Source organism: Alligator mississippiensis, chromosome 4, assembly GCF_030867095.1.
Source record: "Alligator mississippiensis isolate rAllMis1 chromosome 4, rAllMis1, whole genome shotgun sequence".
In the NCBI taxonomy this organism is placed as follows: Eukaryota; Metazoa; Chordata; order Crocodylia; family Alligatoridae; genus Alligator; species Alligator mississippiensis.
In genome coordinates this window covers 126,933,625-127,005,713 of record NC_081827.1, presented here as the reverse complement: position 1 = coordinate 127,005,713, position 72,089 = coordinate 126,933,625, and the positions used below count along the sequence as shown (strand labels likewise).

General features: G+C 46.6%; 1 long non-coding RNA gene across 1 annotated transcript; it reads left to right on the top strand.

Annotated features, from left to right (window-relative positions):
* The first annotated feature begins 39,326 nt into the window (after positions 1-39,326).
* Positions 39,327-52,987, top strand: LOC132249858 (uncharacterized). Its single transcript, XR_009461346.1, has 3 exons — positions 39,327-39,412; positions 52,616-52,700; positions 52,830-52,987. It is a non-coding gene; the product is annotated as an uncharacterized LOC132249858 (long non-coding RNA).
* Positions 52,988-72,089: the final 19,102 nt, after the last annotated feature.

Below are 72,089 nucleotides of genomic sequence, written 5' to 3'. Positions count from 1 at the left end.
GATGTCAGTTAATGGGACAGCTAGGGGAAAAAGTTACAAAACAAGAATAATAATGAGAAAAGCAGCATGCAACACCCAAAAAGCCAAATAAGAGTAAGCACACAAAGAAATGGAGCACAGTCATTTGTAGGCAGAGATGTAAAAACAAATAACAACAGTCAAAATAGTTAAATAACAAAGCAATACAAAGCAGGCCTCAGTAGGGGAAGAGACAGAAGAACTAGAAAATCAGAATAAAGAATACAGATAAAAAATGCCACCCAAAGAAAAACAAAGCTTGTGAGATATTCACATAAAGAAGCATGTTACAGTAGATTACTTCACATTATGTACAGTAATTAATTCCCCAAATGAAAAGATGAGGCCTACACATTACACATAAAAGAGGAATTCAGTAAATAATACTTGACAAAGAAGTGATTAGAAAACAAATGAAAGGTGTTTTATTAATAAATTGTACAGGCAGGTTCAGAAAATAGAGCAACTGGAAATATTAAAAAAATAGTACTTATCAGCCATGTCTACCCAAGATGCTGACTGAGCAGTAGCTCCTTACTACCATGCAGTAGCTCATTACTACTGCACAGTAGCATCACAGCGTACAAACCATGATGCAACTCTACTGTAGTAGTAGTGAGCTACTGCGCAATAATGCCAGTTACTGAGTGACTGCACAGTAACAACTGCGCAGTCAGCATCTCATGTAGATGTGGCAACTGTGATGGGTATTGTTTGTAGAGTCTATTCCCAGTTCCAGAAGAGACGTGTTTTACAAATGGAATAGGCCTAGGAGAATAGATACAGATGAACATCAAGAATTTTTAGCCAAGTGGTTATATTATTATTAATATCATAACAGGAAAAGTGGGATAACTTGTTGTGGCAGCAGGGTACAAGGGGAAGTCCAGCAATGCTCATCTCTATCACTTGTTTTCACTTTTTGTTGTTCAAATCTCAAGCATCATAGTCCTATGGCTAAGAAGCTGCTTAAAACCATGGTCCTATCCTAGATAGTATTACCCCAAAGCCTCTTCTGATCTATAAACAGAATAGCCTTTTGCCTTATTATACCTTACTCCCATACTTTCATGAAATAAAATAACTTTAACACAAATTGGACCTCCCAGGCTATTTACTGTGGGCCCTATTATAATGAAATCTTAGGACCTGGGCTCAGTAATGTTTAGCATTGTGCAACTGGCAAGGTCTAAATGCACAAGAAAGCTAATGAAAGCTACCAAATCTTACCAAAATGAGATCAGAGTACAGGCAAAAGCCCCTTCCTTGAAATGATCTATGAACAGACCTCTTTACTTGCGGAGAGTGATGCTGATTTCCTAGGGCTCTGTGCAGTCTCACAGGTTCATTCATTGTGGTATCGTGGCCCCTGTAAGGACAGTTATCCAACAATGACTTAATAGAGGTCCTCCAGAGTAAAGTGGTTTATTTACTATTACTAAAACAGGACAATACATATCATGGGGAGGCCAACAAATGTCTCATATAGTTAAATGAAGTACCAACGATAGACAGCAAAAGGTACATGTTGACAAATATTTGGCATAATCAATAAGGCTTTGCTTTTGCTCTACAAATACAAAAGTTACTGTGAAGACAGCATCACCACACTACCCTCACTTCACCAACACAAGATGCAATAGTCCCTTAGACAATATAATAATTCAAAACATTAATTTGTCACATTGAGCAAATGTTCAATCACTTTAACAAGCAACATCCCAACAGTAAAATCACAAAGGTCAGAAGGCATTTACACTAAATAAAAATAACTGATTACCCACTTGAAGTTACCTAGAAAAATACCATTTTTGAGACTTCTTTCCATAGACAGTTGATGACAAAAAGATGAGATATTTCTAATTCCTCATAACCAACATCTGTGCAATCATCCATACATGTTTGATTCAGAGGATGTTTGCACTTAGTCTGGGTAAATGACAGAAATGGAAATGTTAATTGCAAATGTAAAAGGTTAGGTGTCAAACCTTGTGCTTGCATTCATATACTTTCAGCTGCAAACATCAATGTGTTATTCAGCTATGGACAAATTCTCCTGCTTGGCAGCATACTGCAGTTATCCTTTGGGAATGCAAAATCAATATTTAAATATCTTACATTTGAAGATGTAACAACAATCTATTATCAGTATTAGAAATGTTGACCACTGGTAACACTTCACATACAATGCATACACCTAAAATATTTGTCAATTCAAGTGAACCAGCTATGTCAATGTATTAAATGAAAATTGGAATCTTTGCTGAAAGGGATGTTCTGGGTGATTGTTAATATACTGTTATTAGTATCATAAAAACCACAGGAGGCAAATTTATGATATTTTCACCTCTTAGTAATAAGGATGAGTTTCCTCTTTGTCTGAATCCCATGCTAATATCATATGATCAGTCTGGACTTCAGGAAAGCAGACTTCTACTCACTCAGGGAACTCATGGATGGGATCCCCTGGGAAGCCAGACTGAGGGAAAGAGGAATCCAGGAGACCTGACTGTACTTTAAAGAAGCCTTACTGAGTGCAGGAACAACCCATCCCAATGCGCAGGAAGACTAGCAAGTATGGCAAAAGACCAGCTTGGCTTAGCAGGAAACTCTTCAGTAAACTAAGTCACAAAAAGGAAGCTTATAAGTGGAAACTTGGATTAATAACTAGGGAAGAATATAACAGCATTGCTTGGGCATGCAGGGATGAAGTCAGGAAGGCCAAAGCACAATTGGAGTTGCAGCTAGCAAGGGATGTGAAGAGAAACAAGAAGGGTTTCTACAAGTATTGTTGGGAGCAAGAGAATCAAGGAAAGTGTGGGTCCTTACTGAATGGGGGAGGCAACCTTGTGACAGAGGATGCAGATAAGGCTGAAGTGCTCAATGCCTTTTTTGTCTCAGTGTTCACAGGCAAGTTCAGCTCCCAGACAACTACACCAGGTAGCACAGTTTGGGGAGGAGGTGAGCAGCCCTTAGTGGTGAAAGAACAGGTTAGGGCCTAATTAGAAAAGTTGGATGTGTAGAAGTCTGAAAGGCTGGATGGGATGCACCTGAGGGTGCTGAGGAAGTTGGCTGATGTGATTGCAGAGCCATTGGTCATCATCTTTGAAAACTTATGGCAATCAGAAGAGGTTCCCAAGAATTGGAAAAGGGCAAACATAGTGCCCATATTTAAGAAAGGGAAGGATCCAGGGAACTAAGACCAGTCAGCCTTACCTCAGTGCCTGGAAAAATCATGGAGCAGGTCTTCAAGGAATCCATTTCTAAGCACTTGGAGGAGAAAAAAAGTGATTAGGAACAGTCTGCATGAATTTACCAACGGCAAGTCATGCCTGACCAACCTGATTGCCTTCTATCACAAGATGACTGGCTCTGTGGATGCAGGGAGACCGGTGGTTGTGGTGTACCTTGATTTTCATACAGTCTCCCACAGTCTCCCTATAGGCTTTTCATACAGTCTCCCACAGCATTCTTGCAGGCAAGCTAAGGAAGGACTGGATGAATGGACTGTAAGGTGGATAGAAAACTGACTGGAACATCAGGCTCAGAGAGTAGCAATCAATGGCCAATGTCTAGTTGGCAGCCAGTAACAAGTGGAGTGCCCCAGGGGTCCATCCTGGGGCCAGTTTTGTTCCATGTCTTCATCAATGACCTGGAAGAAGGCATAGAGTGCACCCTCAGCAAGTTTGCAGATGACATGAAGCTGTGGGGAGTAGTAGATATTCTGGACGGTAGGGCTATGATTCAGAGTGACTTAGACAAACTGGAGGATTGGGCCAAAAGAAATCTCATGAGGTTCAACAAGGACAAGTGCAAATTCCTGCATTTAGGACTAAACAATCCCATGCACCAGTGCAGGCTGGGGGCTGACTGAGTGGTCAGCAACTCTGCAGAAAAGGACCTGGGGGTTACAGTGGACAATAAGCTGAATATGAGCCAGCAGTGTGCCCTTGTTGCCAAGAAGGCTAATGTTATACTGGGCTGCATTGATAGGAGTACTGCCAGCAGATCAAGGGAAGTGATTATTCCCCTCTATTCAGCACTGGTGAGGCCACATCTGGAGTACTGTGTTCAGTTTTGGTCCCCCCCACTACAAAAAGGATGTGGACAAATTGGAGAGAGTCCAGTGGAAGGCAACAAAAATGGTGAGGGGGTTGGGAGACATGACTTAAGAGAAAAGACTGAGGGAACTGGGCTTATTTAGTCTAGAGAAGAGTGAGAGGGGATGTAATAGCAGCCTTCAAGTACCTGAAGGGGGGTTACAAGGAGGATGGAGCTAGACTGTTCTTAGTGTTGGCAGATGACAGAACAAGGAGCAATGGTCTAAAGTTGCAGCAAGGGAAGTTTAGGTTAGATATTAGCAAGATTTTTCTTACTAGGAGGGTAGTAAAACACTGGAACAGGTTACCCAGAGATGTGGTGGAAGCTCCACCCTTGGAGGTTTTCAAAACCCAGCTAGGCAAAGCTTTGGCTGGAATGATCTAGTTGGAGATGGTCCTGCTTTGAGCAAGGGGCTGGACTAGATGACCTCCTGAGGTCCTTTCCAACCCTACATTTCTATGATTTTATGATTTCAAGGTTACCTTGTTAAAAGAAGATGAATGCAGAAAGAGTTTGCAAGTGAGGTACTATTTCATAATATATATTATTGCACTTACAAATCTTGCACAGAACATCTGGAAACAGTATTTAAGCTCACCAAAAGCTATTGTGTGTTGCTGAAAGACAGGTGTTCTATAGGGATTAATCAGTGGCACAACTGCAACCATTTAAAATTTCAAAAATTAATCTAGAAAGACTAAAAAGGTTAGAAAATATAGCAGCTCATTCACCATTATTGCACTTCTTCAAGAAATCGCAGGGATGGAGATAAAGTTTCAAATGTTATGTGTCCTCTTTGTGATTAGACAACTGTTCTTTTTAAAATACCCCTTTCTGGATCTATACTGCAGTGAACTTCTGCCTGGAGAAAAAAAACCTGACAAGATACTAATATGTGGAGAATTAGAAGAATTATTTCGTAAACTTTGCCTGAAAGAATACTTCCACAACCATAACATTGCCACCTCGAACAACTCTCCTGGCCACAACTGAGAAAACAAACAATAATAAAACATCAGATTGGACACCACCCAGTGAACGTAACCACTGGGACTACTACATTGGACTACTGCAGTGACTTTTTCAGGAGGAAATTCAACAGAGAAATTCTCAACAAAAGCCAGGACCACAACAATCTCTCTCCATCAGAGGGAAAAGCTATACAGTCCCTAAAATCCAACAATGACATAATAATCAAACCAGAGGTGGAACTACAGTCATCCTCAACCATCAAGTTGACATCAATGAAGCTGACAGACAATTTTGACACAAAATACTATAAAGAACTTGGGGAGGACCCCACACAAGAATTTTGCTCTGGAACTGGAAAATATCATCAAATCCTTCCCACAGACTCAGTAAAAACTACTTCTACTCATCCCCAAATCTCCCACCCCAGGAAATTTCTATATGCTTCCAAAGATCCACAAACAAGACCCCCCATAGACCCATCATATCCAACTGTGGTGCCCTCACTGAAGAACTATCAAGATTCATAGAAAATATTCTGAAACCACTTGTCACTCAAAGAGCAAGTTTCCTAAAAGACACCAAAGTCTTCATCAACGGAATCTAGAACATCAGCCACATTCCTGAGACGGCCATACTTATAACCATGGCTGTCAAAAGCCTGTACGCTAACATCCCAGCCACCTACCTGAAATACCTTCAAGAATAGACTCATATTTCCAACATATTGCACAGATCATTCATTTCATCCTCACCCACAACTTTACCTTCAACAATTGTCACTTCCTCCAATCCATGGGCACAGCTATGGGAACTAAGATGGCCCTCAATATGCCAACCTCTTCCTGAGCCACCTGGAGGAAAAATTTCTAGAAAACTGCATGATCAAACCTGCACTATATCTGTGTTATATACATGATATTTTCATTATCTGGATTAAACATCTGGACTCACTTATCAACTTCCACCACAGATTTAACGGCTATCAATCCCTCAATTAAAATTTCTCTAGAATACTCCTACACAAACATCAACTTTCCAGACACTGTGGTTCACATCCACAATCTGCCATGGTCCAGATCCTGGATGACACCCTACAAACCCCTATATACAGCAAAAACAGAGTGGTGCAGCAAAGCATGGTACAGCAAGGGCAGGAGCAGCTTCCAGTGGTCAGTTCCCAGTGTGGCTGCAGCCAGCCAGATGCTGCTCTGCACTTCCTCCCTCCAGAATCAGCTCCTCCTCTCACTCTTGCTGCACTGCACCATGCCACTTCCGGCAAGCACGTGGGGGCCCAGCTCCAGATCCTGGAACTGGAGGTAGGGGGATGCAGAGCAGCTCCCAGCTGCAACTACACCAGGAACAACCCCAGAAGAAGCTGTGTGCTGACCAGGGACTGGGCCAGCAGGTACAGGTGGGAGCGCAGGGCAGGCTGCTCCAGTGCAAGTGGGCAGGGCATGGTCCCATTTAGAGTGCCACAGGGATAGCCACAGGCTGGATCTAGCTTGCAGGCCGTATTTTTCCCACCCCTGAACTAGGGCTTTCGATTAATGCCTAGGAGGGGTGGGACTTGTGGTGCCCCTCAACTAGAGGTGTTGGGGGACCCACTTTGCTCTGCCTTCAAATGGCAGCCCCAGTTGTGATACAGCCATGAAAACAGGGCCCCCAGCTGTCTTACAGTTATGTAATCAGGCATCGGGGCCCATGAATTTGGTAGGTCCCTGTAGATATGTATTAGAACAATGGTCTAAGGCAATGGCAAGGGCCAATTGATTTCTAAAAGTCTGTTTGTGACAGTTTTCTTCCTCAAAGCCCACTGTGTCTAGAACCAGCAGACACTGTGTCTGAGGCCAACAGACAAGCAAGCATACACAGGTGGAGAAATTGAAGACATGTACCACACTATTCCATAATGAGATAAGGTGACATTAGGTCACAGTGCCCAACTGCAGAGCCCTTCGGATTTCCAGTTTTGGTGGATGGACCAAATGAGGAGGTCAGTAAATGACCAAATTAAGATGTGTGCATGTGATGGGTTTGTTGAAACAAAGGAGTATGCTGACAGACAGAACATAGACAGTATAACAATGATGCCCGGAGATGAAGAGTCATCTGAGGAGGAAGAAGAATACAAAAGGAGGGATTTCAGAGCAGCAAAGGGTCCCTGATGGGGGGAACCCAAGGACGCCATGAGCAGAAGGCACTCCACCAGCCCATCTCATCCATCCCACTGGTGAGGTGGGCCTCAGCCTTTGACCTCCAGGTAGCTAACACATGACATTAAAGAAAGAACCACAAGATGAAGCTTGCATGATGACCAGATGTACCTTTTATCTGTGACAGCCTTACGACTGGTAAATGTATAATTGCAGGGATTCTTTTGTTTGTCTTGCCTGCATTCATTCTTATCTGCTATTACTATGTATCAACAACATTTTCTGTTATCAAATGGAGAAGTCATGGCCAATCAGAGGGTCTGGGTCCACCTGAAACAAGGTATCTTGGTCATAAATCCAGTGCCAACATATACAACAAGGACACTTCAGTAGAGAAATAAACCATGCATTTGAAAGAACTATCCAAATATCCCACAGTAACTGCTACTGTGGAATCAGAAAAAATATATGCCTTAAACTTTGATTATTTTAGTTATAAGATGACATAACCGCTTTGTGTAGAATTGCTGGCTCAGTACAGTAGAACAGATAAGGGCAAGTGTTTGTTCTTTGTAACTCTTCTGCAACTGCTTCGCTCACTGCGGCCTTGAAGGTAGAAAAAAAAGTATGTACAAAGTAGATTTCCAGGTGCAAGAAGGAGGTTTGTGAATTAACCCCACCTCCCCCATAATTCCTATCCTGATTACAGCAAAGAAATAATGAAGTAATATTATAGCCGCTTTTCATGCTAATTTCACTATATGATCACGTGAGTTGTAAGCGACTGTTAAAAAGTATATAAGCCTCCTGATTTTGCTCTTGGGGGGGGGACCCCTTCCAAGTGCTTGGGAAATCCATGTCACTTTGGAACTCCCCCTACAGCTGTAGTTTCTTTTGAATAAAAGCTTCTGCTGACCTGACCCAAAAGTACTCTGTGTGTGTTTCCATGACAATTCCTGGTGCCGTGACTCGGATCCAGAACACAGGCTGAGGAAGGAGGACCGCAGGCTACCCCCCCCCCCCGAACCCTGAGGCGCTAAACTTGAGGGGTAAGAGACCTAATTCAAAATCTCTATTGGGGTTTTGGAGGAGGACTGCCTGTAGGCTCCCAACTTGGCCGTGGTAACTGGATCTGAACCTTGTTAAAACAGGTCAGTCTGAACCTTACTGCCGGCTAAACTTTTCTGTCTGGTAAAGGATCCCATTTTGTGTCTGGTAACGTACGTTTTAGGGAGAAACTGTATGAGGCACCTTCATCCAACAGCACATCAGGCTTGTAGTTAATTAACTAAGGCGGTGTGGGGTAGGAGGTCTGGCTGACTGAATAAATGTGCATGTGTGTGTGTATTTAGAAATATGAGCCACTGACCAGAACTGAGACTACGGTTGGGCTCAGCCGCCCCAATTCTGCCTGACAGGGCAGTTTTGAAAGCAAGGGGGCCCAACTGGAACCTCGTGACCCAGTGGACAGGGCTTATTGAATGAATGTGTGTGTGTATTTAGAAATATGAGCCACTGACCAGGACTGAGACTATGGTTGGGTTCAGCCGCCCCAATTCTGCCTGACAGGGCAGTTTTGAAAGCAAGGGGACCCAACTGGAACCTCGTGACCCAGTGGACAGGGCGTCTGAGTGATTTTGTCTTTTCCAAACCCCTTGTCCCAGTAGCTTCTGCCGAAAGCAGGAGTGAAAGGATCCCTCTAGTGTTTCCCTCCCCATTTCCATTTTATGAGCCGGTGTCGGGTCAGAAGCCTTTTGTCTGGGCAGTGAAAAACTGCGGGGCAAGGCACTGAGCGGCCCGGACATCCTAAATAAGCCTCTCCTACGTCTCCCTGTGTGACTGAAAATGGGAACAAGTCAGTCTAAACACGTTCCTGTCCCCCCTAAGGGGACTCCGGCGTACTTTATGTACACACACTATTCTCCCGAGACTTGCAAGTACCTGGATAAGTGGAACTGGTATACTAGGGATGATCCTGTGAAACATTTTCCACAGGAAGGAACATTTGATCAGGATAAAATAGTGCACTTGAGAGGGGCGTTAGAGTCCCGTGGATCCAAAACACCACAAAACCAGTGGGACGCGTTCTTTTATTGGTATGATGAAATGTCCAAAAGGCGGACAGAATCTCAAACTAGGAGCCTAAAAGACTCTCAAGAAAAATTAAAACAGCAGTTAAAAGCTGTTCGGGAGAAATTGGCTGCTCCCCCAAATTACACGCTGGCCACCGCTCCGATGTATCCAGCATTGCCCGGGGCGCCCCCACCACCAGAGCCAGCAGAGGATATCCTTGACCTTTGTTCGAACCCTGCTCTCCTGGGACTCCCACATCAGCAACAACCGGTTCAACATCAGGCTGCAGCCCAGGCTAGTGACCCATTAGCTGAAGCTCCTTCAGTAAATCCATCCACGGAGCTTAATAGTCCGGACTCATCCACCATATCTGCCACTCAATCATCACCAGTGTGGCAATTTACTCCTGGGTCACAACCCGCCACAGGTGTATTTAGAAGAATGGGAATAGGCATGGAAAGATCTCCCAACAATCTGAGATCCCGAACTGCACAAGTTTACCCCCTAAGACAAATGCCAGGCATTGGCACCGATGGACAAAATATAGTAACTGTGCATGCACCCTGGACTCCAGGTGATCTCTACAATTTAACTCAAAAGTTCCCAAAAATCAGGGAAGACCCAGAAAAATTTCAGGAAGAATTGCAGACTGTTATAAATTGTTATAATCCAACATGGGCTGACATTAATCAGCTCATGCGATCCATTTTGCCCAAGGAGACTATGCTACGTCTGTACGCTGCCTGTACTTGGCCAGATCAAAACCCAGGGATTGGCCAAGACTTTATTGACAAGAGAAATGCTTTGGTTCAGGCAGTTCTCACAATTTGCCCAAAAAAGGCAGACTGGACCAAAATAAATACCTGTAAACAAAACAAAAATGAACACCCCAGTGACTATTTAGAACGCCTCAAACAGGCATTTGAACGATACTCAGGAATGGATAACCCAGTCGGAAATGCTAAACAAGCAATAGTGGCAGCATTCGTCCAGGGACTTAACCCTAAAATTGCTGAGAAAATTCAAACAGTAATTATTGGCTGGGAAACTAAAGATTTGACCGAAGTCCTTGCTGCGGCTAACCATTTTCATAACAAATTGGAACGGTCTAAAGACAGTGCCGAGTTTAAGTTAATGGCCTTACAGATTTCTCAGTTGCAGGGTCCAGGTAGAGGAAGGGGACGAGGATGGGGAAGGGGAGGCCCGGGTAGATTCAGGGGAAGAGATAGATCCTTGAGCCCACAAAACCCAGGCTATGGGAACCAATGTCATTATTGCAAGCAAGAAGGACATTGGAAATCAGAATGCCCCAACCGCCCCGGCCAAGGACCCAGACCCCAGCCCCCACCTCCACTTCCTGTCAATTTTCCCAGTGTTGAATAGGACAGCCTGAGGGACAGTGACATCATTGCTCCTTTGCTTGCTACTGACCAATCTGGTCCGTTTGTTGAATGCCTTATTTCTGGTAAACCTGTCTCCTGTCTTGTCGACACCGGAGCGTCCCGCTCCACGCTAAAGGCTGCTGCGTTTCCTTTTCTACCTTATTCTCCTGAAACTGTAAATGCTGTCGGTATAGGCGGACAACCTATCCCACATCCCGTCTCTGAACCTGTCTCCATCTCTATTGGCCCTTTGTCTGAAAATCATGCCTTTCTTCTTAGCCCCTGTGCACCTGTCAACCTTCTTGGTAAGGATTTGCTGTGTAAACTGGGATGCGTGATTTATTGTAGCCCAGATGGTGTTTACCTTGAGGTACCGGAACATAGGGAAACCGAGCTTGTGGCTTTGCTAACCCAGGAGTACTCTGATCCCGACACTTCCTTCTTGCAAGAGGAACTGTTGGCACGAGTACCTCCACAGCTGTGGTCCACCCATGCGAATGAAGTGGGGCACATGCTGAGTGCTGAACCAGTGCGTATAATCCTGAACCCTGCCAAGCCACTTCCTCGTGTCCCACAGTACCCCATCTCAAAGGAAGCTGAGGAAGGGATCAAGCCTGTCGTTTCCTCACTCCTTGAGCAAGGGATTATTGTCCCAATACGCTCCCCTTGCAACACACCTATCCTACCTGTCAAAAAACCTGGTAAAGATACGTATCGCTTTGTGCAAGATCTTCGAGCTGTAAATGCTGCTGCGTTACCCGCTTTCCCCGTGGTCCCTAACCCTGCCACTATTCTTTCCTGTATCCCTTCAGATGCTACATATTTCACAGTAGTGGATCTTTGTTCTGCTTTTTTCTCTATCCCCGTTCATAAGGATAGCCAGTATCTGTTTGCATTTACTTATCAGGGATTTCAATATACCTGGACAAGACTCCCTCAGGGATATACAGAGTCCCCAACCCTGTTTTCCCAGATCCTAAAAAAAGATTTGGATCCTATCACGTTCAAAGGGGGGTCCACCCTTGTTCAGTACGTTGATGATCTATTGTTAGCCTCACCCACTTTAGAGGCCTGTGAGCAAGATACTTTGACACTCCTCACAGCTTTAGCTCAGAAAGGCCACAAGGCCTCAAAATCTAAATTGCAGCTCTGCAAGTCTAAGGTACATTATTTAGGGCATGATATCTCAGCAGGAGAACGACACCTTTCCCCTAGTAGAGTTGAAGCTATCCTCAACATTCCCAAACCTATGACTAGAAAACAGATGAGGGGATTCTTAGGTGCAACGGGTTATTGTAGACAGTGGATCCTGGGTTATGCTGCTTTCGCAAAACCCTTGCAAGCATTCACTCATGATACCACCCCGGAACCCCTCCCTTGGACTCCTGAAGCCGAACAAGCATTTGTGGCCCTTAAGTAAGCCCTCACTCTTGCTCCTGCTCTTGGACTTCCTAATTATAAGAAACCCTTTACCTTGTTTTGTCATGAACGGGAAGGAATCGCTTTAGGAGTACTCACTCAGCTGCATGGTGAAAAGCATCGCCCAATTGCATATTACAGCTCTGCCCTTGATCCCGTAGCTGCGGGACTTCCTCCTTGCCTCCGTTCAGTTGCAGCTGCTGCCTTGTTGGTTGAAAAGGCAGATTCTCTAGTTTTGGGACACTCTTTAACCATTGCAGTTCCACATGCTGTGATGGCCCTTCTGCTCAAGGGCAAAACTCAGCACATTTCCAATTCCTGTCTTACTAAATATGAGAAACTTCTACTGTCAGCTACAAATGTAACCTTAAATTGCTGTTCAATTCTGAATCCTGCGTCACTTCTGCCTATTGCCTCTGATGGTGAGCCTCATGATTGCCTGTCTATCACAACTCAATTGTTAACCCCTCGAACTGACCTCAAGGACATTCCTATCCCGAACTCTGACCTTGTTTTGTTTGTTGATGGTTCCTGTCTTAGAAATGATGCAGGCAAATTAGTTGCGGGATATGCAGTATGCACTCAGTATGCTGTTTTGGAAGCCTATTCTTTACCCCAAGCTCGTTCTGCTCAAGTTGCTGAACTCATTGCTTTAACACGTGCTTGCATTCTTGCAAAAAATCAAACCACAACCATTTATACTGACTCTAAGTATGCTTTTGGTGTTGTTCATGATTTTGGACAAATCTGGAAACAAAGAGGGTTCCTCACTTCATCAGGGACCCAAATCAGTCATGGTTGTTATGTAAAAGCGCTCTTAGAAGCTGTTCAATTGCCTCTTGCTATTGCTATTGTTAAATGTAAAGCTCATGAGAAACCCTTTGATGATGTCACACGAGGAAATGATCTGGCAGACCGTTCTGCCAGAAATGCGGCCCTTTTTGGCCCACAGGCTCCTAACTCTGTTTTTGTGTGTTTTTCAGCAGACCAGTCTCCTTTGGCTAGCCTTTCAAGTCTGGCCCTTCTTCAAAATCAGGCCCCAAAAAAGGAAATAAATGACTGGCTGCGTGCAGGATGTTCACTGCACCCCGACTCTCTCTGGCGCTCCCCGGACGGCCGCCTGGTGGCGCCTAGAGAGCTTTTGCCACATCTTGCTCGTTTAACCCACTCTGTGGCCCATACGAGCAAAGGAGGAATGATTGCTACAGTACAAAGAAATTGGTTTGCCCCAAATTTTCCTTCCATGGCACAACAGTACTGTAGCTCCTGTCCCATCTGCTTAGCTCACAACATTGGGCAATGGGTAAAAACGACACCCGCAGCCCATCCCCCTCCATGGGGACCGTTTGTAAATCTGCAAATTGATTTTGTGCAGCTACCTAAGTGCTGTTCTTATGAGTACATTCTTGTTATTATTGATGTGTTCTCTGGATGGGTGGAAGCCTACCCATGCGTACGTGCTGATTCCATCACTGTAGCAAAGAAATTGCTCAAAGAATTCATCCCTAGATTTGGATTGCCCCTCACAATAGATAGTGACCGTGGCACCTATTTCACAGGACAGATAGTAAAAAACATCTGCCAAGCACTCAATATACAGCAACACCTACACTGTAGTTATCATCCACAGTCAAGTGGTGCTGTAGAACGTAAAAACTCTGATTTAAAAACGCGCATTTCGAAGATTTGTGCTGAAACAGGCCTCAAATGGCCTGATGCACTGCCCATTGCTTTTATGCACATTAGAAACACTGTTAACAGAAAACATGGCCTAACCCCTTATGAAATACTCATGGCACGACCCATGAGGATGCCAGCTACACCACCTGTTGCCCCTCACCAAACAGACCTACAATTAACTGATGAAACTGTACTAAATTATTGCAAGGCATTAATGAAGTATGCCAGGTCTGTTCATTCACAGGTCCAAGAAGCCTTACCTCAACCACCGGATGTTCCCTGTCACAACCTCGAACCAGGGGATTGGATCTACGTAAAGGTCTATCAACGGAAAAACGCACTTCAACCCAGATGGAAAGGACCTTTCCAGGTACTTCTAACCACTAATTCTGCTGTTCGTTGCCAAGGTCACCAAACGTGGACTCACGCCTCGCACTGCAAGAAGGTATCACCTCCATTGGACCCCGAAGCAGCTGTATTCCAACCAAGGTTGGGATCTTTCCCTGAGGCCAAGGACAAAGACCCTCAGGACCTCACTCAGGCAAGTGAGGAGCATCAGGGTGCAAGTGCTAGTAACCTCTCCCCTGCACCCAACACCTCAGCCCAGCCAGATTCATCAGTTGAAGAACGAAGATATCATCTTCGGCCTCGAAGAAAGTGAATGCTCCCATTCGGAAGATCACCACCTCGATCAAGACCAAGAGCCGACATTATCAGTCCTTTAGGTAACTTGAGCCCAGAGGACGAAGAAAGACTTTGGCTGCCATCCTGGGTTTGGCTGGTAGTGTTCTTTTTCTTACTGGTGCTGGTTATGTTTGTTGTTAAGATTCTTTGTCCCTCCTGTATCTAAAAATGGCACTGATATCCTTATATATCACACTTGGGTATCTCAGTATCACCCAAGGGGGGTGGGAGAAAAATTTGTATTTGCAGATCTCCCATGCGGTGGCTCAAGCTGGAAATAAAAGTGACTGCTGGATATGCTCTCACAGCCCAGCACACCTACACCAAGGAATCCCAATGATCGGAGTACCAATATCCCTCCAGCAATGGGGAACAATAAACGGCGGCTTCGTTAGACACTACTCGTTAGCTGCCCATCGGTCCGCTTCTAAAGAATGGAGGGCCGCCCCTGCTAACTGGATAATCTCCCCAAGAGTAGAGGCGCCTTTCTGTTACAGATCCAACAACACCGGAGCTTATAATAAAGCCACACCTGTAGGACACTACCCTCATTGCCTAACTACTCTAGATTATAGCCCTAGTAGCACCAGTGGAATCCTGTTGGGTAACGTACCCTCTCTCAATTGTACAGGATTCATGGTCTACAACTTTTCTAAGGAACCTCATGTTGCTCTCATTGCAAACAGATCAGAATTTTACATTCACTCCAATTTTACTTCTTGTAATATATCTCGGTCCAGCAGGATAGCAGCTGAACGTGGACCGTCCTATACGATGCATATCAATCGAAAGTGCCGGATAGGGCACAACAACTGTCGAGATTTGAGTACCCTTTCTGCCCCAGGCCTTTACTGGCTCTGCGGAAACAGGGCTCATAAAATCTTGCCCTGGAATTGGGTGGGGGCATGCACTCTTGGACGTGTTATCCCTGGGTTCGAAATGCATAGTGCAATATATCTGGAACAAGTAAAAAATTTCAACCATCACATGAAAAGGGCGGTTAACCCCTTAGCTACCAGAAACACAGGGTTCCATCGATTTGTGAGAACCTTCATACCGTGGCTTGGAGTAAGAGAATTGGAACTAGCCATAATTAACATTTCAGCCACAATGGAAGCTATGGGAAATGCCACTGCGGATGCAATTCAGGCTCTGCAAAAAGAGATCTCCCAGATCTCACAAGTAACTATACAACACCGCATAGCCCTAGATTACCTATTGGTATCCCAGGGAGGAGTATGTGCCTTAGTAAACTCCACCTGTTGTGTCTATGTCAATCAGGACATGCGAATTGAAACTGACATTCGCAAAATCCGAAATCAGTTAAGGGTCCTACATCAAGTGGCCTCAGAAAATACTGACTGGGGTCTAGAAGAAATGTGGTCTTGGCTAACCTCCTGGCTCCCAGATTTCAGGGCCCTTGGCAAGAAAATCCTGTATGGAATATTGTTTGTCTTGATAGTTCTGATAATGTTCTATGTCTTAATGCAACTGATCCTCTGCTGCGTGAAAGCCAGCAGGGGAAGCTTTAGCAAGGCAAGAAAACCCACAGCAGAGTCTAGAATAATGGTGTTACAAAAGTGTGAGCAGATTGAAAGAAAACATGAAAGGCTGCATGATGAAATAGAGGGGCTCATGAGAATGGAAATTTAAGGCTAAAGTGAGACTAAATAGTCTCAAAGGGGGGGGCTGTGGAATCAGAAAAAATATATGCCTTAAACTTTGATTATTTTAGTTATAAGATGACATAACCGCTTTGTGTAGAATTGCTGGCTCGGTACAGTAGAACAGATAAGGGCAAGTGTTTGTTCTTTGTAACTCTTCTGCAAATGCTTCTCTCACCGTGGCCTTGAAGGTAGAAAAAAAAAGTATGTACAAAGTAGATTTCCAGGTGCAAGAAGGAGGTTTGTGAATTAACCCTACCTCCCCCATAATTCCCATCCTGATAACAGCAAAGAAATAATGAAGTAATATTATAGCCGCTTTTCATGCTAATTTCACTATATGATCACGTGAGTTGTAAGCGACTGTTAAAAAGTATATAAGCCTCCTGATTTTGCTCTTGGGGGGGGACCCCTTCCAAGTGCTTGGGAAATCCATGTCACTTTGGAACTCCCCCTACAGCTGTAGTTTCTTTTGAATAAAAGCTTCTGCTGACCTGACCCAAAAGTACTCTGTGTGTGTTTCCACGACACTACTATCAAAAAGAACATTCCCCGCCCCCCAACTGCACCCGTCTGGTGATCACCTGCCACCCCACACTGGAACCAGTCAGAATAATCATCAACAATTACAGCCCATACTGGACAAAGTTCAGACCATGAGAGAAATATTCCAGCCTCTCCACTCCTGGGTTTCAAACATGCACCCAACCTTACCCAACTCATCATCAGAAGTAAACTCTTCATTGCCCAACAAACATCAAATGGAATACAGCCTTGCCTTGGCAAGAAATGCTTAACCTGTCAGCATATCTCTACTGCCACTACTATCAACACTCCCCATAAAGAAACCATCAAAATCCATGGTTCTTGTACATGCTTTTCTCAAACTGTGATACACCTGATCCAATGCACCAAATGCCCTCATGGCAACTATGTAGGTAAAACTAAACAGCAACTTTGCAAAAGAATGAACTCTCACAGAAAAAAATATAAAGGACAAGGACAAACACTCACCATTAGAAGTACATTTCTCACAGAACAACCACTCCATCTCTGACCTCACTATCCTTGTGCTCAAGGGAAATCTACCCAACACCTTTAAAAAGCAAACTTAGAAACGAAAATTCATAAGCTGGCTGGACATTAGGGACCAAGAACTAAACACTAAACATGTGTTGCATGGAACAACAAATGTTGCTGTAGACACTACTGACAGCTTTTAATCAGAAATATGTATATGCCCTATAATGTCAGGGGATTCTAATGTCAGCTGCAGTACTAGGCAGATACCACAAGTACAAAGTTGACCATTATGGGCAGGACGGGACTACATAGAACAATTCAAAACTTTGAGGCAGATTCTTTGTACAAGTGGATATGAGCTGCAATGTCATATCTAGATTTCAGTTGCATCCCCCCAGTCCAGCAAGAGTTAGATCTATGGATTGAGGTCCAGGTTTCTCTCCAGATCATGGACAAATTTCCATTCATTCCTATTATTCACCTATGCTATATACAAAGACCATTAATTACTGCACACAAAATTTAGTATAGCTTCCCCATGCTGCCTGGTTGACGAGACACTCTGGAGAAAAAGATGACTCTCCAGGCCACGGTTTCTCCACTGAGGCTTCCAGCAATGATGCCAGTGTTTTGTTTATTATGTTGATTCCTGCCCACTAGGAGTTGGAAAGTGGCTAAAGGCTAATTGCATTTTAGTGAGCTGTAGAAGTAAAAGGTTATAACCACATGCAAAGAAATTATGCTGGGAACAGTAAAGGCCAAGAAACACAGCTGAATGACATAAAGCAGAATTATCATAAAGAAAAGTAACCCTAAACTTAACAAATTCTGTTAACTGCTCATACTTACTGCAACAGCTAAACTTTTTCTGTTTCTCTATTCCAGCTGTTTGCTCTTTCTTATCATAATTAACAGCTTCTATCCTTAGTATAGTAGAAGTGCAGACCAATTTCCTTTATTAAATTGTGTTATTTATCTAACCTCAGTCATGAACCATGACCGTGTGAAGTGAGGCACTGCACAAACACATAATAAAAATAATTTTCCACATGTTCTTGACTGGTCAGAAATGTCCACACTTTGAAATGAATTTTCTGTTTGGTTTCTGGACAAAAGTATTTAAACAAACTCCTTTTAGCTGTTGTTGACTAATAGGACAGTGGAAACAACTGAAGAAAAACAAAATAAACCCATGCTTCCTAAATATAGACTCAGCAGCAACACTTGAGACTTCCATGGAAATAGTTAGCATTTAAGGCTAGTTGCTTGTTTGGCCGGGGGGGGGGGGGGCGTGGAAAAGGATGTAGAAACAAAATTTTAAACAGGTGAAAACTCACCTCAGCTTATTCAATAGGTATCCACTAAGAGGGCATCACTGCACATTAGCTCTGACTGTCTTGAGTCAGCAGATGGGCAGCTGCAGAGGAAGTTTGTCTTTAAGGGCTAAATCCTATTTTACTTTTTGTGCAAGAAAGTGTTCTAAGCAGCAGGCCATAGGGTAGTCTTTACCTAGACCTTTCTCCAGCCTTCCCCTTGAAGCTGGTTCCTTGGGCAGCTAAGAGAGGGACTTACACGGGACCAGGAGGAAGTAAACTAACCCAAGGATGTGTGGCTCAGCCAAATGGATGCTGTTCTGGGTGAGCCCTTGTTCTCAATTGAGCATAAACTTTTCCGGTGCCATTTACAGGCAACCCCCGCTTAGAGCTCTTAATTGGCTCCTGCAAAACCAAGCATTAAGTGAAATGAGAGTTAAGCAAAACCAAAAGTATTTGATGACCCAAGATGGTGATCACAATTGTTTTTAATGACCCAAGATGGCAACTGCGAGCATTATAATGAAACTCACTGAGCTGTAAGTGAAATCAGGTATCAATTAAAAATGAGTGTTATAGCAAAATAGTGCTAAGCGGTGGTTGCCTGTATCCATTTTATACAAGGAATATTAAATGTAGCATATCATAGGTCATTTTCAAGAAACAGGGAAAGAGAAAACCATTTAGGTGAACACAACCTAGAACCTGGGATTCCTACTCCCTGGTCAAGTACTCTAACCACTAAGATATCAGGCTAATACCTGAGAGAACCCTCCTTCTTCTCAGTGATTTTGCTTACAGCAGGTATTCCCTGAGAACAATTCTGTTTCACTTCAAAGCAAAGTAGAATCTCAAACCATGTGAAGGTTCCAAAAACGGTAGTTACATAGCTCTGCATATGCCATTTAGGTAAATAAAGTGAAATAGGATTTAGCTCTGAAAGGGTGCATTGACACATTCATTAATGTGCTATAGTTATTGCGCATTTTATTTAGTACTTCCTTAATGAAGTACTAACTGAATGTGTGGTATCTACATTTACTGCACAGTAGCACTGGAGCATGTTTTTTTGTGATGGTTACTGTATGGTAGCTTATTAGCACAGTTTTTGACTAGCACGCTACTGCGAAAAGTTATTAGGCTTCTGCACACTAAGCATCTCGTGTAGATGTGGCCAATGTCTCACAAATACACGACCATACAGGCAAATCACCTAAGAATATTACCATAGCTTTAGGTGATGAAGAACACTGACAGCACCAAAATACATTAATGTTTCTTAGTGATTTTAAAATCCCTCTTGCTTTATTGTCATCTGTTCAAATTCTAATCTACACTGTGCTGGCTTCTTTGTTTGTTGGATGCATTTCAAGGTATTTGTTTTGGTCCATAAAATCCTTATGGAATCACTCCCAAAAATATAATAAAAGCTGTAGCCTTTCTCCAGTATTCAGAATGAGTGAGCACCGTGGCAATTCTGAAGGAGAATGAGTACAGATAAATGAAGTAAGCCCCTTAAGTTATATTTTAAACTATTCCTGCTTTGTCTCATCCAGGAAAGGAAAGCTTGGGAAATGCCCATATATGCCAATGGAAAACCTTTAATTGATTGCAGTAAGTTTTCAGTGAGCTTTTAAATGTACTGTAGCTATCTGTAACAGAGACTGGTCTTGGGAGGAACAAAACAAGTTCAGGAAACAGTACAAGGTATTGGCACTGCAAATGGAAGAAACGTTGATAATAATATGCACGTCATGAAGATCTCACTATTCTAAAGCAATCACTTCATAGGCAGCACCGAGACATAGGTATTTTTCAACTGGGATATATTGGCTCAGTTGTAGAACTAATGAATGGGTTTTTATCTAATGTAAAATTAATGAATGGGTTTTTATCAAAGCAGGGATACATATTGAAAATTTCCAGTTCTATTTAGCTTTTCCCAAATTTAACAACACATGAAAGCTCTAAATTCAGAACTACCTTATAGTGGATGCCAAAAATCTTTAGTAAAATCATTTTACACACACACTATAATTTGAATGAGCATGTAATAATCATAATAATAAATGGTTATCAAATATAAAATGCTAAATTCATTAAAACCTCATTTATTATTAAATTCTTTATGAATAAATGCTTTTATTATCATTGTTATCTCTGCCAGCCTCTTCTCCGGGGCTTCATATCTGTAGATTTCCAAGTGCTTTGTGTAATAAATTAATGTCACTATACCCAGTTCACAGATGAGGAAATGAAGCACAAGGAGAGCCAGAAGCAGAGGCAAGTCTCTTAAGTCCTGGTTCAGTGCTCTGCCCAGTTGGCCACATTAGCATTCTGTAGAACTGGAGGTCATGATATTATGGTGTCTTTGTTAACCAATGTTATGTTGGATTTCAACAGAATCTTTATCACAGACTTCCATAGCTCCTTGCAAGCAATAATTTAAGCGGACACTTTCAAAGGCACAAATGTAAATTAAGCACTCAACTTTCATTAACTTTCAATGGAAAAAGACAGCCAAACTGTTCTTTGAACTTTTTTGAACCTCCTCCTTTAGATCATAGCTACACTGTAAAGTAGGCTTTACTATTGCCATTTTCCAGCTGGGAAGAATCACACAATGCCTCACTGACCTTAGCAGAGAAAGCCTCCTGAAAAAATTCTGACTTGCAGGTCCCTCCATCTACTAATTAGACAACACTTCTTTAATTTTGAGTGCGTTTCTTTCAGCTCATTAGGCAAGAGCCAGTTATTACTACCAACGGAAAATAAATAACGGATTTTTATGCTAGCTACTCTGTGCTAATGGCATTGCAAATATATATCTGCATACAGCGTTTTCCCCAAAGAGCAACATATTATGGGATGTAAATCATATGCAGAGAAAACATATGCAGAGAAAATATACGGGGAGTCCAAGGCCAAGCCAAACTATCAAGAGAAAACAGCGCAGCATAAAATGTTGCCAATGTAGCATAGTGTTTCTTTGTGTTATGACATTGTCTGACAATGTTCTGATTACCAGACACAGCACTGTTAGAAGGGTTATATTATAAAAGGAAGTAAGGGGAGAGACAGCAGGTTAGGAAATCTTATGTATAACCAGAATATGTATATCTATAGACTCACTCAGGACCAAAATTGTAGCCTATGGCAGTGCTTCTCAAACTATCTGATGTGGCAGACCAGCAATTTTTTTTCCAGTGGGCCAGGGACCGGTGCCTGGTTCAGCCGGTGGCAGCAACTGCGTGTAACAGCACTACACAAATGCGCGACCGGCTGTTTCTTTCTCTTTCCTCACCCTGCATGATGTGACGTCACCTGGAGTGTTGGAACGTACGAACTGTGGCACTATGACATATCAATGTTATGCTTCTGAAAATATATTTCTTTCTTTCTTGGCAACTCGCTGCGGACCGGCGACCAGTGGCTCGCGGACCGGCACCGGTCTGTGGACCACCACTCTGAGAAGCACTGGTCTACGGATATCAGCATAACTCAATTAAAGTTCATGTAGCAATGCTAATCTATGCTGATTTACATCTGGACCAACATCCAGTGCTGCAAAATGACAAGGGTAAAATTCTATACTAGCTTTATGCAGGCAAAGGAAAGCTCAAAGCTGGCACCAGTGCCATGGGTGGCAGCCAGGTAAGCACAAACGATGAATGCCAGAGAAGCAGCCAGGGCTGGCAAGTTCTTCTAGCAGTGCCAGGCAGAGCCTGGGCCCTGGCTTACTTCCCTGGAGTTCCTCTAACTCACAAAAGAACAGAGTAGGAGACAGGATACCAGCTCCTGGCCAACATCCCAGCAGTCAGACTTCCGTCTGCTTGGGTTAGGATTAGGATTTTAACTGGTAGGGCTATCCATTCTAAGGGTTATGTTGAGGCTACCTGAAGTCACCATATTTGGGTTAGCATTACAGCTAGGAGGACTACAGGAAAAGGGTTAGGTGTGGACGTGGTAAAGCAACATAGTCTAGATTTACCACAGTGGCTAGCTAGTTCATGAGGCTAGTTAAGCTTAGGGTTACAGTTGTTGAGACGTAGAGCTAATACGACGTATGGAGCAGACAGGGCACCACCAGCTAAGAATAGAGCTGTGGCAGTAATAACTTTTAGTTATAATGTGCATTATTTCAAATAATAATGTATTTTGCAATGATAGATATAAAGTAATATGAAGATATGTGTTATTTGAGTCAGAATGGGCATGTTTATATGTGACTCTACATCACTAGAGCAACATGCTATGGAGACGTAGTGACCATGTGTATCTATATGTGACCAGCAGCTACTTTGCTGTAGTGGCACACTCCCTTATTCTAGTGTGCCACTACGGGGAAGTCATGGCTAAAAATAACCATATGCCTGGTGTACAGTGTGGTACAGGCTGCTACTGCACCATGCTTTAGTACTTCCAAAAGGAAGTAAATATGTGTATCTATAGGAAAGTACTTCCAAAAGGAAGTACTAAAGTATGGTGCAGTAGCAATATCATCATACAGGCATATGTAGATGCACCCAACAGGACATGAAATGTTATAGTACCAAAGAAAAGGATCTCAACTCTATAGTGGGTAGGTAACAGCTGGGTATATGCCAACATTTTGAAATTGTCAGAAAAGACAACAGATGCCATCCTGATTTAGTAGCATAACAAAGAGTGGGCAAGAGAGGCACTTGCCCCAGGCAACAAGTTAGGAGTGGTGCTCGGATTGCCCCCTAACCTCACAGAATCCATATCCCAGCACCTAACCCATGTCAGGACCTCTGAAACAATCCTCAGTTGCTGCTGCTGCTTCTTTAGGAGCAGCAGCCAGGACGCAAAAAGCATGCAGTGGCAGCAGAAGCTCAGCAAGGCACTGTTTAGGAGTTTGTGGCATGGGCAAGGCTGCTGCCTCCCCCCTGCCTGCCCCCCACCCTACTCTAGAAACCCACACCACTCCTGCTCTCAGAATGGCACACCTCCACCCCGCATTCTCAGACCCTGTACCCTGCTCCCTTCTCATTCTCCCACAGGTTTTGCCATGGGCGTCAGTTCTGCTTCTTATGCCTCTGAGGTGTATTACCAGGAGTACCGCCTCTTGTAAAGAAGGTCAGGTAGCTAGCTGCTCTTGCTGGTACTGACAGGAGTTTTGCATTCAATTCTTGTCATTATTGTAAAAGAGAAATGTAAAGGGTTTAATGAATGAGACAAACATTTTAAAAAGCCCAAGATATGTGCCATTTGAGGGGAAGAACCGAGCATTTTCAGTCAGCAGAAGGAAGATTGAGGAGACACATTAACATTTAAAAAATGCATAAATGGGTGCTTTATAGAAGACCAGGATCAGTTATTTTCATTAGCAATGAGAATAGATCAAGAAGTAATGAGCTTAAGGTGCAGCAGGGAAAATTTAAGTTGAGCATCAGGAAAAACTTCATAACCATTAAAACAAACTGCTAAGGGATGTTGTGGATCACTAGCCATAAAGCTATTTAAAGCTAAAATAAACATCTATCTATCAAGGAGGATTTACAGACAGGTTGGCAAGGTTTTGCTATAGTGAGGGCACCTCTACACATCATCCTATACTGCCGTAGCAATATATTACATTGTCATACAACACAGTATGGTGGCATAGTGATCATGTGAGTCTACACGTGATTGGCAGCTACTTCACAGTAGTGGCGTGTCCCCCCATTTTAGCACACCACTACAATAAAGTAGCAGCGAAAACTAACTATGCGCTGTGCACACAGTGCAGTACAGGTTGTTACTGTCCTGTGCTTTAGTATTTCCAAAGGACACGTGGTCACTACACCTTCCAAAGTACTAAAGCACAGCGCTGTAACAATGTTGCTGTACAGCGAAGTGTACATGTGCCCTGAAAGTCCCTTTGACAAAAATAGATTTGTGCCTCATTTGCAAGTGAATTTACACAATTTAAATTTATAAAATTATCACCATGGTTTTGGGTTATATTTGAAGTTTTCTTTATTGAGTCTACAATAAAAACCTATTGTTTATCAATATTGATCTTACATTGCATCTTCTGGAAGAGGCTGGACATGAATCACATTTTACAGTACTACCCTCTGAATTCATCCACTAAGGATGTTTCTTCTAGTCCAGCTCCTCTTCTTGTCATTGTCCAGCTTCAAGTTCCCAACAGCTTTTCCGTCCATGTTATATCATATAGAATGTGTTCCTAATATGTGAAAACCCATATATATGAGACATCAGAACCAACTGGACCTTTCTTACAAAACACTGAGGTTCTGAAATCTCCATTGTTGTCCTTAAATACTGCCCTTCGTTTTGAATGTTTCTGCAACTGGTTTCAGCTAAACTAGAGACATGATGAAGTAGTGCATAGAAAGCTATGCCAAAATCTGAGAGAACTACTTACTTTCAGATATCCTGAAAAGCAGAAGACTGGATGGTGCTGGAAATAAAAATAAAAAAAAAAAACTTTAAAAAAATCTTAAATCTTTGGGGCTTCCACTGGTCATAACTCAAAGAAATTAACATCCTCTGGAAAGGAAGTGTCTGAGCTGTGTTAAAGTAACTGAACGTGGCCCATTTCTCAGGAGTCTCCCCTGTGATCCTTTAGCTCTTTATTCAATTCTTCCACTCTTGATCTTGCAGGAGCTGTTTTATTCTCCCAAAGGTAGGAATATGAAAATTAGAGATAGACAAATTGATTTGCCTAATTGTGAGTCGTTTAACAAAACAGGTCCACACAAGTTAATAGAAATTTTAACATGATTTTGTTTGCACTCAACTTATGATTGACGGTGGAGGTAGAACTTTAGAAAAAGAAACTTCAGCTATCTAATACCATAACACCATATTTAATGTATTTATCCTAACAATACCTCTCCTGAAGCACAGTATGTTCTATGAGACCTATTTTGAAAATGGGGACTTGAGGTCAACAGATTGCTTAGGGGTGAAATTTTCTAAATCTCAAGCAAACAGCAAATGACCCACAAACAAATGCAAGACCTCTTAGCAAATCTTTATAGCATGCTCAGAATATTGTTGTTGAACTTGATGGACATCACTTTCAGAGGCAGCCAGTAATTTACATTGTTAGAATATTATTTTTTCTAAATTATGTTCTCCACATATGTAGAACAATCTATCCTATACATTATGTTAATATGTATTCAGCTAAAATGAACACATTACTGGTAACACAATTATCAGTAACACATGAACACAGAGCAGACTGCTTTACTGTACACCATTGTCTTTGTTAGTTTACCCTTGATGATTTGAGTTTCTTGCCTTGCCTTTTCTCATCTTCATTAAGGAAGTGCCTGATGGTGGGTCATTAAAATAGATTACTTTGATACGGGCTACAAAGAGACATGAAACACAAGTGCAGCTATAGCTAAATGAGCAGCACCCATTACTTTAATTGCTCTTCGGTTATTAGGCACACAGTTGAAAAAGTTCCTCAAGGTGATGTCAGAATCACTGGGGGCTCACTATGATTTTTAGAAAAATAAATGTTGTTCCCATTTCTTTCTGAGAGCTGAGGCTTTTTGTGGGTGATACCTTTTATTGGACTTACTGCATAGTTGGGACAAATACAGACAAATTTCAGGTACCAAGTAGGGCTGTGCGAAACGACAGCATTCTGTTTCGACCAGTGTTTCATTGGAACAGTGTGTCATTTCTAATTTTGTTTTGATTCAAAACAGCTGTTCCATTTTGTTCCATTGAAACAGGGTCAAAACAGTGAAACTGTTTCGACATTTCACCCATAGGATATAATGGGGAAAGACAAAACAACCTATAACTTTATTTCTGGCCTGATTTGGATGAAACTTGCAGAAATGGTAGTCCCTTCTGAGGGCATGAATCCTACTAATGTTCAAGGAGATAGGTGCAGGGGATTTGGGGAAACTTCACCCCAACATTTTGAAAGCAAATCTTGTGTCACATGTATGTGTTAAGCCTCAGTGGGGTCAAAACTGCAGGCCTGCTAGCCCCTGCTGAGGCCACAAAGCCTGCCAAGTGTCAAGGAGATAGGTGCAGGGGTTTGGGGGAAACTGTACCTCAAGCTATGGACAAGCAAAACTTGTGACATGGGTGACACTGTGTGTGTTAAAGCCCAGCAGACTGAAATCTGCAGGCCTGCTAGCCCCTGCTGCGACCAAGAAGCCTGCAAGCTTTCAAGGATATAGGTGCAGGGGCTTCTGGTTTCTGGGGCCCTGCACCTCTAGCTGCTGACAGGCAAAACTCGTGTCATGGGTGCTTGTGCAACTGTGTCTGTCTTGGGGCACTGGTGGGGGAAACTACTGCAGGCCTGGCTGCTAGGCCCTGCTGCACCCATGAAGCCTGTCAGTTGCTAAGAAGATAGGTGCAGGGTGGTTTGGGGGCCTTGCACCCCTAGCTGCTGACAGGCAAAACTCATGACATGGGTGCTTGTGCTAGTTAGCTACTGTGTTATGCATTCAGTCATGATTCACTCAGGGACCAGCTCAATACACAGTAGCTAGCAAGGATAACAAGTTAATGCGCAAGGATTAACACCTACAAAACCACAGACTAAGGAGAGGAAAGAATCAATACAGAGCCAGGAACTGCTTCTACCACAAGAAAGAGACAGTCAGTTGTACAAGCACCCATGTCACGAGTTTTGCCTGTCAGCAGCTAGGGATGCAGGGCCCCAGAACCCCCTGCACCTATCTCCTTAACAGCTGGCAGGCTTTGTAGCCACAGCAGGGCCTAGCAGCCAGGCCTGCAGTAGTTTCCCCCACCCATGCCCCAAGACAGACACAGTTGCACAAGCACCCATGACATGAGTTTTGCTCGTCAGCAGCTAGAGGTGCAGGGCCCCAGAACCCAGAAGCCCCTGTACCTATCTCCTTGAAAGCTTGCAGGCTTCTTGGTTTCAGCAGGGGCTAGCAGGCCTGCAGCTTTCACTCTGCTGCACCTTAACACAGGAGGGTAGGGGGGTGCCCTGCGTGGACCTGCGTGGCGCGGGGTGGGTGGCAGCTGCGGGCTCGAGCTGGAGCTGGCACTGCCTGGGGCTTTTCTCATTGGGGACTAGGCTGGGAGCAGGTTCCAGCAATGCTGGGGGGAAGCTGCAGCCACCCCAAATTTCACTACAGCTCCACACCCAGCCCTGCACGACCACACACTGCCTGGTGCAGCTGCTGCTGAATGCCCCTACTCCACCCAAACACCAGGAAACGCCAGGACTACCCTGGGTAATGGCATAAGGCTGGGAGCAGAGCTACAGCAAAATTTGGAGTGGCTGTAGCCTCCTTCCAGTGCCACTGGAGCCCACTCCAAGCCCAGCCCCCAGCAATAAAAGCCCTGTCCAGTGCTGGCTTCAGCTCTACCCTGCAGCTGTAGCTCAGCCCATGCCACACAGATCTGGGGGCCCCTGCTCCCACCCTCCCAGAGTGCAAGCAGTGGTGGGAGCTGCCCCCACCCCACAAGCCACAACTCTGTCCCACAGCCCACCCCACCCCCACTCCAGCTGGGCAACACCTGCCTCTGCCCCCTCCCTCACTGTGGGGGGCATTGATTTACCCCACACACACCCTTTTCCTCTCCCTTCCCCTTCCACCATACTGGACTTACTACCTGATGGCAGCTGTATCATATATCAGATTGGTATTGGCTGATATGCCTCCTTAAATATCAGCTATTGGTACTGGCCCCCAAAATCTCTATCAGTGCACTCCTATCAATTATCCCTCCCAACTATACAGTGGGCCCATTAAAAGGTATCAACCAAAAATAAAAAAGCCTTATCTCTTGCATCTCTCCTGAACCATGACAGCTACGTCATTCCAACATGTTCCCAGCTTTGTCAATACTTAGCAGACACAAATTCTCTACACCTACCATCCATACCTCCAGCTACTGCTATCTATTCCAGTTCCAGCTTCCATCATCTAGATTTTTGTTCAGCAGACTTTGTATGCATCTTCCCAGTTATCCTTGGATTAGTAATACATAAAGGAAGTGGGATACAAGTTAGTCACCAAGGACTGTATTACCTGTGATGACTCAGGTAGAATCAGATTCTGGGAAATCCAAGAGAAAAGATAACAGCTAGTTTAGGGGAGAATTTTTTTTTTTTTTTAAACAATGCCATTTCTGGGATTTCTTTTGCAGAAACTGTTTGCATAGTTTGACAGTGCATAGTTTTAAACAGTGCGATTAAAAATACCCAAACCAAACAGGGATTGAGCTCCCATATATTCTGGAATACACATCCCTTCTCTTACAAGAGCTATGAAATCTCTATTGTAAGCTGTATGGCAGGGTCATTCCCAATGAGGCACTATTGCTTCTTTGAAAATCAGGGCCTGTTTCAGCAAAGTACTTGGACATGTGCTTAATCTTCAGCATGGGAAGAGTCACAGGGGCTTTTGTAACACCAGAACATAATATGATGCTCTTAAGATTAATGTGTGTAACACAACAATAATACAATTATGATAAAATGATTGTTGTAATGATAAAGTCAGTTATTGCATGTACCAGCAGTGGACCTAGGGGTAGGGGGAGGGCAGGGTGCAGTGGTGCAGCTGCATCCACTTTTGGTCTTGCTTCACCCAGAGTTTAAAACCAATTGGCTGGGAGGAGCAGCAACATTTTTATTCAGGCATCCCTGAAGCAGTCAACTGACTTTATGGTTTATTATCTATCATCTCCCTGACTCCTGCTAATCTCTCTCCACTCTATAAGTGTTAACAACCCTCTCTCCTTTTTAATGGCCTTGATGTTCCACTATTCAAATTATCCTTTCTTCTGCATTTTGCTGTTTGTTAGCTATTCCTGGTAATGTTTATCTTCTATTTCACAGCCCTGCAGACTGTTTTTAGCTCTAGCTAAAAACCTTACCTCGGGTGTGGAAATGACTGACATTGAGGTATTGGAGGCACTGTCAAGATGCTCCAGAAGGCTAGATTTTGTTTTATGAATCAGAATAAGAGATGTGCATTTAACTATAATGACTACAGGACTAATGACACAATATTTTCTTACTATTTTTTCCTAATGTGCTGTGTTTATACACACACACACACTCTAGCAAATTAGTGCACATTCCACTAGTTTTATTACTTTTTGCTTTGATCTTAAACTGAATAATATAGAACTAGGCCCCTAACAAAATAGTCAAGCTTCTAGTTTCTCTTTAACTGGGTAAAATATGTGTTGTGTTATATGTGATGATGCATCACTCTGGCGGCACGCCTCTTTTCAAAATCCTAGATTGGCCCGTTCCAAACTCTTTCTAATGATGAATTAAGCCATGAACAGGCATTATACTTTTAAACACTCAATATCCCCATGGAGAGCCACAAAAAGCAAGTGCACAGGCACTTGAGTTATTTGTACCACTTCAAAGACAGTGAAATTGCTACAAAATATTAGCACTTTCAGAGAGTAATTTGCCAGCAATGCTATATGTTGCAGTGCTATACATAACCCCTATGCAGTAACATTTGGGGGCTGGACTCGATGATCTTCTGAGGTCCCTTCCAGCCCTAATGTCTATGAAATCTATGAAATATAATGCTACAGGGCTCTCTCGGTCTCCCTCCTTATCCCACAGTCTTCTGCTGTACTCTCCTTCAAGGGAGAGGGAGGAAAGGAGAGTGGGTGGCTCTCTGATCACCCAGACAATGCCAAGTTGCCACTTAGCCCTGTTGGGACCCTGCTGCCAAGGCTGCTTGAACAGTCCTGGAACAGGATGACCATGTGGGACAATGTGAAATCCCAGACACTTCCCTCCCCTCTGCAGTCTGCAGGGAGTCAATGGCCATTAATGACCCATTGTTCTTTACTTCATAATTGTTAACAATCACCTGTGAAGTAACAATTAGTGTTAATGGGCAACTTAATTAGTGTTAATGGGCTGTATCCTAGGGCTTCCTATTTTAGGGCTGTCTGCTAGGACCTCCATGCTGCATGCTCAACACATGTGTTTTAATTTTCACTGGCTGACCAGAACCAGCCTCTGAAATCCAGGACTGTCCTGGTCAATCTGGGACATATAGCCACCCTATCCTGGGCAGAGCTGGGACTCTTCAAACAAAGGGGGCACTTTCCCCTGCTTCTTGAACAGTCTCAGCACTGCATAGGAGCTTTCTAGTGGGTGAGGGAAGGACAATTCCCACCATCGCTTGAACAGTCCTGAGGAGAGCTCTTCAAGCAGCATCTTCAGAAATGTCCTCATCCTAACACTACCTCCCTCCCCTCCACCCATTACCTGCTCTGCCAATTAGCTGATGGGCAAAGCAGGCAGTGCAGGCAGGCAAGGCTGGATGGGAGGAGATTAGGGTTAGAGTGAGGGAATTCCTGTGACCACTGCAAAAGCCATGGCAAGAGGTGGCACTCTAACAGTGGCACTACCAGAAGTGTTGAGGGTGATTAGAGCAGTGCTCCTCATCCCTGCCATCCCTGCAGGGTGCAGAGCTGTCTTTGGCAGATGTTCCTTTTCAGCATATATCCTAGACAGACCCGAGGAAGGGTACAGTGGTATCCAAAAGCTTGTCTATATGCCCCCTAACTATACATTTGGTCCACTAAAAGATATGACCTATAACATTCCTTGCCTCTCACAGTTTTCCTGGAAAATTCATAGATTGTAGAGTCAGAAGGGACCACAATAGATCATCGTGTCCAACTCCCTGGCCCTGGCAGGAAAGAAGACCGAGGTCAGATGACCCCAGCCAGGTGACTATCTAGCCTCCTCTTGAAGACCTCCAAGCTAGGTGATAGCACCACCTCTCTTGGAAGCCCATTCCAGATCCTGTCCACTCTTACTGTGAAAAATTTCTTCCTAATATCTAACGTAAATCCACTCTTAACTAGTTTACACCCGTTATTAACAAGTGCTTTCTAATTGTGCTTAATATTGGACCAGTCATGAAACCTGTTTGGAATTAAACACTTGCCATCTGACTGACATAATGACTTCGTGTGGGGGGTGGTGGTGGCTTATTTTCAGAATATCCTTATCTCTCCTTCTTCCTTTCTAATTAACTTTAAGACTTTTTCCATTATCTAGGAATGTAAGGCAGCTATTGGTTATTGCAATTGTTAAATCCTTCTACCTGTTCAAATTGTTCTAGAACTACTGGTATAACCATGTCCTTGAGTAATTCATTTTTAAATTCTTTCCTTTGGTTTTCAAATGCTAGAGAGTCAGCTACCCTGAAGATGCCTATAGGCAAGGAATCATGGCTTATTTAGTTTGATTTTTCTAGCTTTCAGATTAACAGTCCACAGGGGAGTGAAGTAATAGGATTAGCATAAAGTTTCTGCAATTGGACTCTTAAGAATTATAGATCACCTAAGAATAAAACTACTAGATTATCCATTATATGCACTGGAAAGTCCAATTTCCCACAGGAGGGCCATATTTATTACTTGTTTCAGGGTATTCAGACCATAAACCTGAAGGGCTTCCCCTTAGACTTGAAGGGGAATGTCTTTGCTAATAACTCCTGCTACTTTTCAGTATATAATCACATCTCAGCAGACATACTTTCGGCATCAATTCATTTAAGTGGGACCAGAATTTGCTACTAAGGGACCAATTCTGTGATGTGTTGAACACTGTGCAGCAAGAGGGGTATGTTGGATACCTTCCACATCCACTGAATTTCAGTGTTCAGGAAAACCAGCTGGTCAGAATGTTTTGATGAAAACATTTGTTTTAAAGGAATGTAGTTTTTGTCAAAATCAAAATGTTTAAAAAATTGTATTTGCTTTACCAAAAATGTCCATAGGGTAGGGAAAAAAACTGATATAAGAAACTTTTAATTTTACAAAATGTTAGTTTCAGAATGGCTAGGAACAGACAGTGCATCTGTCCCAGGGTAAATTGTGCTCTGGAACAAAAATATCCTGAGCCTGGCATGTACACACATCGCTCTGCTAATCGGGGTTTAGTGAGTAGCTGAATGCAGTGCTGCTTTTCTGCCATGATGTAAAGATGCAATCATAGGATCATAGTATGGACATATTTTGCAATACCCTAGGATAAACTGTTACTACCTCTTACCCAGGAAACATTTTTAGGATTTATCCCATGACAACAGGCATGAACATCTGAACATTTAGACTCTGTCCAAGGATAAAATGGCTTATCATGAGATAAATGTGACATTTGTTTGCAGTCAGTGTTTCACAATATCTTTTGGAATTTTGAGTTTTTCCAGATTTATATATATTATGGTAGTATTTTATGACAGTAACAGTGAATCATATACATTTTCACAAGAAAACTGTAACAGTTTAAATACAGTGTTTTTTAAAATTTTAGTATCACTAGTAGCTCCCTAGTATTGATCAAAAGATATTATCTTCTTTTCCAAAGAAAAGTTGTTCCCTGCTTTTCTGGAAATGAAATTTGTTCTGTTTCAGGAGACACTTTGATCAATGAGTCAAACATTTTTATTACAAAGAGGTTATAGTTTGATCCTTCACTGACACAATAGACTTAAAGTCCTCTTAAACCCATGGTTAATTCTAATTTTTGTGAGTAGACAGGCCAGGCATGTAGGGTCTTCACAAATATACACTTTATACCCTGACACATGAAATGATATACAAGAATTTTATAGATCAAGAGTATTGTCAGCTGTTTGCCTAAATATTCATGAGACTTCCATCATTATACCTACTGATCTTTTTATCAGGGCTTACAATTATTTCTAGTGTTAGGGAATTAAAAAGAAAATCCTTAGAGTGCTGTAGCTTTGAATCACTATTGTTCGATTTTTCTTCCTTGATATAAAATATTATTGAAGATTTCTTTCTTAGTTAAAGCTAAATAATTGAAAACCATTCCAAAGCATTTGTTTCACTGGAACATCATAATGTAAGTTAATACCATGGGAGGACATAATTCAATTGCTGCATGTATTTTTTTAAATACCACTTGGTTAAGGTTTTACTCACACTAAAACAGGCCTATAGCCTCAATCCTTTATGTTTACATTCCCCCTTCTAAATCTAGGCTGTTGAAAGAAAGATGCATGTGTCTAATGATTACTTCTCCCTCTTTTGCCCTTTTACATTGTTGTTTTAATTTTTTTTACCTTTATTATCAAGGAACTCATATATGGCTGCAGAAGGAAAACAGGTTACCTCTCAGGCTGAAAAAAGTTGTTTTCATAAAGAGAATTATAATGATCCTCAGTGATCATGAGAAGGAGGAAGATGAAGTGAATATTCACAGCTGTCACCCTCCCACACTATACATCATGTCCCCATAGGGCATGTCCAGATGAGAACTCACGTGGCTCTTGCACCATCTCAAAGCCCTTTGAGACACTGGAAGAGGCACATGTGGGAACAAAAAAATGTTCCCTGCACTGCAAATTTGTAGCACAGGGCAAAATTAGACCCCTGGATATCCAGGGGTCAAAAAATACTCTGTGGGAAAAAAGCGGGACAGCACAGTATCTAGGACCATGCCTTGAAGCAACTGGAGGCTCGGGTCCTCCACAGAGATGCTCTGGTAGCCAGCCAGAGTGACTTCATGGTCAACCCTTGCCCTGGTACTGAAGCGCGCTGCTTGCCTATGCACCCGCACTGCCACTACCCCTCATGCAGGTGCAAACCGGGTCAGCAGGGTGCAGCATGGCTCCACATGCTGTCAGGCAGCTGGGGCCACTCGAGCTGAGTGGTGCCGGGCCCCAGGTGACAGCTGCAGTGGCCTCACCTGCCTGACAGTGTGCAGAGTCACATGGCGCCCTGCTAACCCAGCTGGCACCCGCATGATGGGGCAGTGGCAGTGCGGGTGCCAGGCAGCCAGGGCTGGTCCCAGCTGCCCTGTGCTGGGGGGGTTCTGCAAGGATGCCCCAGTGACCCCGCTCACAGCTGCTATTGCTGGCAACTGAGGGGCATTTTTTTTTTGAGTCCCGGATGGCTGAGGGAGCCATCGGGGGGGGCTCTGCCACATAGCCCCAGAGTCCCCAGAGCCACTGCTACTGCCCATGAGTATGGGACCTTTTTATTTATTTATTTTATTATTTTAATTTTTTTAACATGCTGGAAAGCTGGGGCCGGGTGGGGCAGACATCAGGGGTTTCAGGGATATAAGCGGGGGGTGGGGCAGCCATCGGGGGGGCTGGGAGACCTAGCAGGGGTGGGGCATGGAGGTCCTACAAGGGGGGGTAGCCCCTGTGGGGGCCATATGAGGCCAGGAGGACATGCTTTGACATGCAAAGCAGGCCACCACACTGGGAACATCTTCCAGGAAATAGCTGCCCAGATGGCTGGGCAGGGGGACACATAGCAGTAGTGCCACACAGAGGCCAACTCTGCAACCACAGCCCACTGGCAGCTGGCCCAGAGGGGCAGATGCCTCTATTGGCTATGCAGCCCCATCCGGGTCTGACAGGTGTGCAGCAGGTCACAGTCAGGCAGCAGCTCTCACTGCCAGACTGCTGCAGTGGGTAGAGGGTGTAGGGAACTCTCAGGGCTGCTTCAGCAGTCCAGCTGGCACAAAGGCTAGTATCCCCAGGTACCAACTGCACTGCCCCAGAAGCTCCTGTCTATTTGTTCATCCAATTACCATGGACAAGGCCCACCTGGCTAACTAGTAACCCATTTTTACAGGGGCTAATAGACGAATAGAACAACTAAATTCTTGGGACGACTAACGATCAAAACAGGATAGGAGTGTCATCTGTGTCAAAGGGTCAAAACATGAAAATAAGTGTGCCTGAGGGGGACACTGAGCAGAGCCCCCTGGACTGCACGCACCAGTTTTCAAAGGCATCCAAGGAGCCGGTAGAAACCACCCACTGGTGCCCTGCCTGGGAGCTGCTCAGACAAGTGAGAGGAAAGTGACCCCACAGTCTCCAAGCAACCTTCCTGGTCAGAGCCTCCTTCTTGGTCAAGTATAGGGCCCACTTGGCCAGCACCAGGAGGAGGTTGACCAGGAGATTCCAGGACTTGGTGGGGCTGCAGATGGGGATACCAAAAACAAAAAGATGGGGGGTGAAATTCAACCAAAACCTCAAGAGGTTCTGAAGGTGGAGGTGGAGGGGCTGCAGCCTGGTGCACTTGAGGGATATGTGCACCAGGGTCTCCCTCTGCCCACAGAAGGGGCTGGAGACTGGCGTGTCCATGAAGCTCACCACATACATGCCTATGGTGACAGCTTCATGGAAGAGCCACGAGCCACATCCCCTGTGGCTCGTGGCATGAGGGTAGAATACAGAATTAGCCACTGGGGTGCCCCAGCTATGCCCTCACTGAGCAGGTCCCACCACTTGGTGTCTGGGCGGGGTGCGGGGGCAGCACGATGGACAGTGTGGTGCACAAGCATGTAGAGGTGGTGACAATGGATGATGGAAAAGTGGATTGGTCTGGTGTCCTCCAGACAGCTCAGGTGGTGAAGTGGGGAGTGCCATGAGACCAAGCGAAGCACTGACCCCACAACAAACTCTGGTGGGCTGGAGGACACGAGGGGGTGGGGACCGCTATGGTGCAGGGCCTGGTCAGAGGCAAGGGTGTTGGGAGGTAGGGCAGATTTCACCTCCTGGACCAGATGGCAGGTTGCACATATGGGTAGACCCATGCACTGGGCCAGTGCAGCGGAGTCCACCCACTCTCCACTATCGTAGTCCAGGAGGTCTTCAATACAGGTGACACCAGCCAGAATCAAACTCTGTCACAACCAAGGCACCTCTTCCATCAGCATCTCCAGCTGGCGGTTCCTGAGGAGGGGCTCAACGAGCAGGTTGGCACCCTGGGTAACTGTTGCAGGGGACCTGTGTGCGGATACCAACCTCCAGGTCCGGAGGAGGTCCTGGTAGAAATCTGGCAGCCCTTGCAGGTCGTGCAGGGAGAAGCCCCACAGGCTGAGGAGCTGCCAGTCATATTGGAACCCCTGGAAGTGGCAGAGGAAAGCGTGACCCATGTGGCCCCATGCTGCATGGCTACTGACACCATATAGCAGTCACTGCAGGGCCTGAAGGCAGAACACCAGGACCTGGCTGTGCAGGCAAACCAGGCCCTGGCCGCCCTCCCACTAGGAGAGTGTCAGGACCTCTGCAGTGACTCAGTGCTACCCTGGCCAGAAAAATGCCAGTGCCCCTCTTTGGAGTCCTGCCAGGACCTCAGGAGGCACAGGCAGGGTGTGTAAGTGGTGCCACAGCATGGACAGGACTAGCTGGTTCAACACCAGCACTCTCCCATGCAGGGAGAGACAACTCAGGAGCCCTGCCCATGCCCAGAGCCACTTCAACACCCTTGCCCTCAGCTGGTGCCAGTTCTCTGGCAGAGAAGGGTCTGCAGGGGACAGGTAGACCCCCAAGTAGAGCAGCAAGCCCACGCTTTAGCAGATCCCATGAAGCACAGGTGGGAGTCAGCCTACCTACCTCCCATCACCCACCACCAGGCCAAAGCTCTTGACCTATATGACCGAGGCAGAGGAGGCCACCAAGACCAATGACTGGGAGGCCTCCACCTGTGCCAGGTCACCCGAGTCCTAGACCACGAGGAGTATGTCTTCAGCATATGCTGACAGGACTAGCCACACCACTGGCTCCCAGAGCATCAACTCTGCTGCCTGCTTCCGCAGGAAAATGAAGAAGGGCTCCAGGGCCAAGGTGTACAACTGGCCTGACAGCAGGCAGCCTCGACACACCCCTCTCCTAAATGGGATGGGCTCCATCAAGGTCCAGCTGAGCTTGACCAAACACTCTGAAGAGGCATACAGCACCTGGAGAGCCTGCACAAAGCAGATCCTGAAGCCAAAAGCCCACAGCATGCCTGCGAGGTACCCATGATCCCCCCTGTCAAATGCATTCTTCTGGTCCAGTGATAGGAGGGCAAAAGACAGGCCCTCCTGGCATGCTAGCTTCAGGAGATCCTGAACCAGGTACATGTTGTTGAAGATGGAATGTCCAGGCACCGTGTACATCTGGTTGGGAAGGATTATGTCCATCAGCACGGACTGCTGGGTCAGCACAGCCCTCTGGCATGACAGGGGGAACTCCCCATTTCCCCTGGTTAGGGTTGAGGTGGTGGGGCAGTTAAAGTGGGGGGGGACAGCTAAGGGTGGGGATCTCCCTCTCCTCCCCCAGCCATTACCCCCCTCCCTGGGACTCTGCCATACTTGGTTGGGGGTGGGGTCCCCCAAGCTCATGGGGGGGGCCCTGCTAGCTGTGGCTGGGGTACCAGAGGGGCCTGAGTGGGGAGGGGCACTGGTGGTAGGGACCCCTTTTGCCAGTGGGACCTGTGGATGCCCTCCCCACCTGACCCATGAGGCACTCATGATGCAAGTGCCCCGGGGCACAGCACCAGATGCACCACAGGTCCCCCAGCATATAGAAAATTCTCGCTAGGGCCCCCTGAAAAGTAATTATGAGGCTGCCTTCATCCTCCAGCCACAATCCCACCACCAGCTGGATCATGACCTGATGGCAGAATGAGCACACATGGCAGAGGCCAGGGTCTTGGCACCCCAGCAAGAGGGTCACCACCGGGGAGATAACTCTCCCCAGGGTTTGGAGATGGGGGAGTAGAGCCCAAATGGGGATATAAGGTGAGACAGAGCTTAGGACCACTCTGGTCCCCAACTCTTCTAGGGGTTCGAGGGGGACATATTCACCCTCCACCATGATCCCCCTCTCCACCACCTTTTGTGTGGTGGCCTCCAAGGCAAGGGAAAAGACCCCCTTGCCATGAAAGCAGGAGGCCACCACAATCTTAGGGGCCCATACTACCTGAGCCAGGGCCTGCATCCAGGTCTCAAAATGCAGGGGCTCCCTCCTGGGGAGTTGGCACTTCACCCTGTACTTACAGGCGAGTGCTGGAAAGGGGGCCCCACTGCTCAAGCTGGAAGGGTCAGTGTTGGAGGGTCCAGGCCCCACAGCTGTGGGTCACCCTGCAGCTGCCTATGCATAGCTGCAGTTCCCCTGCTGGGGGCCTGCACTGGTGGGGCCGGGGCTAGGGTCAGGGACAGGTGGAGTGGGTACGCCAGTTGGTGTGATCCATTTGGTCCCCTCAGGTGCTGGTGGTCTAGGCTTGGGTGCAGGACCTTGCCCTTCCCACCCCCCCCATCTGTGGAGCCCTTCCCACTGCCCTTGCCCCTGGCCCCTGATGGTGGGAAAGGGGGCTTAGGAACTCCTCCAGGAGAGGCCTGGCCAGGGGAGACTCCCTAGCCCTGCTGGAGTCTCACCTGCCCCTGCAGCAGAGATCTCAGGCTTCTCTACCCCTGGAGGAGGTCATTTGGACTCTGCCTCCAGGGTGGAGCTGCAGGGGCATGCATCCCCTTGGAGGCTTGGTTGGGATCTGCCCTCATAGTGGGGGCTGCAAGAAGTTCTGTGGAGGAATCTTCCCCCCCAGAAGGTTCCTTCCCTGCCACTGCTTCACATCAGGGAGAAGAAACCAAAAAAGAAACCACCAAAATACAGTGGGGTTGGTGAATCTAAAAGGGGCAGGCTGGGGTTGTGGGAGAGATATGGGGGAAGGAAGAGGGGCTGAAACTCACTGAGCTACATCCCCACAGGAAAAAAGCTGGGAGGGCTATGCTTGGGGAACGTGGGGGAGGGGGAAACACATACACACACACAAGGGCTGGGGAGACTCTAGCTGCCTTACTCAGCCACACAATAAACACCAGGGCAGGGGGAATTACCACATAGGAGAAAACACACAGGGAAGGCTGCTGAAGCAGTGGAGGGGCTTCGTTTGTTGGAAGACAGTTTAGGAGCCCCTCAGGTCTCCAGCTAGTCATTCAGCAGCAGGTAGGGAAACAAAGCAGGATCGGATGTAGTGAGGCAGTTGTGAGGGAGGGCATGAGCAATCAATCAATTAGAAAGTAGTCCAGTGCAGGTGTGGTATTGAGTGGTGCAAGGTGGTGCAACAGGAAATCTCCCTCTCCCTGAGAGTGGGCAGCAGTGGAACAGACAGCAGCAACAGGAGCAGTGATGGTAGGAGCCATCCAGTTTAGCCACTCAGTGTGTTCTTCTGGTGACAGTGGAGGTGAAGGTGGGGGTTGGCCTGCCAAGGCAGCTGGGGCAGGCAAGACACCTTTAGGCTGTGGCAATGATGGTGGGGGGAAGCCCACAGGCAGTGCAGGCTCCCTCCCCAGGCTATCCTCCAACCGCAGCTTGGTGGCAGGCTGGGCAACAGGCTGGAAACAGGGGTGCAGAACCTGGGGTGGGGTGCAATGCAGTAGGCCCCTCCCCGAGGGAGGGCAGCAACATGCAGCAGAGGATCCCCTCTGTGGGGGGGTGGGGGGAGGGGCAGCAGCAGCCCAAGGAAGGAAGGGGTGCAGCTAACTTACTCCCAAAAGCTCTGAAATGAAGCTAGCAGTAGCCAGAGGCAGGAAAGGTCCTGGCCATCTTCTCCCAGAAGCTCCTGAGACCAAGCTTGCAGCAACCAGTAACAGCCTGGGACGGGAAGGGGCATAGCCAACTTCCTCCCAGAAGCTCCTGAGAGTAAGTAGCCCTGAACTACTTACCAGGGCAGCTGTTTGTATTGACCAGCCAGGACAGGGCAGCTTTTTACATTGCTGGGGCCAGCACAGGTGCTGGCCCCAAGATCTAGCTCCCCCTGGCTGCAGGTCTGGGAGGAGCCAGGCAGGGTTATTTTGCACCAAGTGGCACAACTTGCACCACAACAAAGTGCATGTCTGGGCACATGTGCTGAGGCAAAAAGCCATGGCTCAAATTTGCACCGCTTCTATTTGAGCTGCTTTAAGTGCACATGCCTACATGGAACCAATTGATTATCAAGAGGCTGTGTGAGCTGGTGGCTAGAGCAGGGGAGTGCTATTGCCAGCTGACCACTTCTTTGTCTGTAAAGCAAGTCATTTTGGCTCAGTCTTACACAGGTGATTTAAGAGTGATGTTGTAGCCATGACAGTTCAGAAATTATGCAAGAGGCAAGGATTGCTTAAGATGAAATATTTTATTGGACCAATTATGCAGTTGGGATAAAGTAAGACAGGATTTCATCAGGTGATTTAAGTGTTGTAGTGCTAAGAGTCACAGCCTGCAACTGCAAGGTGCCACTCCGCTTTTTAGAAGTCACAGGATCTAAGTGAGGGCCCAGGCTGCCTGAACAAGGCATGGGAGATGTTAGGTGCCCAAGATGAGAGCCACAGGGTGCATCTACACAAGACATTTACTGTGGAGTTGCCTAATTCGGGCCAAAGCTACCATGGAGCTGAGGATGGCAACCCAAGTAAAAGACAACAAGAAATTGTTTTTTAGATATATTGGGAGTAAAAGGAAGGCCCAGGGAGGAATAGGACCCCTGCTAAATGGGCAGAAACAATTGGTGACAGACAGGGGGGACAAGGCTGAACTCCTCAACGAGTTCTTTACCTCAGTGTTCCTAAGTGAGGGACACAACAAGTCTCTCACTGGGGTTGTAGAGAGGCAGCAGCAAGGCGCCAGACTTCCATATGTAGATCCTGAGGTGGTGCAGAGTCATTTGGAAGAACTGGATGCCTTTAAGTCGGCAGGCCCGTATGAGCTCCATCCAAGGGTGCTGAAGGCACTGGCCGACATCATTGCAGAGCCACTGGCGGGAATATTTGAACGCTCGTGGCGCACGGGCCAAGTCCCGGAGGACTGGAAAAGGGCTAACGTGGTCCTCATTTTCAAAAAGGGGAGGAAGGAGGACCCGGGCAACTATAGGCCAGTCAGTCTCACCTCCATCCTTGGTAAAGTCTTTGAAAAAATTATCAAGGCTCACATTTGTGAGAGCCCAGCAGGGCAAATTATGCTGAGGGGAAACCAGCATGGGTTTGTGGCGGGCAGATCGTGCCTGACCAATCTAGTCTCTTTCTATGACCAGGTTACGAAACGCCTGGACACAGGAGGAGGGGTGGATGTCGTATACTTAGACTTCAGGAAGGCCTTCAACACGGTATCCCACCCCATACTGGTGAACAAGTTAAGAGGCTGTGATGTGGATGACTGCACAGTCCGGTGGGTGGCGAATTGGCTAGAGGGCCGCACCCAGAGAGTCGTGGTGGATGGGTCAGTCTCGACCTGGAAGGGTGTGGGCAGTGGGGTCCCGCAGGGCTCAGTCCTTGGACCGATACTCTTTAATGTCTTCATCAGCGACTTGGACGAGGGAGTGAAACGTACTCTGTCCAAGTTTGCAGACGACACAAAGCTATGGGGAGAAGTGGACACGCCGGAGGGCAGGGAACAGCTGCAGGCAGACCTGGATAGGTTGGACAAGTGGGCAGAAAACAACAGGATGCAGTTCAACAAGGAGAAATGCAAAGTGCTGCATCTAGGGAGGAAAAATGTCCAGCACACCTACAGCCTAGGGAATGACCTGCTGGGTGGCACAGAGGTGGAAAGGGATCTTGGAGTCCAAGTGGACTCCAAGATGAACATGAGCCGGCAGTGTGACAAAGCCATCAGAAAAGCCAATGGCACTTTATCGTGCATCAGCAGTTGCATGACGAATAGGTCCAAGGAGGTGATACTTCCCCTCTATCGGGCGCTGGTCAGACCGCAGTTGGAGTACTGCATGCAATTCTGGGCGCCACACTTCAAGAAGGATGCGGATAACCTGGAGAGGGTCCAGAGAAGGGCAACTCGTATGGTCAAGGGCCTGCAGACCAAGCCCTAGGAGGAGAGACTAGAGAAACTGGACCTTTTCAGCCTCCGCAAGAGAAGGTTGAGAGGCGACCTTGTGGCTGCCTTTAAGTTCATCACGGGGGCACAGAAGGGAATTGGTGAGTATTTATTCACCAAGGTGCCCCTGGGGGTTACAAGAAACAATGGCCACAAGCTAGCAGAGAGCAGATTTAGATTGGACATTAGGAAGAACTTCTTCACAGTTCGAGTGGCCAAGGTCTGGAACGGGCTCCCAAGGGAGGTGGTGCTCTCCCCTACCCTGGGGGTCTTCAAGAGGAGGTTAGATGAGTATCTAGCTGGAGTCATCTAGACCCAGCACTCTTTCCTGCTTATGCAGAGGGTCGGACTCGATGATCTATTTAGGTCCCTTCCGACCCTAACATCTATGAATCTATGAATCTATGATTTAGCTCCACAGTAAAGTCTCATCCTCTACATGTGTGGCCCTATTAGGCCGCAGTAAACTAATTAACTCCACTGTAGGTTAGTACTGGTAACTACAAGTACTATCCAGCAGCAGCATTATTTAGTGCATAGCAATATACATGTAGGTCGGGGCGGGCAATTATTTCGGATGCAGGGCCGCTTACTGAGTTTTGGCAAGGCTTCGAGGGCCGCATGACAGGCAGCCAGGGGCAGATAAATATTAACTTTCTAAAATTTTTAAGGGCCCTGCAGGCCAGATAGAATGGCCTGGCGGGCCACATCTGGCTCACAGGCCGCATTTTGCCCACCCCTGATGTAGATGCTGACAGAGCTGGCTAGATGAGGGTGCTTCAGTGTGGGAGCTACCTGCAGGCTAGCCCCTCACTGGAGTATCCTCATGCCTCAGCCAGCCCCTCTGCAGCATGTTGAGCTGGGCCAGAGCAGCTCTGGGCTGGCAAGCTGATCCCCCAGGCTCCCTGCCAGCTGGGGCTGCTCCAACCAAGCTCAATATGCCGCAGTTCTGGGCACACATATAAACACGGTGCCCAAGAGCAATAAAATCTGGTATATATTGTGCTGGAGTTTATTGCCTCACATTAATTTCACATGTAGACATGCCTACAGAAGCCAACGTGTTGAGCAAGGAACTAACTGGGCTCATCAAGAAGAAATTCTGAGAGAAGGTGGGCTTGTTAAACCTTATCCTTTCTGGGTCTTAGGCACTAGGGCTGTGCAAAATGGCTGTGTTTCGATTCGGTTTCAGATTCAGCTGTTTCGGAGGACAGTGATTCATTTCAGTGTTTCAGATCACTGTCCTGTTCCACTGCTCCACTGAATCTCCTTCAAATCTATTTTGAATGGGCTGCAAGCTTCACACAGCTTTACTGCCCAACCAGGCTGCAGGGCCCAAGTGGGGAGCAGAATGGGGCCATGGATGGCTCGTCTCGGGGATGGGGAGGGCCACTGCCCTCCATGCAGGCAAGGAGACCCCTGCACAGATTTTTGATCCCTGTCACGCCGTGTCATGGGGCAGGAAAGCAGCTCAGAGCAGTGAGCAAGCTTGCTGGTCCTTGCCATGTGACTTGCTTCTGCAAGGAGCAGAGATCTGTGCTGGAGGTCTCCTAGCCACCACTGCCGGCCCTGTGCTGCCCCAGCGATGTAGGGGTGTGCGGGGCAAGCAGCAGCCATGAGGAGACCCCAGCGCTGTTCTTAGCTCCCTGTGGGGCTGAGTCATGTGGCAGGGAGCAGCACTAACCTGCTGAGTGACATGGCTCTGCAGGGAGCAGAGATCCGTGCCAGGTGTCTGCTCAGTGCCACTGCCTGCCCAAGATCTCTGCTCCTTGCAGAGCCAGGTTGTGTGACAGGGACCAACACTACCCTGCCACATGACCTGGCTCCACAGGGAGCAGAGATCCATGCTGGGGTCTCCTCACCACCGCTGCCCATCCCGTGCAGCCCCGTGTCTTCAGGACAGTGTGGGGCAGGCAGCGGTGGTGAGGAGACCACCAGCACGGATCTCTGCTCCCTGTGAAGCCAAGGCACACGGCAGGGCAGCAGCATACAGATGTTTCCCTGCAAGCCTGGCTCCAAAACACCAAAATTTTCCAAAACATTTCTGATACATTTTGGATGCCTCGTTCTGTTTCAGAGATGTTTCAGAGCCTTCCATTTCAATTCAGAGTCGGCATTTCAGGCACTGAAACAATGCAAAACACCTCTGAAATGAAATGGATGCTGAAATTTTGCACAGCCCTATTAGGCACCTTACTTTAGGCTGTAGGGAAGTAGCCATATCCACTTGGAATTCACAATGGTCACCCATCATTAGGCACTTAAGAAAAATCAAGGAGGGACATATACTTTATTTCAAATGGCAGGAGAATATAAAAATGCCACTAACACTATTTTGTCCAGTTTTGAGCCCCACACTTCCAGAAAGATGTGGACAGATTAGAAAAAGCCCACTGCAGAACAATAAAAAATTATTAGGATCCTGAGACGTAAGATTTATGAGGAAAGGCTGAGAGATCTAAGGTTATTTAGTCTGAAGAAGAGAAGACTGAGGGGAGATTTGATAATCTTCAAATACCTGAAGGGCAATTATAGAGAGGATGGAGATAAGCTTCAAGAAGGATGTGGACAGTTTGGAAAGAGTTCAGCTCAGAGCAACAAAAATGTTCAGATGCCTGGGAAACAATATGTATAAGAAAAGGCTGAAAAAGCTGTGGTCATAAGGGACAGGACTGGAAGGGATGGCCTCAAGCTTTGGCAAGAGAAATGTAGGTCAGAGATCAGGAGGGACTTTCTATGATTGTGGTCCAGCATTAGAACAGCCTACCTAGAGAACTGTGGAATCTCCATTCTTGGAAGCTTTCAAGAGCAGGCTTGACAGACACTTGACTGGGTTGTTTTAGTCAGTGATAATCCTGCCTTTAACATGAGATAGACCAAATGACCTTGTGAGGTCCCTTCCAGCCCTAGTTTCCTATGATCCTTTGATCCTAACTCTCATTGTGCTTATTCTCTAGCCTAGTGAAGAGCTGAAACGCTAGCTTTCACTGCATCTGTATCTTATCATGTGTATGTGTAGCACCTAATAGGGCTATCTCCACCAAGACTTTATTGTAATGCAAAATTAATAATAATAATAATAATAATAATAATAATGGAGACCACAAGCAAGAGGGGGAAAAAACCAAGGATCTTGAATATTAGAGTATTATGATATATATGTCATTTGGTAATAACGTAAAGCTATTGCAATAGCAAGACTTGTCAGAAAGGCTTTAAAACTAGACACAGAAAAAGGGATCAGAAGAAGGAGGTCTTTTCCTTGTAAAAAAGAACCTGGCACTATATTCTACTGCATATGAAAGACTTAACTCCAGCTGGTGACAGAAAACACAGGCTATCTCAATTAAAAAAAAAAAGATTAACACTATCTCCAGTTTTTGCAAACAGTGTGGAAAAAATCCAAGGTGACCTAGCAGTGATGGTAAACTCATGGGATATGTGATTTCCAGGGGAAAAATGTATCAGAATGAATCTCATAGGTGGAATGATAGCATGGTGTATACAAGTTATCTTTGAAGGACAGAAAAGAAACCAGGTAAAAGGCAACAGCCATGGATTCAACTCTCAGTTTGCCTCTTTCCATTGCAGGTAAAGGATTCATAGTTCCATCTTGACTCATCTCAACTTATTAATTTCTTGTTGTGTATGGGTATATTCAGATCTTTTAGAAGTCTTCATCTGCTATGTACTGGATGCTTGTTTTAATAAGGAAGAATTCTGCAAGTCAGCTGTATTTCCCCTCTGTATTTCCCCCACCTGACTTATGGACCTTCTAATAACCAGAGCGCCCCAAGGGATGACGAGGACGAATGGTCACAAACTACTACAAGATCGTTTCAGGCTGGACATAAGGAAGAATTTCTTTACTGTCCGAGGCCCCAAGGTCTGGAACAGCCTGCCACCGGAGGTTGTTCAAGCGCCTTCATTGAACACCTTCAAGATGAAACTGGATGCTTATCTTGCTGGGATCCTATGACCCCAGCTGACGTCCTGCCCTTTGGGCGGGGGGCTGGACTCGATGATCTTCCGAGGTCCCTTCCAGCCCTAATGCCTATGAAACCTATGAATAATGTAAAATTAGTAATGGTTTTTCTCTATGGATTTAGGTGTTGTTGTTAATGCAAATTAGGACAAATTGGTCACAGGTTGTTTTTTGGTCTAAGAAAGACAATCACTTTGAACAAGTGTTTGGAGAAGGTGGAAATCAATGGGAGTCAGGTACCAATATAGGAGGTAGAGAAAAGAAGGGGTGAAATTACTTTGCAGAGCTGGCTTTAAAAGTTTTCAGGTTTTATTTCAAATTAAACTCTTAGCAATTTCAACCAACTGAATCAATAGCTTTAAAAAAAACCCCTCATATTGTACTTATTCACCTGACATGGAAAATAGCAGTATGTTGATTGCAACAGGGGGCCACCCCAGGGCCAGGTCTCATATTAGCCCACCCACCTGTCTAGGGCAGTCTGCCCCATCTCACCTGCCACAACTTGATGTAACATTAGATATTATAAGCGGGAGGCTTCCCATTCACTGCTTCAATGTAAGGGGGCACTATCTACAGCTTCGTACTTCCCCTACAACCATGGCCCATGCCATGCAGATGACATCCAGCACAGATAAGGAAGTTGTGCTATGCTCTGACTTGAGGCTGGGCCCAACTCAGCACACTGTTAGGCCTCTCTTGCACTGCTCTGTTCCAGGCCTCACACATACAGCCCCCCTCTCACTGGGGCCTCTACCACTCCTTCTGCTCTCACCAGGCTTCTCCTACTCTTGCCCTTTACTAGGCCTCATTCACGTCACCCTGCTGCCTTAAGCAACCATGTGGGCCATCAGGTTTGTCTCTTCACTCCTTAGCTGGCCCTGCAGCCTTTTGGGCCTCTACCATGACCCTCATCTGCACGGTGTCTGGGCAATTCACCAAACAGTGGGTTGACTTGGCTCCTGGCCCCTCATCGGGTAACTCAACTCACAGATTGCCTAATTAGGGCCAATTACTTGCCCCTTCTACTCATGACTTCCTCTGAGCCTCCTTGCTTGACATTCACCCCCATCTCTCTGGGGCCTCAACACTCACCCCCATCTCTGGGGCCTCTGGGGTCAAACACTCCTGCCTCATGGGGCTCAGGTGCCACTATAGGTGGGCCTGGCCCCCCTAACCTCATAATTACTCACTGAGGCATGGGAGCCAGGGTTACAAGGCACCCTTACCCACCTTTTACTGGGGAGATAACTGGCCTGGCATTTCTGGGGGACTATTCCACCACGAACAGCCCCACCAGGCCACCCATCCCCGGCAGAATGCAGTTTTCAGTCATACCCAGGACCAGGAACCTCCTGCCATCCCCATAGCTCCTGCCCTTAACTCCAAGATGTTCTGAGCAGCAGCTCAGCCAGGTGTTGGTCTCTTGGGTGCAGGCAGCAGACTGCTGCCTCTGCCCTGTGGCCTAGCCTTAAAATGGCCACCTTATCAGGGCTGGCCTGCACCTACCAGCTGCTCTCAGCTCTTAAAGTGGCAGGCACTGCCACATTGATTCATCAATGTCAGTTGCTCATGAAAAGATCTCTCTTCTGATTCTGATGTATACACTTCAATTCAGAATATTTCTCACATCAGTTAGAATCATGGTCAAAAGATAGGATGTTTTCCATTTCCCTTTCTTGTTCTTGTTGGTCTTTGTCACAAGCTTGGCATTTAATTATTCTGGTGCCCCTGTCACCTGCCAAAAACAGAAGCAGATGATCATAGTTTGGAGCAGAAGCTGGAGTTTTCATTCCTTGATTAGCTAATCTTTCACCACAGGTTAGTCAAATGGCCACCTAGTCAGAGTACACAATGTCAAAGAAAGTGTCAGGGAATGACAAAAGGGTAATAGTGGAATGAAGGAAATATAACTGATGTATTATTAATATTCTGGAATAAATATATGAAAAGTAGGGCTGTGCGAAGCTTTGGGTGGTGATTCGATTCGGAGGAGATTCGGCCTGATTTGGTGGCTGAATCTCTGAATCCGAATCAAATCAGGGGACCAATTTAAAGGTCCAAATTGATTCAAAGCTCTCTGAATCTTTGGAAAAGATTTGGAGAGCTTTGATGATCTGGGCAGTCCCCAGTGGTTGCAGCAGGGAGCTGCAACCAACTCTGAGCTGGTAAGTACTCGGGCGGGGGAGGGGACCATGGTGAGACCCCTGCCAGCCCCTCCGACCACTCGCTCACCCCTGCATGGCTGCCCCTGCCAGTTCCAGCTCCCAGTACATTTTAAAAAATCCCCAGCTCACTGGGTGCTGCTGGGGGTGATCCCTGCTGCCCCCCACTGCTCTGCACTGCATGGGGGGCTCTGCACAAGATCTGTGACCCCCCTAATCCCCCAGCCCCACCATGGGTGCCCCACCCAGGCCAGCTCCAGCCCTTTAAGAAAAAAAAGCCAAGAAAGGCCCAGGACTCACAGCTCCTGCAGCAGCCTTGGGGCTTCAGGGGCTCATGCAGAGCCCCCCCATGTGGTGTGGGGCAGTGGGGATTGGCCCCTGCTGGCAGGAGCGGTGAGTCCAGGGGGGTCTTCAGTTTTTTTTTCTTAAAGGGCTGGAGCTGACCCTGGCAGGGCACCCACGTTGGGGCTGGGAGAGTGGAGGGGGGGTTGGGGGCTCATGTAGAGCCTCCCATGCAGCGTGGGACAGTGGGGGGAAGTGAGGATCACCGCCTGCCCAGCAGCACCCACTGAGCTGGGGCTTTTTTTTTAACAAGTGCTGGGACCTGGGGTGGGTGGGGCAGCCAATGGCAGGGCTGGGAGAAGGGCAGGGGATGGGCCTGGCTGATTCGGAGATTCGGCAGCAGAATCAGAGTCAGCTAAATTGAATCAAGACAGTGATTCGAATCACCAAATCAAATCACTGTCCCCTGAATCAACTGAATCTGAATCCAATGTGAATACTAGCCACTCCACACAGTCCTAATGCAAAGTACCAGGGAAGTGCAGTGTTTTAATTGAACAATGATGGCCAACTGCTGCAATACCTATAGACCAATCAGTCTGATATCTGTCCCTGGAAAAAATCCTGGAGAAAATTGTCAAGGGACCCATCAATGCCAGACTAACGGAAGGAAAGCTTCTGAATGCCAGCCAACATATCTTTGTGACTGGCAGGTCTTTCCTGCCCAACCTCATCTCCTTCTATGACCAGGTAACATATGCCAGGGACAAGGGAGATTATATGGATGTCATATATCTGGACTTCAAGAAGGCCTTTGACTGAGCTCCCTATGATGTCCTCATGGTTAAGCTGGGGACTTGTGGCCTTGATCATCATATGGTCCAACGTCTAGGCAACTGGCTATGGGGTCAGACCCAAAGAGTACTAGTTTAAGGGAGCAAATCAATGTGTCGCAGGATTACCAGTGGAGTCCCTCAGGACTTAGTACTCAATGATCTAGATTTGGGAGTCAGATGTGAACTGGCCACGTTCATGGATGATACCAAATTATGGGGGAGGGCCATCACACTACAGGACAGGCTGGGAATACAGGCCGACTTGGATGCAGTCTCAAGGTGGGTTGACCAAAACCAGATGGCCTTCAATGCAGAGAAATGCAAGGTGCTGCACCTTGGTAGGAAGAACCCTCAGCATACTTACAGGCTTGGCAGTGCTACACTTGCTAGCACCATGACCGAAAGGGACGTGGGGGGGTCTTGATTGACCACAAGAAGAATATGAGCCATGAATGTGATGTGGTGGTGGGCAAAGCTAACCAAACTCTGGCATGCATCATAGATTCATAGATTCGTAGATGTTAGGGTCGGAAGGGACCTCAATAGATCATCAAGTCCGACCCCCTGCATAAGCAGGAAAGAGTGCTGGGTCTAGATGACCCCAGCTAGATACTCGTCTAACCTCCTCTTGAAGACCCCCAGGGTAGGGGAGAGCACCACCTCCTTTGGGAGCCCGTTCCAAACCTTGGCCACTCGAACTGTGAAGAAGTTCTTCCTAATGTCCAGTCTAAATCTGCTCTCTGCTAGCTTGTGGCCATTGTTTCTTGTAACCCCCGGGGGCGCTTTGGTGAATAAATCCTCACCAATTCCCTTCTGTGCCCCCGTGATGAACTTATAGGCAGCCACAAGGTCGCCTCTCAACCTTCTCTTGCTGAGGCTGAAGAGGTCCAGTTTCTCTAGTCTCTCCTCGTAGGGCTTGGTCTGCAGGCCCTTGACCATACGAGTGGCCCTTCTCTGGACCCTCTCCAGGTTATCTGCATCCTTCTTGAAGTGTGGTGCCCAGAATTGCATGCAGTACTCCAACTGCGGTCTGACCAGTGCCCGATAGAGGGGAAGTATCACCTCCTTGGACCTATTCATCATGCATCTGCTGATGCACGATAAAGTGCCATTGGCTTTTCTGATGGCTTTGTCACACTGCCGGCTCATGTTCATCTTGGAGTCCACTAGGACTCCAAGATACCTTTCCACCTCTGTGCCACCCAGCAGGTCATTCCCTAGGCTGTAGGTGTGCTGGACATTTTTCCTCCCTAGGTGCAGCACTTTGCATTTCTCCTTGTTGAACTGCATCCTGTTGTTTTCTGCCCACTTGTGCAACCTATCCAGGTCTGCCTGCAGCTGTTCCCTGCCCTCCGGTGTGTCCACTTCTCCCCAAAGCTTTGTGTCATCTGCAGACTTGGACAGAGTACATTTGACTCCCTCGTCCAAGTCGCTGATGAAGACATTAAAGAGTATCGGTCCAAGGAATCCACCTATGCATCTCAAGCAAAACCAGGGAAATCATCCTCCTGCTTTACTCGGCCCTGGTGAGACCACAGCTAGGGTACTTAATGCAATATTGGGCCCCCCAATTGAGGAAGGATGTAGAGAAGCTTGAGAGAGTCCAGAGGAGAGCCACTCATATGATCCAAGGCCTGAAGGGAAGGCCGTACAAAGAGAGGCTGAGGGATGTGGGACTCTTCAGTCTGGAGAAGAGAAGTCTCAGGGGGGACTTGGTGGCAGCCTACAATTTCATAAGAGGGGTACATCAGGACCTGGGAGAACACCTGTTCACCAGAGTTCCCTGAGGGATAACAAGGTCTAATGGCCATAAACTCCAGGAAGGCCAGTTTAGACTGGATATAAGAAAAAAGTTCTTTATGAGGTGTGTGTCCAGAGTATGGAACAAACTCCCCCCAGAGGTGGCGCAAGCACCTACCCTGGACTCCTTCAAAAAACTGCTGGATTTATTTCTTGCTGGAATCACTTGATCCCAGCCGACTTCCCGCCTATGGCGGGGGGATGGACCCTATGATCTCGTGAGGTCCTTTCCAGGCCCTAATGTCTATGAAATCTATGAAAACACTGTATTTCAAGAGTATTTTTCACTTGAAATTGAAAAAAGAATTCAGCTCCATTTTTGCTAATGCCCTTCTCTGCGTGCATTTGCTTTCCATGAATGGTAAAGTGGTTGAGTTGCTCTGGGGAGCTAAAAGTACAAAGTTATGCTGTATTTATCAAATGTTGACAATATTTTGAGCAAATTTATATGAAGGGGAAAAGTGAAAATTATGTTGAAAATGTATGGCTGCTTTCTTTGGCTATATGTTTAATCTTGCACTAGAAATCTAATATTTTGTCAGGTGTGGTTTGACTGAAGGGTGTGATACATTAGGCAAAGCCATTTTCTGGAGCCCTGAAATGGAGTTTTAAACAAGTCACCCAAAAATGTATCATACCCTTTGTAACTACAACTCTTCAGGCACTTCCAAGCACTTTGTCTTAAAGTGGCAAGAGAATATTTGATATATTTTAGTTCAGGGGTGGGCAATTATTTCAGGCGGAGGGCCGCTTACTGAGTTTTGGCAAGCCATCAAGGGCTGCATGACAGGTAGCCAGGGGCAGATAAATTTAATTTTCTAAATTTTTAGGGGCCCTGTGGGCTCGATAGAATGGCCTGGCAGGTCTCAGCCAGCCCATGGGCCGCATTTTGCTCAGCCGGGGGGGAGGCATGATGAGGTGCGGCTCACTCCAGGCAGAAGTGGGTAAGCAGTAGCAGGGCATGGCCCCTACTCCCACTGCTGCCACACCCACAGTCCCCACTCCCAGTGCTGCTGCACCCACATCCTGTACCCCCTGACCTAGCTGGGCAAGCAGCAGCAGGGCATAGCCCACCGCTTGCCCAGCCAGGGTGGGGGGACACAGGATGCAGGCACAGCAGCGCTGGGAGTGGGGGCTCTGCCCTGCTGCTGCTTGCCCCCTTTCACCCAGAGTGAGCCGCACCTGTATCATGCCCCCCTACCCACCCCAGCTGGGCAAGTGGCACCAGGGCATAGCCCTCATTCCCAGCACTGCCGCTCCCATATTCCATGCCCCCCTGGGCAAATAGCAGGCTATGCATCGTGTGCTGCCAATGCAGTGGCCGTAGCTCTTGACAGCAGCCATAGCATCAACGTAATGGTAGGTTTCTTTGCAAGTAGTTGGAAACTTTGGAGGGAGTGAGTGGTTACATGACTTCCTTCAATACCGCAAACCTTCTGAACTTCATCACATTTCATTTCAGAGCCACAACCAAAAGTCCAAGGGCAGCAGGATGCTGGATATCAGATCCAACACCCAGGGTGTGCAGCATCCTGGATGATATTTAGGTAATATGTCCCACCAACCTTCTGTGTGTGTGTGTGTGGGGGGGGAAGCGGGAGCAAAAGTCCATTTTTTCAACTGTGCACCAAAACCCCCTACTCTTCCTCTTCTTCCCTTTTCCTCCCTCCTCACAGAAAACTTTCATGGGCAGAACTTGCTGGGGACAGCAAGCAGCCCACAGCCCAATGAAGAGAGTAGAGTGCTGAACCCACTTTTTTTTTTTTTTACATTTTGTATTTATTTTATTTTAATATTTTGAAGTTGTATATAGTTATTATTGTTGCTGCAGTGTTTTGAGTAAAGTGTTTTATTCCGTTCTATAAATGTGTCATGCTTTCTTGGGGATGGTTGGGTTGGTTTTTGGAGACCGCACCCATGGTGCGGATGCTGTGCTTGGGGCGGGGGGGGGGGGGGAGGGGTTTAGTCATGGCATTCTTGCAAAGAGTTGCAAAAAGTTGCAGGGTGGACTATTATTGGCGGGAAGGAAGGTCAAATGTTTGTTAAGTGGTAGCTAGGGTGCAGTGCAGCCAGCATGTCTTGTAAGAAAAAAGACTAAACAACCAGCAGCAAGCAGGCAATCTGCAAAACTTATCCATGCATGGACCTCCCAGGGCCTTTAGCAAGTCTTTAAAGGCAATTTAGTAAGCCTTTAAAATGCATTATAATGCATATGATATGGTCGCCGAGGGGGGTGGGGGGGGTTAGGGTTCACACCTGCTGTTGCAGCTCCAAAACAGCTTCTTTTTTTCTTTGCAGGCTGCACTGTTATGGGAGGTGCGATGCAAAAATGATTTTTTTTTAATGCTTTCTTTGCAATGCAACATTTGCTTTACAAAATCCTGCATGCAGCACCTTTCAGAGCTGGGTTTGCAGATGCATCCTTCCACCGTCCCACCCCTTGGGGGTGCAAACCCGCTCCCGCCCTGCAGAGAGCTCATCAGATTTTGTTCAGGATTGCTTTGTCCTCCCTTGCCATATCTCTCCTCTTAACCTTCTCAAAAGACAGGGAGAGTGTGAGAGGAAAACAAAGAGCAGCACTCCCAAGGCAGCCCAGGGTAATCTCTTCAGCTACCTCTAGGCCTCTCCAGAATCAAGTGTATTCAGTAAGAACTTCTTTTCATCCAATTCAAGAAATTTTTGATACCTCCTTCTCATATACTAGGTATTGGCATGTCCTCATCAGATGTGTCTCAGCTAAGCAAGGAGCTGCTAGTTAGCCAAGGCCATAGTTTCAAAAATTACTCTGCTCCCTATAGAGAGGCCAGAAGTGTACTCACTCCTGTCCCAGCCAGCTGCAAACCACTCCCTCCGACCCACCCCTCCACCGCCTCCCAGTTCCATGCCCTGAAATGAAGCAGGAGCAAGTACAAATCAGAATTTTTTGTTCTTCATCTTTATTTTTTTCATAATAAATTGAATTGCAATCAATTCACTTAAGAAATCACAATAAAGCTAAAACAGTATAGACTTCTTTTTTACTCAACAATGCTGCTCAAACATTTTTTTACACTAAAGCCATTGCCACCAAATGCAATACAATAGGATTAAACACCAGTTCGCAATATGCTCCCATGGTCCCTTGAGTAATCCCTTGATATGATATGGATGGGTTAAGGGGGGGCCCCAACCATGGTCACAAAGGGGGCCCCCTAAGGTGGGGGCCTCCAGGCACAGTTGGGGCTCCCTCAGGTGCAGATGAATGGTCCAACTCAGCTGGCTGGCTGAGTCAGGCTATGCTATGCACTGTCCGTGTCAGTCACATTGTAACTTTGGAATCTTTCCTGGGCACAAAGCTTACCTGGGTGCGGGAGAGGGATGGAGAGAAGCATGGGCAGAGGACAGAAATAATCCATTCATTTTCTACCCCCTCTTAATTTTTTTGGCCCCCATGCCACCTATAGTATATGTCCTCTCCCTCCACACCCATGTACCTTCCTGTCTTCCCGCCCCCCACCCCGGTGTACCCTCCTCAGATGGGGGGGGGGAGGGGGATTTTTACTATTATTTATTTATTTAAAATCTTCCTTCCTTCTGCAAGTCAGAGAAGAAAATCAAGGAGACAGAAACCTCCCTCAAGGAGACAGAGTGGTGGGTGAGTGTCAGAAGACATGTACCCCAATCTGAATTTGCTGATACATGACAAGATGCCTCAGCTTCTGCCACTGCAGTGGTCAAAGCTAGCCAGGAGGAAGGTGAAAGGTGAGAGGTGTAAGGCAGAGAGCAAGCAAAGCAACCAAGAAGAAGGCCTCCGCAATTTAGAGGAGAAACTCAAACTTCCTTAGTGGAAGGCACCACTTGTGACCCAAGCCCCCTGCCACTGCAGTGGTCATAGCTCATGAGCACAGCTTCCTTTGTGACCAGCAGCAACTCCAAAGATATAATTGTGCAAAGGAGAGGTGTAAGGTAGAAAGCAATGGGGCAAGAAGCCTACTACCTAGAATGTGGTGGTGTTGGCCAGCAACCAAGAAGAAGGTTTGCAAGGGAGAGGAGTAAGGAACAGAGAGGTGTAAGGCACAGGGCAAGTGCTGATGCTCGCACCAAAGCCTGTGAAGAAGCCTCAGCTTCTGGTACTGCAGTGGTCCTGGCTCCCAAAGGGAAGGGCAGGAAGCAGGTACAGTTTTCTCCACATAGAAAGAAGCTCTCCCTCAGCAAGGATTCCAAAGTTATAAGGGTGCAACAGAGAGGTGTAAGGCACAGGGCAAGTGGGGTGAAGAGCCTACTACCCAGAACACAGAGGTCTTGGCCAGCAACCAAGAAGAAGGTTTGCAGGGGAGAGGAGTAAGGAATGGAGAGATGCAAGGCACAGGGCAAGTGCTGATGCTCTCACCAAAGCATGTGAAGAAGCCTCAGCTTCTGCCACTGAAGTGGTCATGGCTCCCAAGGCGAAGGGCACAAAGCAGGCAGGGTTTTCACCACCCAGCAAGAAGCTTTACATATTCCAAAGTTAGAAGGGTACAATGGAGAGGTGTAAGGAACAGAGAGAGGTAAGGCAGAGGGCAAGTGGGGTGAAGAGATCTTGGTCAGCAACCAAGAAGAAGGCCTCCACAATTCAGAGGAGAAACTCAAGCTGCAGCTTCTTTAGTGGAAGGCACTCTCTGCGACCCAAGCCCTCTGCCACTGCAGTGGTCATAGCTCCTGACCACAGCTTGCTTTGTGGCCAGCAACAATTCTAAGTTACAAGGGAAGAAAACCTCCACAATTAAAATATTACATAAAAGGGATGCTTCAGCAGTACTTGTGGCCAGTAACCAGGAGGAAAAAGTAATACAAGTTCAGGAACCAGATTCAGGAACCAGGAGATGGGCATTTCCCAAGAGGCATGGAGGGTGGGTGCCTTACACTCAGAATCTTCTTTCTCATCATAAGGAACTTAAATTATAAGTCAGAGGGCAAGCGGGGTGAAGAGCCTACTACCAGAACACAGAGGTCATAGCTAACCAGGAGGGCAAGAAGACTATATTAAGTGTTATATCATATAGGGTCATAGCTCAGGAGCAAAGCTTGCTGTGTTGTCAGCAATAATTCGAAAGTTATAAGGGTGTAACAGAGGTAGGTGCAGAGGTGGGCAAGTGTGGTGAAGGGCTAACAGGCCTGGGCCTACTACCCACACCCCAGGAGGGAATTTGCCAGAGGCCTTGGCCAGCACCCAAGAAGCAACCCTCCACATTTGTGGCCAGCAGCAATCCTCTAATTACAATTCCATAATATGCTGATTAGCAAACAGGGCCACCAACCAGGAGGAGGGTGAGAATAATATGAAATGGATCTGCAGAACTTGTGTAACTCTTACCATAACCGAGATGATGCTTGGGCCAAAGCCTGCAAAGAAAGCCTCCACAATTCAAGTATTACACAAAGTGGAAGCCTCAGCAGTACTTGTGGCCAGCAACCAGGAGCAGGAAGTAAGACAAGTTCAGGAACCAGGAGGTGGGCATTTCCTTCACCACCACCACCCTATGGGGAAAGAGGCAGGGAGGATGGGTGCATAATCATCTGCCTTACACTCAGTATCTGTTTTCCCATCATAAGGAATCAAACTGTAATTATAAGTCTATATATAACAGAAATATATATAACAGAAGTCTATATCTTACATTGGCTACATATGTATGGTGGAGGTCCAGAATGCGTGTGATGTGTGAAGGGTGATAAAGCAGATCTATCTGCTTTGAAATGCTGTGATAAGCAATTGAACCATTACAATCCATTACTAAATCATCATTAATATTACTATTACTATAAACTCTTATTAATATATTACTACTGGAATTAATAGCTGCCTCCTATTATTAGTATTACCTGTTATTATAAGTCTATATCAGGCAGGATGAAAGTCAACTATGATTATTATGCATAATAGTTCAGTTATTGAGAGAATGAATCCTGAAAGAAGTATTGTCATCCTCTTCATTTTCTTTCTGTCTTCCTTTCTCTTTGTGCCTCTTGTCACACCAACAGGAATTGATCAGCCTGCAGCTAGCAGTGGAAAGGGATTGAAAAACTGGAGGAAGGGAGGATTAATAGAACATAGGAATTTGTATTGGTGCCTCTTGTGCACCTCAAGTACCTTCCTTCACACCCCTAAAATTCCACCAGCACTGTTTACAATAAATTTGAACTAAACAATGCATCCCCCACCCAACCAGAGCTGACCCGATCAGGGTGCAAGGCAGTGGTGCACTGATGGCATGGCCACCCTGGTACAGATGCAAAAGGGGCACTATTGGCAGGTGCAAAAGGGGCACCACCACTCTGTGCTGCTGGCATCTCCCCCACCCACCCCTGCACTGTTGAAGCTGCTGCAGATGAGGTCTTGTCCAGGGCGGGAGCAAGGTTGGAAGTACCCTGGGCTTGCCCCCTGTGCCCCAGAGACCAACATTACACCACTGGTGCAGGGCCTTGGGCAAATCAACACCCCCCCCCCCCACGCAGAGCCCATCCCATGTGCCGCAGCAGTGGGGGAGGGGAGCTGGTGAGTGTCCAGATGCAAGGCTGGCAGCGGCACTGAGGAGTTGACCCATCTGTTCCAACTGTCTCTGCAGGGCCCCCAAAGCACTGTGCTTGGGATGGTCACTTGTATTTGTACCACCCTAGGAATGACCCTCAGGGCACAGACAAGTGTCAGGTGTCACTTACCAAGGGTGGTGTGTCGCACATCACCATATCCTCTTTTGAGTCATGCTCAAAGCTTCACTGCATCCCACTTGATCAGCCTGCAGTCTTCTCAAACCCTGGATTTCCATTGCTGTGCCCCCCCAGGGGCAAGTCTTGTGACTGGTATGAGTCCTTCTCTGCCCCCACTGTGCTGTCATCCCTTGCCCGCCTCAAAACTCCTTTGTTGATACAGTGAACAAGTACCCCAACCTCTGCTCTCCCAAGTTATAGTGCTTGAGCAGGGCAACCTCCCCCACCCCGCCCCAGCAGCCTAATTTTGGTGTGGAAAAAAAAAAACCAGACAGTCTGGTGCCAGATTGGAAAAGAGCACAAAAAGAAGGTGGAAAACTACAAAGTCCCTGGGTTTGTGTACAAGCAATGCAGGTCTTAAACCCCAGGCCACGTGCCGCCCCCCCACCCCCGCCCCACAGCCTCACTTTAGTGTTCCAAAACAAAGGGGACAGTGCCTGGCACCTGGCTGGAAAGGATCGTGAAAAGAATCCTGAAAAAGTGCATTTTCAAAGTTTCCATCTAGGGAAAATGCAAGGAAGGTTTGTGAAGGGTAAGCCAAAAAAGACCATGAAGGCATGAGGCCCTGACTTCGCAAAGTGGCTGGTGGCTTGAAAAAAAGTAAGCCAGGCTGCTGGGGGGGGGGGGCTGCGTGACCAGAGCCTCACAAACAGGCTGCACAAACAGGCACACTCCTAGGCCCAGCACGCAAGTTAGCGTGGGAGTTTGTACAGGAGGGCGTGCGGCAGGGCCCAAGGCCCTGCCTGTGAGCCCCGCTGGGTAGACAGTCTCAGCCGCACTCAGGCCACCAGTGGCATGACATGGATGGGCATGCACCGCACCCTGAGGGTCCCCTCAGGGCCTGCAGCCCCCGCCTCTGGCACCTCAGAGACCGCCACCCAGAGGGAGCCCATGGTTCTAGGCTCCATGTAGACAGAGCCCCTGGCTCTCGGCTGCAGGGGCTGCCTGTCACTTTTTCAGGCTCTGGGGCCCAGGAGCATGGCCATCTCCCCTTGTGAGGTCTGCTCCCTACTGGGGTCTCTGGCATGCCAGCTGGAGGGGCTCCAGGCTGCAGCCCAGAAACTGCGTGCCATCAGGGACTGTGAGCAGGAGATCAACTCCTACTGCCAGGCACTTCTCCCCCGGGAGACGGAGGGTAGACCATGGTCTCTCTCCAGGACAAGGGAGGACCCAGGGACCTCCCATTCTGTCCAGCTCAGGGGTTGGACCAAGATGGTCAAGGGCCCCAAGACCTGCTGCACCAAGGCCCCTGCTCCGCTGGAGCTTTGCAACAGGTATGAACCTCTTGCAGCCCCAGCAGAGCCTGCTGAGTTGCCAGCTCCCGCAGGCAACACAGGCACTACTGTAGCTACTGCCCTTGCTCTCCCCAAGACAAAACGCAAAGTGTTTGTCATGGGAGACTCCATCTTGAGGGGGACTGAGGGGGTAATCTGCTGCCCTGACCCCTTAGCCCGGGAAGTTTTCTGCTTCCCGGGAGCCCGCATCCGAGACATTGCGGAGAAGATCCCTAAGCTTCTCCAGCCCACTGACCACTATCCCATGCTCCTTATCCATGTGGGCACCAATGACATGGCTCAGAATCCTCCCAGCTGTGTCATGAGGTGATACAGGGATTTGGGAGCAGGGCTTAAGGGTCCGGGGGCGCAGGTGGTGTTTTCGTTGATCCTCCCTGTCTCGGGCTATGGGCTGAGGAGGGAGAGGAGGATCCAGGTAGTCAACCAAAGACTGCAGCGCTGGTGTCATCAGGAAGGCTTTGGCTTTCATGACCACAGCCCACTTTTTGGTGAGAGAGGCAGTGAGCTGCTGGGAAGGGATGGTCTCCACCTCTCTCCACCAGGGAGGAGGCTCTTCTCAGCCAGACTGGCTGACCTGTTCCACCGGGCTTTAAACTAAGCCCACCGGGGGAAGTGGGGACTAATGGCACTTCTGGCCTGGTGGGCAACCGTTGCAAAGCCAGCAGACCAAGGCACTTAAAGGAACCCACCCCTGCCCTAGCCCTGGAAGAATCTGTAGGCAAGGCAAGGGCCCCCAAGGAGACACTTGTGTGCCTATACACAAATGCCAGGAGCTCAGGGAATAAAGAGGAGGAACTTGTCCTCCTGCTAAATGCAAATAACTATGATATCATAGGGATAACAGAGACCTGGTGGGACTCCACCCATGACTGGACCACAGGTATAGATGGCTATACCCTGTACAGGAGGGATTGAGTGGACAAAAGGGGCAGAGGTAGCTCTCTAAGTCAAGGAAAGGTACACATCCCTACAAGCCGACATTGGCACCCACAGTGGGTGACTTGAGATCCTTTGGGTTAAAATGCATGGGGAACATGGCACAGGGGATACTATGATGGGAGTCTACTACAGACCTCCTACCCAAGGTCAAGACCTTGACCAGGAGTTTGCCAGGGAATTAGCTGAGGCTGTGCACTCCCTGTGCATGATTGTCATGGGAGATTTTAACTACCCAGACATCTCATGGGAGGAGCAGTCAGCCAAATCTGAACAGTTGCAAAGCTTTCTCTCATGTGTGGATGACCTCTATCTGATGCAGGAAGTCTATGGGCCAACGAGAGGTAAAGCACTGCTCGATCTCATACTGGCAACTGGGGAAGACCTAGTCAGTGACCTAACAATCAAAGGGAAGCTGGGTGACAGTGAACATGAGCTGATCATCTTCGCCATCTGTTGTAAAGCTGGCAAGTCAGTCTGTAATACAGAGGTTCTCGACTTCAGGAAAGCTTACTTTGACAAACTAAGGAGGCTTGTCAGTGAGGCCCTAAAGGGCCACAACCCAAAGGGGAGGGAAGTTCAGGGTGAGTGGTTGCTCCTCAAGGGAGCAATCCTGGATGCACAAGCAAAGTCCATCCTGTCTCAGAGGAAAGGCAGCAAAAGGGCACAGCAGCCCCCTTGGCTCTCCAGGGAACTGGCAGACCTCCTGTGTCTTAAAAGGAAGACCTACAAAGGATGGAGGACTGGAACCACTGCCAAGGAGTAATACTCTGCTCTGGTCCAGACCAGCAGAGAGCAAACCAGGAAAGCCAAGGCTGTGATGGAACTCCAGCTAGCTACAAATATCAAGGACAATAAAAAGTCCTTTTTTTAGATATGTGAGAAGCCAGAGGAAAAGCAAGGGCAACATTGGACCCCTGCTAAACCAGATGGGACAACTGACAACCGACACCCAGGAAAAAGCAAACTTGCTAAATGGGTATTTTGCTTCAGTTTTTCATCAGTTCCATGGGACGCCCCTGCCCACTGTGGGTCAGGGAGGCCCAGGTGAGGGAGATTCCTTGCCCTCCATCGAAGCTGACCTTGTGAAGGAACACCTTGACAGGCTGGACACCTTCAAATCAGTCAGCCCTAATAGTTTACACCCAAGAGTACTCAAGGAGCTGGAAAGCATCATAGCTCAGCCCCTGGCATGGATCTTTGAGAACTCCTGGTTCTCTGGTCAAGTGCCCAAAGATTGAAAGAAGGCCAAAGTCATGCCAATCTTCAAGAAAGGGAGGAAAGTAGATCTGGAAAACTACAGGCCCATCAGCCTGACCTGTATCCTGGGGAAGGTCTTGGAAATTATTATCAAAGAGGCCATCCTTCACAGACTAGCTGACAACAATATCCTGAGGGATACCCAGCATGGGTTTGTTGCGGGTAGGTCTTGCTTGACCAATCTCATTTCCTTTTATGACCAGGTGACCTATCACCTGGACAAGGGGGAAGAGATTGATGTTGTATATAATGACTTCAAAAAAGCCTTCAATCTGGTATCCCATGATTATCTCTTGGCAAAACTGGCTAACTGCGGCCTGGACCTCACCATGATCCACTGGCTGGGGAATTGGCTCTGCAGCAGGACCCAGAGGGTGGTGATTGATGGAAGTCAATCGTCTTAGTGTGCATTCACCAGTGGGGTCCCTCAAGGCTCTCTCCTAGGGCCTATACTGTTTACCATCTTCATCAATGATGTGGACATTGGTGTCAAAAGTGGGCTGGCCAAGCTTGCCAATGACACCAAACTCTGGGGTAAAGCATCCACACCTGAGGACAGGAGCGTGGTCCAGGCAGATCTTGACAGGCTCATGAAATGGGTGGATGAGAACCTGATGGTGTTCAACACTGAAAAATGTTCTCCACCTTGGGAGGAAAAACCTGCAGCATGCTTATAGGCTTGGTAGTGCTACACTGGTTAGCACTGCAGATGAAAGGGACTTGGGGGTCATGATTGACCACAAGATGAACATGAGCCTTCAATGCGATGCTGCAGCTAGTAAAGCGAGCAAAACGCTGGTTTGCATCCATAGATGCTTCTCAAGCAAATCCTGGGACATCATTCTCCTGTTGTACTTGGCCTTGGTGAGGCTGCATCTGGAGTACTGCATCCAGTTTTGGGCTCCACAATTCAAAAAGGATGTGGAGAAGCTTGAGAGAGTGCAGAGGAGAGCCACGCACATGATCAGAGGTCAGGAAAGCAGAACTTATGATGAGAGGCTGGGAGCATTGGGACTTTTCAGCCTAGAATAGTGCAGGCTCAGGGGTGATCTGGTGGACACCTATAAGTTTATCAGGGGTGCTCATCAGGATCTGGGGGACCGTCTGTTCATCAAAGCGCCCCAAGGGATGACAAGATCAAACAGTCACAAACTCCACCATGACCAATTCAGGCTGGACATAAGGAAGAACTTCTTTACTGTCTGAGCCCCCAAGGTTTGGAATAGACTGCTGCCAGAGGCGGTTCAAGCACCCACTTTGAATGCCTTCAAGACACATTTGCTTATAGTGCTGGGATCCTATGATCCCTGCTGACTTCCTGCCCATGCGGCAGGGGGCTGGACTCGATGATCCTCCAGAGTCCCTTCCAGCCTGAATGTCTATGAAATCTATGAACTCTATATAAACTATAAGGCACAGTCTACAAATATGTAGTACGCAGGTTTGTCATTACCCTGAAATAGAATAGTTTTCTGAAAGCATACTGTTAGGTTTACAGTAATTTGGATTATTAAGAAGTATTAGCTTTACAGCTGAATACAAGGCATGACCTGTGGCCTAGCAATGCAGCTGACCACAAGGCAGGATGATAGCTAAGCCTTTGCTTGTGTCAAGTAATCATTTTAACTGTACCAAGCATTTTCTGAGTTAAAAAATGAATCTGTGCCTGTGTGCTAAAAAAAATCAGCTACAGCAAGAAGTAAGATAAGACAGAGAAACCATTGTTTTGATCTTACTGGTTGTGTCCTTGAGAAGTATCTTCTACTGTGTAAGGTTTTGCTAACATAATGTTACTGTTACTTAACTTTTAGCTTTTAAAAGTGCTAGTTCAGCTTAATAGAAATATTCTGTTACAAAGATTTGTAGAGCACCGCCCCAAGTATTGCTTTTTGTTAACCATATAGTCTTGCTTTGTTGTAAGAAGTATAAAAGATCGCCTCACCCTTGAGGGGGGGCCATTTTGCCTTTTGCTGGCTTTATGGTCTTTGTCGAGCAAATAAACAGCTCTCTTTCTTTACCCGCGTTGTCTGTCAATCAAATTACAGCTAGACAACGGACCTTAGAGAGGCTTCTCCCACCACAATTTGGCACCCCAGATGGGACCCGTCTAGCTTGGAGCCTTTGGAGACCTCCACCCCCTGACACCCCAGCACGCACCAGGTGAGTTCACCTATTTGGGTCAGTCTCGGGAGGTGGATGGTCCCCTCAGGACCAATAAGGCGGGATCCTCAAGTCAGGTAAAGGAACGGTACCGGCGAGTACCTCAGGTCAGGTATGTTTTTGGTTTCTATCTGGTTTCTGGTTTTCTGGTTTTACCTCTAGAGGTCTCTGGAAGCAGTCTTTGAGGGTATCTGTCTGCTGATCTAAACACTGATAGAGCCAGCAGCCTCGCCGAAAGGCAAAAGACACAGATATAAGGTAGAAATGCTGTGATAACAGCCAATGACTAGAGTCTTGGACTCAAGACGCCCCTCCTCACAGAGAAAGCCAGTGGGGTCCGAGAACACCGGTTGTTGTACGTGGACGAAACAGCTTCTAGGCAGGTAGAACTTAGGGAAATAAGACTGCTTGTGCTTGGATATAATCATGGGTTCCGGTTTAGAGAAAGTTATTCCTGATTCACCCCTTGATTTTATGATTAAGAATTGGAAACATTTGGAGGGACGGGCGGAACTGTCTAAGTCTCGTATGGCAGAACTCTGTTTAATTAATTAGACGTCTCACACGTCTCAGTTAGATTTGGGAAGACAATGGCCAGAAAATGGATCATTTGACCTAAATCGCCTGGCTGCCTTACGAAACATCTTGGAGGTCCTCCGCCCTGGCCAAATTAGTTATTGGTATTTATGGGACAACGTTGCTAGCAGGCAATTAAAACCTTTAGCTTCCCAGACCCCTGCACCTTTTCCAAATCTGTTAGCTCCCCTTCTATATCCAAAACCTGCTGCACCACCATCATATTCAGAAGATGATTACAGACCCATGCCTAGGCCCACTAACCTACCATTGATACCACCCCAAATGTTTGAACCCCAAAACATTGCCCCTGGGCCGGCCGAGGGACTGGGAAGTCTTTGGGAGGCATCACCTTGATTGTCTCTCTCGGAATCCCCAAGTCCCGGATCTGGGGATGGGTCCAGAGATCCCTCTCCAGATTCCAGTTCCACTCCGATTTCAAATCGCACTCGTAAAAAAAAATTGTCTAAGCCTGCACTTCAGTTACCTCTAAGAGAATACCCTGTGCCTGGCGAGGGTGGAGAAGTTATCAGTCACTGGACACACGCTCCGTTCTCCACCACAGACCTCTTAAACTGGCAAGAAAACACCGCCAGGCTCAGAGATGATCCCGAAGTAGTTCTAAGATGCTTCAAAACCATTTTCATGACTCATAACCCCGCCTGGTCAGATGTCATGCAGCTTCTCGAAAGCCTCTTAACTACGAATGAGAAGACTCAAGTACTACGCCATGCTGACCAATTTCTAGCTGATCAGCCCCATGAAAACCACCCCATGCCTAATGGCGTGCCCAGGCAAAATCCGAATTGGAATTACAATCAGGAAAGGGGGCAAAATTCAATACGAATGCTGAAAGACAGCATTTTAGAAGGATTAAAAAAAGCAGGAGAAAAAACTACAAACTGGTCCAAAGTGACAGCTACTGTTCAGGGTCCTGAAGAACACCCTTCAGACTATTTTGAAAGACTCTGTAAAGCTATATGTCAGTATGGAAACATAGACCCCGAGACACCTGCCACTTTGCCTGTGTTAAAACTTGTATTCATAAGTCAGGCTAGCAAAGATATTAAAAAAAAAGCTCCAACATAACACTGAGGGTGTTAAGGATAAATCCATGGCAAAAAAAAATCTTAGCCATTGCTACTAAAACTTTTAATGAAAAAAAAAGAAAAAAGGAAGAAAAAAAAACAAAAGATGCAGAAGAGCCAGTCTTTTGAGATTATAAAGCTGCCTGCAGCTTACTTCTCTGCACAATTAGATCCAGTGGCAAAGGGGGGAGTAGGCTGCCTTCGCACAGTGGCAGCAGCTGCAACCATAGTGGAGAAAGCCCAGAAATTAGTCCTCGGATATCCCCTTATCCTAAAAGTTCCACATAAAGTAGCCCTCCTCCTCCTCCAGAAAAATACTCAACATTTTTCTCATCAGAGAGTAAACAAGTATGAAACCACACTTTTAATGGCTACAAACCTGGTCATAGAGAGATGCAATGCCCTGAATCCGGCTACTCTATTACCTCTACCCAGCGACGGGGAACCAGACTCCCATGATTGCCTTCAAGTTGCAGCATTTTCAGACAAACCCAGGGTAGATCTTAGTGACTTACCCTTAGACAACCCTGACTTGATTTTTTTTGTAGATGGCTCTTCAAAATTAGTAAATGGAGTTAGAAAAATGGGTTATGCAGTAGTAACTCCATTTGAAGTACTTGAAGCTGAACCACTGCCTGGGCAGTTGAGCTCGCAGGCGGCTGAACTTACTGCCCTTACACGAGCTTGTCAATTAGCATCGGGCCACTCTGTAAATATTTGGACTGATTCTAAGTATGCCTTTGGAATCTGTCATGCCACTGGACAATTGTGGAAACAGAGAGGATTTATGACAGCTTCTGGAACTAAAATATCAAATGCTAAACAAGTCAATGATCTCCTACAAGCTATAATGTTGCCAAAAGCCATAGCTATAACGCATTGCCCAGCCCATACCAAAAAGGGAGATCAAGTCTCAAAAGGCAATGCCCTGGCTGATGCTGCAGCTCAAACACCAGCCTTACAGCCACTATCCGCCCTAGCCTTCCAAGCTCAAATTCCCCAGTCAAAGGCATATTTGGGAATATTGCTAGAGCCAAAAATGTACGAGTCTGCACCACCTTTAGAACAACAGAGATGGAAAGTGGCAGGAGCCACCTGTGAAAAAGATGGAATATGGCGATTGCCAGATGAAAGGATAGTGTTACCTAAAGCAGCTCTTAGACCCTATCTGCAACAACTCCATCAAAGCGAGCATTTAGGTTGTGAAAAACTTGCCACTATCACTAACAGGCTGTTCTACGCACCCGGAGTCTACCAGGAAGCAAAAAGGCTTTTAGAACACTGCAGTATATGCAAAAAGTTTAATATCAAAGGAGAAAAATCAGGACCCCCTGGGGCCCGCCCCTGGGTTTATACTCCCTTTGAAAGACTGCAAATAGATTTTGCTGATATGCCTAAAAACAATGGATACAAAAACCTCTTAGTAATTGTTGACCAACTCACAGGATGGGTAGAAGCTTTCCCCACCAGAAGAGCTACAGCACAACAAGTAATAAAAATACTCCTTAATAAAATTATACCCAGGTTTGGTCCTCCACGTATCATTGAAAGCGATCAAGGATCGCATTTTACTGCTGACATAAACAAAACACTGGCCAGCTGCCTAGAAATAGAATGGAAATTCCATACCCCTTGGCACCCAGAAAGCTCAGGACAAGTACAGAGAATGAATCAGACCTTGAAACAAAAAACTGGAAAGCTATGTGCTGAGAGTGGGTTAAAATGGACTAAGACCCTCCCACTGGCCCTTATGTCCATCAGAACTACCCCCAGGAGAAAACTAAAGCTCAGCCCTTACGACCTGCTGTTTGGACACCCTGTTCCCCAACATTTCCCCTTACTACCGGCTCACACTTCTTCTCTTTTAGGTGATGAAGGACTCACCTCTTATATTTTATCTCTACAGTCTCAGTTAAAATCTCTCCATAGGTACGCTGCTTTAAGCCAACCCCTCCCTGCCAATGTCCCAGCACATCGCATCCAGCCTGGAGACTGGGTGTATATAAAAACTTAGAAACGGTCTCCCCTTGAACCTAAGTGACAATGACCGTATCAAGTCCTCCTCACCTCCCACACCGCCGTAAAAGTAGCAGAGAAGGACAACTGGATTCATTATACTCATACAAAGAAGACAGAAGTTTCACCAGAGCTCAGGATCGGCTCCAACGCGAGCTTCCCTGACCTGGAAAAGGGGAAGCCAGAAGAAGACGACTGCGGACTTCGTGGGAGCACCGCACGCCCACCTGACCGCGACAAGGGTGAGCCAGAAGCAGATGAAAAAATAAAAACAAACACCTCCTGGACCTGCAGCCCGTTAGATAATATCAAACTCAAACTAACCAAGGTCCACTAATGAACTGTCACCCTTTTGGGGTCCTGCCCAGCCCAGAAAGCACCAAACTCCAAGTACTGCATCCTCTAGACACTTTTGGATCAGCTGAAACTGAGCACTTTGAGACTGTAACATATCCCAGAAGATCAGTTATTGAAGCTGCAGGGTTGTGCATACTGTTTGTGCTGATTTTGGTTATAATATGGTTTTTATAACTATGTTATTTCTAATCTTTCTCTTTGCTGGAAAAAATAAGTCTCTCACAGGGGTCGGCTATAGCTGCCAGTTGCTGCAGATGTGCTAATCCTGGTGCCCGAGGTTTTCCTGTCTGGATAAGCGATTCAATCAAACTCTCTGATATAGACGGGAAGGTCAACATTGCCCGTTGGTATCCTCCCTCACATTGCTGTAGTTCAGCAGAAGTTCGGGTATTTACTTATGAAACAGAATATTGTGTAAAGCCTAGCCACCCAGTTTTCAAACAATTTGCAGAGTCTCCTCAGGCTAAGACTACTCTTAAACCTAAAGTTGCCCACATCTCTGATAATAATATGTACCTCCAATACGTTGAGAGAGCCGCTAAAGCAGAAAACCAAAGTGATTGTTGGGTGTGCAGTCATTTTCCTCTCCACACTCAAGGAGGCATTCCTATAACTCCCATCCCCTTGGGCCCCATCGAGTCACTTTTAAACCCCTCTAATAACCAAGCTTGGGACCAAAGTCAGCACGAGTTCCTTTTAGTAAAGCCTGTTGTTGGAAATTGGTGTTTCTATGTAAACTGCTTAGTATCAGACTGCATTAATTTAGACACAAACATATGTCACCACTATTTTACTAGTTCTAGTGGAGGAGACTGGCATATTAATAACACAGCAACTCCTACCTATTGCAGCTCTTACAATGATTTCTACAGCAACAAAAATTTAACCAAGGGCACTAATCCTATCTGCACCCCCATCTCCTCTTTAAATAATACCTTGTGGTATTGTTTATACACTGATACCTCCCGGAAACAATGCTTCTTCAATGAAACTACAAATCCTTCCTTTAAATCAAAGGGTGAACGCGGGGTGCTAGGATTAGAAAACGGGGGCCGAATACCTCCTAAGTATTCAAACCTCGCTGCTTTAAAAGGACAATACTGGGTCTGTGGCTCCCACGCCTACCATAAAATCCCTGCCAAAGGAAAAGGTATCTGCTATCCGGCAATGCTAAAACCCTCTACGTCCTTCGCCACGCACCTTCCATGGGGCAGGTGGCAAAACAAGAGGGATTTGCAAGAAAGCCGTGATATAATAGATAAATATCAAAAAACTCCGCTTACCAAAGGAGTGTTAGTCGGGTGTTCTTTAGCAGGTATACTCCCAGGAGTAGGCACTGCTTGTCTTGGAAGATTTACACTACGCCTACAAGCTGTAATAAAAATCATGGCTCATGAATTCAGTGAAGGTCACAAGGAACTCTCAAAGGCCGTTGCTGCCTTGGCTGACACCCAAGAAGAACTCCAACAAATGGTAATTCAAAACCGCATAGCCCTTGATTTTCTCCTCGCTGCTCAAGGGGGAGCTTGCGCAGTTATCGGACCAGAATGTTGCGTTTGGGTTAACAGTTCTTTTACAATAGTACAAACCCACCTCAATGATGCAGCTGTCCATATCCAAAAAACCGAAGATATAGCAAAAATCCCCAAAGATACATCTCTTAGTTGGCTCACAAATTGGTTGCCTTCCCTTACAGGATGGCTTAGACCTTTTGTATTAAGCTTAATTGGAATTGTTATAACTATAATCTGCCTGTTGTGCTGTTTTCAGTGTCTATGCTCTCTAGGACAACAGTTTATGCAAAGGCAAGTAAAAATGTATGGTCAGTTTGTACAAATATCCAGCATCAATCATCAAAACCTAACCCCACAAGAAGTTGAATACCTAAAAGTGTGTTCCAAAATTTCCTCTGGAAAATTGGAACAAAGTGGGGGGTTGTAGTGCGTAGGTTTGTCATTACCCTGAAATAGAATGGTTTTCTGATAGCATACTGTTAGGTTTACAATAATTTGGATTATTAAGAAGTATTAGCTTTACAGCTGAATACAAGGCATGACCTGTGGCCTAGCAATGCAGCTGGCCACAAGGCAGAATGATAGCTAGGCCTTTGCTTGTGTCAAGTAATCATTTTAACATAAGACAGAGAAACCATTGTTTTGATCTTACTGGTTGTGTCCTTGAGAAGTATCTTCTACTGTGTAAGGTTTTGCTAACATAATGTTACTGTTACTTAACTTTTAGCTTTTAAAAGTGCTAGTTCAGCTTAATAGAAATATTCTGTTACAAAGATTTGTAGAGCACCGCCCCAAGTATTGCTTTTTGTTAACCATATAGTCTTGCTTTGTTGTAAGAAGTATAAAAGATCGCCTCACCCTTGAGGGGGGGCCATTTTGCCTTTTGCTGGCTTTATGGTCTTTGCTCGAGCAAATAAACAGCTCTCTTTCTTTACCCGCGTTGTCTGTCAATCAAATTACAGCTAGACAACGGACCTTAGGGAGGTTTCTCCCACCACAAAATATAACAAGCAATCCTTAGACTACCTGGGTGCCCTTCAAGGCAGGGGCCCCACTCTCAAGGTACCACTACAGGAAAGGAGGTGGGGGAAAAGAAAATAAGAGGAAGACCCCAAAGGCTCCTAAGCCCCCCTATCACCCAGGAGCGGCCCACGTGGTGCCCCTTCACAACCCTGGGGTCCCCTGTAGGGGACCCTCTCTCCAGCATTTTTACTACTCCACAGTCCCAGAGGGTTTCCTCCTATTCTCCAGGTTGAGCTCCATTCCTCGCTGGGCTTTCCTGCTGCTTGACTCTGCTGCTGCTGGCCCAGCTTAGGGCCACATGCACTGCTGTGTGTAGCTGGTGTTTCGCCTTGTGCTAGGATTTGGATGCCAGGGCAGTCTTGTGCAGCACCGGGGCTCAGTGTGCTCCTGGACCCTCTGTGCAGTGTCATCTGCACTGAGCTGCTGCCCCATGCCAGCAGCTGTAGACTTGAGCCACCTCAAGCAGCTCTCAGGGTCTCTCACCCTCTGTGCAGCACCTCCTTTACCGAACTCCTTGCCTCATGCAGAGGTTGGGGATCTGAGTCACCCAAGCTGCTCCAAAGATCCTACTCCATGCGCTGGCCTGTGCACCATGTCTCTGGCCCCATGCCAAAGATTGCAGACCCAAGCTACCTCATGCAGCTCCCAGGGTCTGGATGTCATGTGCCGTGCTGTGCACAAGAGCCTGACCGCTGGAGCCATCTGCAGCTCCCCACCAATAGAAGTCTTCAGGGGCTCTTCCAGGCTACTGCTTTGCCCTGCTGAGCAGCTCTCCTCAGCTCTTCTAAGCCCCACTCTTCTCTCTTCTCTGGCCCCAATGCATCTCCATTGTGCCGGGCATGCAGCTCCTTTTATATTTTCCAGGGCTCCGCCCCTGAAGTCTTCTGGACCTGACAGTGTTGCAGTGTACAATCAGGTCTGGGGGAGCTTCTCTCCCTCTCCCCTCAGGAAAGGGGTGTGACTTAACTCCTCTTGCTGCCTCCTGATTGGCAGATGGGCTCCACCAATCAAAACAGCAGAATCTCAAGCCTGGGACTCAGACCAAGCTCTGAAAGGTAAGCCTGCTACACTAAGGAGGAAGTGTGGAAAGACTGCAAGTGTAATAAGAGTTCCTGCATGCAGTTCAGAGGCAGGAGGGCTGACATGTTTTGCATTGTCTGCTACTGCCAGAAGATCCTTGCTAGTTAATGGCCGCGTCTACATGAGAGGCTGACTACGCAGTAGCCCAATACTACTGTGCTGTAGTGTCACATGGCAAAAACTGTAGAAACAAGTACTAAATAAATGTGCAATAATAACTGTGCAGTAACATCTTGTGTAGACACAGCCAGTAAGAAGAATCTGAATTTGCACCTGCTTTTTGCTTACCATAAATGCTGGGTCAACAAGGTGGCTGGAGCTGTGCATTGTGAAATTAGACTCAAATATACAGCCCTAACACCTGGTGCCACTTTTAGAAGCTTATGCCAGGTCTTCTGCTTACAGTAGCATCTTTGGGAGAGAAAATTTTGATGTATTGTATTGCAAAGATACTTTATTTGACCCCTGAGTAATTATTTTGTCTGGCTGCCGACCATATAATTTTGAAGGCACTGACCTGTCATAGGAAAGCTAAAAAAGAACACACAACAAACACACAGCTTTTGGGTTTCTTTCAGCTGGTGGGACTACTCTGTTTTAAACTTCCTTAGCAACTTTTATACAACAATGTATTCACCTGAACTCCATTCTTGCTTCAATAATGACCTTGTTTGTTAAGATGACTCATACAAACTTTGCACATTTTTTCCTCCTTTGGGAACTTCTCTCTCATAAGACATTAGTACAAGATAAAAATAAGACATGCAGGGGAGGGAAACTAGTCAGATGTATTAAATTATTTTTACAATGTGTTTTCACCAAGATATTATTAGAGGTATGTAATATCCAAAGTGTGATCTATAGAATTTGGATCTATTTTGAATTATGATGAAGGTCGAAAAAAA